This window comes from Peromyscus californicus, unplaced genomic scaffold (genome assembly GCF_007827085.1).
Source record: "Peromyscus californicus insignis strain IS unplaced genomic scaffold, ASM782708v3 Scaffold_14__1_contigs__length_90479793_seg_2, whole genome shotgun sequence".
In the NCBI taxonomy this organism is placed as follows: domain Eukaryota; kingdom Metazoa; phylum Chordata; class Mammalia; order Rodentia; family Cricetidae; genus Peromyscus; species Peromyscus californicus.
The window spans coordinates 8,824,441-8,896,529 of record NW_026294436.1 but is presented as its reverse complement, the minus strand read 5'-3'; the positions used below and the strand labels follow the sequence as shown (position 1 = coordinate 8,896,529).

Genomic DNA, 72,089 nt, shown 5'->3' with positions numbered 1-72,089 from the left:
TCACTCTCTCTCTCTCTCTCTCTCTCTCTCTCACACACACACACACACACACACACACACACACACACACATACACACTCACACTCAGTACCTGACAGCTGGCATTTATTACAATCAGATGAAGGTGGAGGAAAGCAGAAAGCAGTTTGAGACTGAGAGTCTTTGGATCTGAGAGGAAAGATGAGGAGAGAACTTAGACTGGACAACTAGAAGATGAGAAGCACTAGGAAGCAGACACAAGTCTCGAGGCCAGTACAGCACTGAGGGTGTGAAAGATTCCTCAGGCTTTCTAATGCTGACTTCTTTTTTCTAGTAAAAGAACTTCATTGTTGAACATCAAGGGGTTGAGGAGATGGCTCTGTAAGTGACGTGCTTGTGACACTAGCATGCCGACCTGAATTCAGATTCCTAGCACTCATATTTAAAAAAAAAAAAAAGTCAGTGAGATCACGAGGCCTGTATGTACCCTCAGCACTGAGCCAAGGGAGACAGGATCTAGGTCCTGGATCTCCTGGATTCTAGGAGCTCAGTGGCCAGCTCATCCAACCAGTCAGTGAACTCCAGGTTCAGCAAGACGTCTTCTCTCTAAAATAAACAATAATAAGGGATAAGGTAGAAAGTGATGTAGGAAGACACCTTAGGTAACCCCTGGCCTCCAGATGCTCAAGCACACAAGAACACACAGCCCAAAACATGCTCAAGCACACATGTACACACAGCCCAAAACATGCTCAAGCACACATGTACACACAGCCCCAAATCAACAATTACACTCCAGATCCTTGCAGCTCAGCAAAGGAAAATATTGCAGTCTGCAGTCAAAAAGACACAGGTTCAAATCCCAGCTCTACTCTCTGGCTGTGACCTTCTGTCACAGCCTGGACCCCTCCTAGCCTTCTCCACGGTGACTCCACTCAGCAAAGCACTCTTGCACAGAAGCACATGAGGTGGTTCTTCAAGATCACCTACTGAAGTCATTAATTACTCTTCTACACACACATTTTTAACAAGGAGTCTGGTAGGTGTAGGGGGCAATGAGGCTGGAGCGAAAGTGGGGAGATGTATGGCTGTGCAGAGAACATGAAATTTCCATATGCCAAAGAGATATTCTTATAGGTTCATTATTTTTTTAACTGATCTGGCCGACAATGATAACTTCAGCTCTCTCTCTATTCATCTTTAGAGGCGACTAGGGCAGAGACATTGCCCTTTTCAATGTTTCATTAAGCGAGAAGAGTGCCTGCCCCACACAACCTCTGTAGTGATGGCCAAGGCATTCAGGATGGGGAACCTTTTCTCCTACCTAAGCACCCTTGAATCTACACTCTTTCCCCAGGCAAAGACCTGCCTGATACATTCATCACTCAAACCTGTTGCAAGTCATTTTCTCCGCTTTATCATGTCACCTTGCAGCCCTGCGCCAGCATATGGTCTATTATGTGCAAATGATTAAACAGATTTTCTGCCATGGGTAAAAAATATATTTCCCACTGGATACATCGGAGACTGTGTAACTTTCTCCCAGAAGCACAAGCCTAGAATTCTAAGTGACTCCGTGGGACAGGTAGAAGAGAAAACTGTTCTACTGATGGGTCCATAACTCCTGTCTTCTATTGGGGTGAGGATAATATATTCAGAATGGGAGTTCTCTGGGTTGATCAGCGTGCTGCATGCTGAAATAATCTTCCTGGTCCTTTTATTTATTTATTATAAATAAAATGAATAAGCTTATATGTATGTATATGTAGCCACACCTGGGACGACCTCTCCTGCCTCTTCCTTCACCCAGGTACTTCCCTTGCTACAATGCTCAGCTCAGGGTGACTGTTCCAGGTAATCAGGTCAGACACTCACATGTTGCACTCTCTCCCTTGGCTGAATGTCTCCCATGGTCTCCAAAACTCCCACAACTGTTATTAAAATATTCATCACACTGCATCTAATTTTAGGATTGTCCATTTTGCATGCTCATCCCTACACACACATATAAACACCGGGTTTTTCCTGGAGGTTATCTTAAACCTTACTGCCTAGCACAGACTGAATTTATCTGCAGCTCACTCAAATTTTCTTTTAAGTAGACTCTCAATGTGGCATGGCCAACATTTATGAGTTTTTCAATTATTAAAATTCAAAACTCTGGCTGGGTGGTGGTAGCACACGTGTTTAATCCCAGCACTCAGGAGGCAGAGGCAGGTGGATCTCAGTGAGTTCAAGGCCAGCCTGGTCTGCAGAGCAAGTTCCAGGACAGCCAGGAATGTTACACAGAGAAACCCTGTCTTGAAAATACAAACAAAAAAATTCAAAAATTTGTATGCATGGCACATGAATGTATGTGTACATGTATGGAGTTGTGCTCTGCCATACATGTGTGTGGAGGCCAAAGGTCAGCATCAGTTCTCTATGTTATTTTTTGAGACATGATCTCTCACTGAGCCAGCTTGCTGTTTCTGCTACACTTGGTGCCCTGGAGCCCTGGGATCTCCAGGTTTCAGCCTATACTACCCAGCACTGTTGCCACAGACACACACCGCTGCACCTGGCTTTTACACAGGTTGCATGGAATCAAATTTCATAATCCCATGCTTGTAGAATCTACCTCCCTAGCTCCAGTTACTAAATATTTCTGAAGCATGCATACGTCATGTATGACACATACAGAACAAACAAAGGAAAGACACTCAAATGGTATGCTAGCTACTGGAAGTGGGTTTTTTTTTTCCTTTAATTCTACTGAACTTATACTATTTTCAAATATCTTAGCTGTAATAAACTCATAAAAAGCAGCTCACACCGGGCGGTGGTGGCGCACGCCTTTAATCCCAGCACTCGGGAGGCAGAGGCAGGCGGATCTTTGTGAGTTCGAGGCCAGCCTGGTCTACAGAGAGAGATCTAGGAATGGCGCAAAGCTACACAGAGAAACCCTGTCTCGAAAAAAAAAAAAAAAAGCAGCTCACTGGTCACTACTGGAATAAGTGCTTGTTATCTAGAACTATGCGACTTTAAGCAATTTTCTCAGCCTCTCGGAAGTTATTTCAGATAAATATGTGGATTAAGTGGGCTATTGTGTAGATGAAATAAAACCATAACTTTCAGTTAATGGGTTGGGGATTGCCACACAAGTGTTGTGTGTATGTGGAGGCCAGAAGTTGACCTCTGGTGTCATTCTTCAGGTGCTCTCTACCTTGTTTTCTTTTCTTTTCTTTCCTTTTTTTTTGGGGGGGGGATTATTTATTTTATGTGTATGAGTGTTTTGTTCATAAGTCTGTGTATCACATAAATGCCTGGTGCCTTCCGAGATCAGAAGTAGGCATCAAAGTCCCCAGGATAGGAGTCTGAATGATTGTGAGCATCCACGTGGGTGCTGGGAATCAAAGCCAGGTCCGCTGCTGGAACTACAACTGCTTTTAACCACTGAGCCATCCTCCAGTCCTACCTTATTTTCTGAGACAGGGTTTCTCACTGGCTTAGAGTTTATCAACCTGCCCAGGCTGGCCAGCCAGTATGCCTCAGGGACCGGCTTGTCTCCTCCTCAGTGCCACCATGCCTAGTTACGACATGTGTAGCAAGCGCTTTACTAACTGAGTCGTCTCCTGCTCTCTTCCATTCGTTTTTTTTTTAATCTATTTATTTTGCATCCAGCCACAGCCTCCCCAATCCCATCTCCCATTCCCCACTCCCAATCACCTCCTCCTCCATCTCCATCCAGGAAAGGGCAGGTCTCCCCTGAGTATCAATAAAACATGGCATATCAAGTTGCAGTAAGACTAAACGCCTCCCCTTCTATTAAGGCTGGGCAAGGACACCCAGTATACAGAGTAGGATCCCAAAAGCCAATAAAAGAGTCAGAGACAGCCCTTGTTCCCACCATTAGGAGTTCCACAAGAGAGCCAAGCTACACACCTGTAACATATAAGCAGAGGGCCTAGGTCAGTCCCATGCAGGCTCCCCGGTTGTCGGTTCAGTCTCTGTGAGCCTTCCCATGGTGGTGTCCTTGACCTGTCTGGCTCCTATACTCCTTTCTTCTTCTCCTCCTCCCTCTGCAGAATTCCCGAACTCTGCCTAACAAATGGTGCTGGTCTAACGGGATGTCAGCATATAGAAGAATGCAAAAAGAGTCATATCTATCACCCTGCACAAAACTCAAGTCCAAGTGAATCAAAGACCTCAACATAAAACCAGACACACTCAACCTGATAGAAGAGAAAGTGGGAAATAATCTCAAATGCATTGGCACAGAAGACAACTTCCTGAACAGAACACCAATAGCACAGACACTAAGATCAACAATTAATAAATGGGACCTCATGAAATTGAGAAGTTTCTGTAAGGCAAAGGACACCATCAATAGGACAAAATGGCAGCCGACAGAACGGGAAAAGATCTTTACCAACCCCACATCTGATAGAGGACTGACTTCCAAAATATATAAAGAACTCAAGAAACTAGATATCAACAAACCAAATAATCCAATTAAAAATTGGGTACAGATCTAAACAGAGAAATCTCAACAGAAGGATCTCGAATGACAGAGAAACACTTTAGGAGATGTTCAACATCCTTAGCCATCAGGGAAATGCAAATCAAAACAACTCTGAGATTCTATCTTATACCTGTCAAAATGGCTAAAATAATAAAAAATAAAAAAACACAGTGACAGCTCGGAACACTCCTCCATTACTGGTGAGAGTGCAAACTTGCACAGCCACTTTGGAAATCAGTGTGGGGTTCCTCAGAAAACTGGCAATCAATCTACCTCAAAACTCAGCCATAACGCTCTTAGGCATAAACCCAAAGGATGCTCAATCATACCACAAGAATACTTGCTCAACTATGTTCAAAGCAGCCTTATTTGTAATAGCCAGAACCTGGAAACCATCTAGATGTCCCTCAACCAAGGAATGGATAAAGAAAATGTGGTACATTTACACAATGGGGTATTACTCAGCTGTTAAAAATGAAGATACCAGGAAATTTGAAGGCAAATGGATGAGACTAGAAAAATTATTCTGAGTGAGGCAACCCAGATGGAAAAAGACAAACATGGTATGTACTCACTCCTAAGTGAGTGTTAACTGTAAAATAAAGGATAACTATGCTACAATCCACAGACACAGAGAGACTAGGTAGCAAGGAGGGTTCATGAAGGGACACCGAGATCTCCCTGGGAAGAGATTCTGTGTCCTGAGGGTGGGTGGGGGTGGCAATGTGAGTGGTCAGGTTGTGGGGGCACAGAGGGGGAGAATGCTGAGGGGTACTGCGGGGGGTGGGGGGTGGCAATTCAGAGTCAGGTGGAAGCCTGAAGCAGGGGAAGCTCCCAGGAGTCTACAGGGAGGACCTCAGCTTGGACTCCTAGCAATAGTGGATAAGCAGCCTGAACTGGTCATCTCCTGTGACCAGATTGGTACCTGGCCCAACTGTCATCAGAGAGGTGTCATCCAGCAACTGATGGAAGCAGATGCAGAGACTCACAGTCTCTTCCAATGGGAACGGTTGAGTTAGTGTTTTGTAGCTTCTCATCTCGGAGGGAAGCTCATTACACTAGATGTTTACAGGGAGGTGAAACAACATGATTTTCTAAGCCTCAGAATCTAAGGGGAAGTGAACCATCCCATCCTGCCAGGAAGCTCCGCAAGCTCAGGAAGCAAATAACTCAAAATAGCTTCAGGAAGTCCCTGAAACTGACCAGATTCACTCATCCACAAGCACATATAAGCTCTAAGGACTGCTGATAATTACTCATAGACAAGCTGAGATGCCTAGAAGAGGCTCAGACCAGTGGAGACACCCAAAGAAGCAGAGACCAGCAAAGCTACCTAGAAGAGGCTCAGAAAAATTGGGTTACCTTCAAAGGACACTCTCTGGCCAGTTGGTGTCCAGCCTGTTGAACTGTTGTAGGTTGTGCAGTACACTCCAGGTTTCCCAGTTTCCAACTTTTGTCATCTATCAGTCAAGTTGGGGTTGTTTTCACTGATGCAGCTCTCTTTGAGTAATTTCTGCTCCTGTAAGTAACCCCTCAACCAGACTCCTGTAAGTAATGCCAAAAAAAGCCCCCTCATTGGTTCACCACATTAGACCTGTCATTTGGCCTGTCATCAATTCCGTGTCTGGGAGGAGGGGATATTTGCTCAGAAATAGTGTCATTCAACAGTCAGTGCTTCCAGAAACCTAGTCAGGGGAGGGGGTATAGTATATAGGCTAGGGAGGCTATGGGAGAAGAAGGACTTCTTACGTGTGTCTATGGGGAATCCATCATACATGATGGAAGAAAACTTTCCAGTGTGTATGCTTTAGGGACACTCACAATACTATCTGTAACGACCCACCCATGCTCTGTAAGTAAGCCCAATTAAACTCACTGGTTTCCTCAGTAGAATGAAACTTTGGTTTGTCACTTGGAACCTTATAAGGAGGAGGGTAGACATTGCCTCATCCATCCACAGAAAAAAAATTCTCCAAAACGGCATAGACAAAAAGCACAAGGCAGGTATTGCTTGGTCAGTATTAATACCACTTCATCCTAGTCACAATGCAGGCAGCAAGACAAGAAGAGCTTGAAGCACATGAGTGATTGATGCTCCTCAAAATGAAGCAGCCCACACATGGCTCCAGCAGAAGTAACCATCAAGAGAGCAAAGCAGGAAAACCAACTCTCTGGTTGAAAGATAGGACACATTTTATAGCTACTATCTCAGTTTTGATTAACTTGGTTTTTGCTTTTTCCATTTTGCATCTATGGGGGTGCATGTGTGTATTCATGTTTGTATGTATATGGGCTGACATGGGAGGTGTGTATGTGGGTGCAGGTGTGTGTGTAAGCCTAATCATGTTTGAAATCAGCAGTCATCCTCAATTGTTCTTCCCCTTTATTGATTGAGGCAGGTCTGTCAATCAAACGAAGAGCACGAAATACAGCTAGACTTGCCAGCCATCTTGCTCTGGGGATTTCCAGTCTTTACCTTCCTAGATTGGAAATAAATCTCATCCACTCAGCATTTATGTGGGTTCTGAGGATTGAACTCAGGTCCTTGTGCTTGCAAGGCAAGCACTTTCCTTACTGAGCCACCTTCTCAGACTGCAAACAAATCTGTGTATATAAAATCTGGTTTGTGTGCCATCAGCTTAAGAGTTCCTATTTCATCGCTCAGGGGGATTTAAATAGAATGGCATTCTACAATAAAAGAATTAGACCCTTTGAAACAGCCCTGATTGGCTACATTGCTCACATCTGCTCAGTTAATTCTCATTCCACTTCATCTCAGACTCCCTTAGACTCCAGATGGAGATGCAGAGGAAAGAGACCAATGTAATGCCCTTCCTTCTTAGGATGGGATAGAAGTGGCCACTGCACCAAGTGTTTCTGGCAGCCATGAAGGACTAGAATCCTATGAGAGGCTACCCTTCATATTTACACCAACATTTCCAGCAATAACAGTACTCTAGAAACAACTGTGGAGCTTCTGTAAAACTTATTTTCCCTATAATTTCCTAGGACCAATTTAATTAGACTATCTTGGGATGGGGACCTCAGGCTCCTGTTATAGAAATCCCTCTGTTGATGCAAATTCCTAGCACCAATAGACAAATGACTATAATTATGATAATGATGATGATAATGACAACGATGATGATGATGATGATGATGGTGGTGGTGGTGGTGGTGGTGGTGGTGGTAGTGGTGGTGGTGGTAGTGGTGGTGATACTATGCTATTACTGGTCAGTAGAATGAATTGATTTCTGGGATGACTTTGAACCTGGCCAGTCAGGTAGCCTGAGCAGATGTCCTCAGAACACCAAGGCACACAGAAGACAAGGGACTAGGAGAGAGACCTGAGGTGTGAGGACCAGGTGGAGCATGAAGGGCTCATGGAAACACAGGCTTACTTATCCATACTCACACTTGAGTTAGCACCCTGCTCTCTTAGGAAGCACTGTCTCCCAGACTAAAGGAGGAATCTGCTATCTACCTACTTCCAATCACATGGAAAACTGGAATCTTCAAATAGCACTCTTACAGAGAAATCTAAAGGGGACCAATACTTCAAGTCCAAATTCCTAGGAGGAAGAAAGAAAAGATCAAGACAAGCCCAAGCAACACAGCTATCTCAAAACCAAGTCAAAAGGACCCAGAAGTGAGGGTGTAAGTCAGTAGTAAAGCACCCATCCAACACGTGCAAGACCCTGTTCTAGTCTCCAGTACTGCCCCTAAAGGAAAAAGACAAACAATGCATGACCTCACTCATATTTGAAAATAATAACAGAAGCCGGGAATAGAACAGTAGTTGCCAGGAGCTGCAGGGATGTGAGGGGCTGTCATTTTTTAAAAATCACAGATATGTAGAGTAAGTAATCATTTGGAATCTAACCTGCATGTGATCATGGCAACAAATATGATGCTATGGGTTTGATATTTACCAATAAAGCAGATCTAAGGGGAGAAAGAGAGAGAGAGAGAGAGAGAGAGAGAGAGAGAGAGAGAGAGAAGGAGGAGGAGGAGGAAGAAGAAGAAAAGGAGGAAGAAAAAGGAAGGGGAAAGTATGAGAGAAAAAATATCAACCATGAATTATAGGTATGCTAATTAACTTGATTGCAGTAATCACTTTAAAATGTACACAAAAGATAAAGTTGTATACTTTAAATACACGCACAGTTTGTATTTATTTGATGGTTTCACTCATTAAGGTGGGGATGTGGTGATGGGGCCCCACCTGATAGGCAGTGAGGCCTGGCTTCTAAGACAATGCAAACAAGGCACTAAGGAGGCAGGAATCAGCAGCAAAGCAAAGATGTGGCTCCCTAGGCAGCAGCGTCTCCAGAACCACAGGATGTTCAAATGAACTAAGGGGGTTGAACCTTTCAACAAAACAATCATGTGTCAAAATATCATATTGTAGCCCATAAAATATACAGGTGGTGTCAAAGGATCAGAAGGAGGAAGAAGGAAGGAAGGGAGGGAGAGAGGGAGGGAAGGAGGAGAGAGAAAGGGGAAAGAAGAAAACTAAACATTCCCACATATCCCACAGCCAGAGGACACCATTGTCCTTTTAGACATTTCCTCTGAAGCGATTTTTTTTTTTTTAAAGGAACCAGTTCTTAGTATCAGCCACTGAGAGACAAGGTTAAACCTATTTGCTTGGATGTTCTCAACTGGGATCTCTCTGCTTTTACAGTAAACAAAGGCCATCTCAAAGTTTCAAGCTCGTCCATTCTGTCTTGTCATTGCATTCCAAACCTCTGAAACACCCACCTGGCCATGCACGCTGAGTCCATGGAGAAGTAGGCGAAGCGTCCCTCATCAACAGATGTGCAGGGACCAGCCAGCAACTACAAAGTTATCTCAAGAGACAGTACTAAGGCCAGAGAAAAGCCAGCACTCCAAGTGGCCAAGGGAATTAATTGCCTAGGGAAGCAGTGCCTCCTCTGAAGAGCCAGAAGCAATGGTTGACACCGAAGCATTGGAGATTCTAGATAAAGAAACTGGTGTCCTGGGGTCCACTAGGGAAATGGAAACACAGGTGTGACCATGGACAATAGTTCTCTGAAGTACCAGGTGTCACTTGCTGTGGGAATGGGTTCCATGTAATGAAGAGTCCTTGATGAGGATGGGAGAGGTGAATCAGAGGACAATGAGGACCTGGGCTTGAATCCTCAGCACGCACCTAAAGGATAGGGCAAGGTTATACATAGGTGCTTATGACCCCAGGGCTGGGGGTGGGGACAGAGAGAGAAAGGATGATTCTGGGCTTGCTGGGTTCCGGCCTAGCTCCAGTCTCAGTGAGGACTGTGTCCCAGATAACAAGGAAGGGAGGGTCAGAGCCGGAGCCGTGATATTTTCCTGTGAGTACATGGGCATGTATACACACACTCAGAGACACAGACAGACAGACAGAGACAGAGAGACAGACAGATGGCCCTTGATGAAACAGGAGGCACAAATGACCAACAGTCTTCAATAAAAGCAAGGAAAACTTTTTTTTCTTTTTTGAAAATCTTTATTAAATCAAACGAAGCTGGGGACCATGGCTGTGATTTATTGCACTGGGAACCTCCAGAACAACCAAACAGCACATTTCCTTTCACTCCTGGCGAGTAATTAGCCTCTGCACTGCTAAAGGGCCTGTCAGCAGCGCTGTCAAGAAAAAAGAAAGCCAACGACTCTGAAGCACCGGGCCCTCAGCATTACTCATCTTCTCCCTGGCGCTGGAAGGCATCGTCCTTTCCTTCTGCTCCGCTGTTTCTTCCCAAGGAAGGCAGAAGAGAGGTGCCACAGCAGGGTCATCACCACAAGCAAGCCTGGAACTGATGTGTTAGGGGAAGAAAAGAAAGGGCAGCCCCCACCGAGGGCCAAGCACTACAGAATAATCATGGTCAGATGTGCCGTCAATCACCCTCGCTGGCCCTTGCAGCCACACTGAAAGGCCAGATCCAGTTTACAAGGGTAGAGAAAAATAAATTTACAGAGATTAAATAATTCACCCGAGTCAGGCAGGCCCTGGGACCAGCACTGAATCCAGCTCTGCCAGCTCCCCACAATCCATCGAGTGTCCTCACAGATTATTCAGGTAGGTAAGGGTACATGAGGATGGGAAAGTATGTGGCACCATGCCAGGGGAGAGCAGATGTATTATAAATGTAATTTTTCCCACTATCTCTCCAGTGACCACAGCCATTTTTCTATTATCACATGGGCACATATTTAATGCACAGGTTTATTGTATTAAATGGGATACTTAAAAACTAAAACAATAAAGGGGAAACCACTTTTAGTGCTGATACTCAGAAATAACCACAGTTATGGTGTTAATCTATTTTCTTTGGACTGGGATGCATTAGTATTCCCATCAGAAACAAATAAGGAATGCTGGAGAGAATTCAGGGAAAGGGGAACCTTTATACACGCATGGTGGGAATGTAAATTAACTCACTCACTATGGAAATCAGTATAGAGATTCATCACGTGGGTAAACCAGAACTACCACGTGACTATCTGTATCACAGCAGAGCATATAACTTGTGATGGTTGATGTTGGCATGATACAATGTAGAAGGACCTGGGAAGAGAGTCTCAGTGGGAAACTGTTTAGATCAGGTTGCTCCTGAGGTTGTCTTGGGGGATTATCCTAATTAAGGTAATTGAGGTAGGAAGATCCATCCACTGTGGGTGGCCCATTCCCTAGTCAGAGGACCCTAAACTCTAAGAATGGAGAAGGCACCTTGAGCCTGTAAGTTCAGCTCTTGGCTGTGGAGATGGTGTGACCAGTTGCTCCAAGTTCCTGCCTTGTCTTCCCTGCAGTGACGGATGGTAACCTGAAACCATGAGCCAAATAAGTCCTTTCTCCCTTAAGTTCCTTCTGTCAGGTTATTTTATCAAAGCACCGGGGAATGAAAAGAAGAAGTATCTGAAAGACTCTGAGTCAACATACCACAGCGATGCCTGAATATCCACGTTTACTGCTGAACTATTGACAGTAGCTAAGTTATAGAGCCACCCTAGATGTTTATCATTTTTTAATGTGTTATATGTACACAACAGAGTTTTATTCAGTTACAAAAAGAATGAAATGCTGTTGTCTGGAAAATGGATGCAACTAGAAATTGTCATATTAAGTGAAATAAGACATTCAGAAAGACAAATGCTATATGCTTTAATTTCTCATTTACAAATCCTAGATTTTTATAGATACATTAAATAGATATATAACTATCTATGGCATACACACACACACACACACACACACACACACACACACACGCACATATATAACTAACAGGAGTGACTGGGCAGAAGAGATACAAGAGAAAGTATGGGACTGAATATGAAGAAAATGCATGATATACTCAAAAGAAATTGTCTTTATGAAACTCAACAATGTGTACAATAACTATACAGCAATAAAACATGAAATAATTAATATTGAGGCGATAGGTCTCCTAACTAGTATGATTTGATCATTCCATAATATATACCTGTATCAAAATACTGCATTGTGCCTTTAAAACATATACCTGTATTACCTGTCATTAATTATTTAAAAAAATAAATATTGAAAACTAGAATGAGACTGTGAAATGTACCTTTTACAAAATGTAACAATATACTAAGACTATTCTGAAGTGTGTTTGCACATCCTCTGAATTGAACAAATACATCACTATGTAGGTGTGCCATGATGTAAGCTTGGCATTTTTATTCTTTAAAACCTGGGACAAGGCTGAGGAGATGGTTCAAAGAGGAAGGTCCTTGCTACAAAAGCATGAAGATCCACATTTGGAGCCACAGCAACCACTCAACCAAAGTTGAGTGTAGTGGCCTGTGCTTGTAATCCCAGTGTGTGAGAAAAAACAGCTAAGTAGAAGTTGTTGAGACCTTATCTCAAAAAACCAAAGTGTAGAGTGGCTGAGGGAGATATCCAGTGTGACCTCTATCCTCCACATAAAATTGCATGCCTGCCCACATGCATGCATACATGCACACACAAGCATACACACATATACAACATATACATCCAAAAATGTCTGTAATAAATGCTCTTACACATGAAAAATAATACATATGTGTATTGATTACATCAATGATTCTCATGTATTCCCCATCATGTCTCCTACACCTCATCTGGCAACACTGATTTTTGCAACATTTTTGGATAGCAAGGGAAATGCTCCTATCATTCAGCTGGCAGAGGACAAGGATATAGCTTAGTTCTCATGTGCACAGGACAACTCCTTACCCAGCAAGTCATTCTACCATGAGAACGTAAGTGACAAATGATGCCAAGGTATGTAACATTGAAGCAAAGGGGAGCATGTTCATAATGCTTGTTAGTTCTCAAGAGCATGCATATATTTAGTTAGATTCATATTCTATTTGTTCTCCAATGCAGAAGTTTCTCTTGTTCTCTAACTGAAAGCTATTGCCCAGAGAGAACCCACAGCTAGTTTCTGGTTGGAATATCTGAAGGGATGTAGAATCCACAAAGCTTGCATATGCAAACCATATATGTAGTGGTATTGTGTTCCCCAAAATATTGTGTACCCTAATAGACTTACCTGGGGTCAGAGAACAGAAAAGCCACTAGATACTTAGGATAGGCAGTGGTAGCACACGCCTTTAATCCTAGCATTCCTGAGGCAGAAATCCATCTGTTCAAGGATACAGCCAAGCATGGTGACTCACGCCTTTAATCCCAGAAAGCGAGCCTTTAATCCCAGGGAGTGATGGTAGAAAGGAAAGATATATAAGGCGTGAGGACCAGATACTAGAAGCATTTTGGCTAGTTAAGCTTTTAGATTTTGAGCAGCACAGTTCAGCTGAGACCCATTCGGATATGAGGACACAAAGGCTTCCAGGCTGAGGAAACAAGATCAGCTGAGAAGTTGGCCAGGTGAGGTTAGCTGTGGCTTGTTCTGTCTCTCTGATCTTCCAGTGATCATCCCAATACCTGGCTCAGGTTTGATTTTATTAATAAGAACTTTTAAGATTCATGCTACACATATATCCTTATTCCCCTTGCCTTCTTCAAAAACGAGGCTTCCATTTTCCAGACAGCTGCTCTCCCAGCCCTACCTTAATAGGTTAAAAACAATCCCCAAGCCTAGAGAGATGGCTCAGTTGGCAAAGTGTTTACCTCACAAGCATAAATGCCTGAGTTCAAATCCCTTGAACCCACATAAAAAGTCAAGCATGGTGGCACATGCCAGTAATCCCAGCATCTGGGAGATGGGAGGTCAAGAAAGGGAAGCCCCTGGAAGCTCATTGGCTCAGTAGCTTAATCTGTATGGGAATGGTCCAGGCTATCGAGAGATCTAGTCTCAAACAAAAGGTGTAAGGTTGTCCTCACACACATCTGCACTCAACGCACAAACACAAGTATATTTATCAGGTGGCTCATGCTCACCTACAACTCCAGCGCCAGGGAATCTCATACCTTCTTATGGCCTCTGAATGCACCAGGCACACATGGGGAGATGTACATACACACACACATAATTAAAAATAAGTATCTTTAAAGGGGACATGAAGTTGGGATGTGGACAGAGAGGATGATCTGGGGGAGTTGGAGGTGGGAAATGGGAAGTGAGTATCATCATATTTCATTGTGTACATGCATGAAATTCTCAAATATTTTTTTAAATCTACACAATAAGGCATTATGAACCACATTCAAAGTCAAGTCACAGTCCAGGACAGACATTGTGAATTCTTGAAAACAAAGTACTAAGAAGCTACTACTAATTAATAAGGAAAAGAAAAATAACCCGAGAGAAAAAAACATAGACAAAAGCTATGAAAACACATCACATGGAGGACAGAACCCAGAGGGCCAATAAGCATAAAAACTGTCAACGTTACGAGTAGCCAGGAAGACACAGACAAACCGCCAGTGAAATGTCATTTCAAACCCACCCAACTGGCAATGAACCTGAAGACAGACGAGACTCAGGGCCAGTGGGGACACGGGGACACAGAGACACGGAAGCTGCATTCTCTGCCAGTCTGCAGGGCACTGAAGCATCGCCTCTTGGAGAAAAGTTTGACAGTAGTGGGTAGAAGAGAAACATCCTCCTCCAGATGTCTGTCCTAAAAATCACTCACACGAGAACATGGGAGACTTCCATGGGAAGATATGTGGTAGACATGTGATAGACATGTGGTAGCACTGTCAGCGGTTATGAGAACTTTCTAAGAGCTATCTGATGCAAGTCACTGACAGTCATAAACTGATGACGTAGTCCTGCAATGGAAGACCCCAGAGCAGTTCAAATGACTGAAGAGACACACCAGGCACCAGAGTGCATAGAAACAGAAACAAAAAAGATACGATTGTGATGGTTAAAATTGACTGTCAAATGGACAGGATCTAGGGTGGCCAAAGAGACAAGTCTTCCTTTAACTGCCAACTTGACACAGCTCAGAGTCAGCTGAGAAGTCTCAATTGAGAGATCACCCAGATCAGATCGGCCTGTGAGCATGTCTGGGGGATTGTCTAGAGTGGGGTGTTTTAGATGGGAAGACCCACCTTCTCTGTGGTTGACCTCCTTCCATGGTCTGGGGTCCTGGGCTAAATAAAAAGGGAGAATGAGAGTTGAGCACAGCATCCGTCTCCGCTTCCTGACTGTGGCTGTCATGTGAGCAGCTGGCTCACGCCCCTGCCACTCTGCCTTCCCCACCATGATGGACTGTCCTCTCAAACTGTGAGCCAGAAAAAACCCTCCCTTGAGTGGCTCCTTGTCATTTTGTCACAGCAATGAGAAATCCTAATTCAATGGGGTTGAAGAAAAGGAAAGCTATACCATGATAATGAGACTATACGTTGTATATAGCACAAATTGTAATATATGTGTACATTGCATTTACATGTAGCAAGTATATGAATGTTGGTTTATATTTATGTAAACATTTAATTTTGATTAATTGTAACATTCAATTTTAAACTTTATTCAATATAAACAAAATTTTATATAATTATCAAATGCAAATCGTATTACACTAAATATAAAGTTTAACTCACACATAGTGAATTAATGTCTTACTGGTTTGTATTTCATGTGTATATGGATACTAATAAACATGAAATACATTCACAAAGCAACAACATACCATAGTACTTGCCTCTGAGAAAAGGTTGGAACTGGGAACCATACAAAAATAACTGTTTTATTTCTTTAAAAACATTTTTTGAGATACTGTCTCAGGGAGCCCAGGACAACTTTGAACTTCTGATCCTCCTTCCTCTACCTCCCTAGTTCTAGGGCTACAGATGCATGCAATAATACCCATGTGTGTGTTTGTGCAGGTGTGTTGGGACAGTGCACATGTGTGTTTGTGCAAGTGTGTTGGGACAGTGCACATGTGTGTGTGCAGGTGTGTTGGGACAGTGCACATGTGTGTTTGTGCAGGTGTGTTGGGACAGTGCACATGTGTGTGTGTTCAGGTGTGTTGGGATGGTGCACATGTGTGTTTGTGCAGGTGTGTTGGGACAGTGCACATGTGTGTTTGTGCAAGTGTGTTGGGGCAGTGCACATGTGTGTTTGTGCAGGTGTATTGGGACAGTGCACATGTGTGTTTGTGCAGGTGTGTTGGGACAGTGCACATGTGTGTTTTTGCAGGTGTGTTGGGACAGTGCACATGTGTGTTTGTGCAGGTGTGCTGGGACAGTGCACATGTGTGTGTGCAGGTGTGTTGGGACAGTGCACATGTGTGTTTGTGCAGGTGTGTTGGGACAGTGCACATGTGTGTTTGTGCAAGTGTGTTGGGGCAGTGCACATGTGTGTTTGTGCAAGTGTGTTGGGGCAGTGCACATGTGTGTTTGTGCAGGTGTGTTGGGACAGTGCACATGTGTATGCAGGTGTGTTGGGACAGTGCACATGTGTTTGTGCAAGTGTGTTGGGGCAGTGCACATGTGTGTTTGTGCAGGTGTGTTGTCACAGTGCACATGTGTGTGTGCAGGTATGTTGGGGTAGTGCACATGTGTGTTTGTACAAGTGTGTTGGGGCAGTGCACATGCCTGTTCGTGAATATAAAGGCCAGAGGTCAACTCTGGGTGTCTTCCTCAATCACACTCTTTAACCCCTATTTTATGAGACAGAGACCCTTTGAGCTCAAGAGTTCAAGACCAGCCTGGACAACACAAAGAGACCAAGTCTCAAAAAAAAAAAAAAAAACACAAAACACCATAATCATCATCATCTGGGCAGTAGAAATAGGTATAATATGTGATTTTTTTTATTTCTTAAATTTTTACAAAATAAAAATACATATTAATGCCTATAGTGTTCATCTTTTGAGAGCAGTGAGGGCTGGGTGACCTGTTTGTACCTTGGGGTCTGGTGGAGGACCATACAGAGGGAGAGAGAAATGAGTGCTTGGTGGAGTGTGCTATGGGTCTTGTTGGTCAGGAGAGAAGGCCTTCAGAGTATCCCCAAACACAGAGGTGACTCTGGCTCCTTGGAGAACGGGAGGGGTCAAAGCAAGTGATGCAGGGGGACCTTCCTGGACAATGAGAGATAATCCGAAATCCATTTCAATTTGGCTTAGGAAAATGTATCTATTCCCTCACTTTAAGGCAGAAAGTTCTGGTGTTCTTAGAAGTCACACTGCCGTCAAAGTCCCAAATTGAGAGCTGATTGAGGAAGAGGTATTGAGGTGCACAGTGCCCCCTCTCAGGATGCCCCAGGTTGGGCCCCAGAGAGAAGTTACATCTCTCAGGCAGAAACAGACCAGAGTCCTTCAACACCTCATTCTGAGACCCTCGAGGAAGTCACTTTCCTTTCTAAGCAGCTGTTTCCACAAGCAACCTGATTCCCTCTAAAACAGGGGAACCCCTACACGTGGAAGTGGGAGCACACCCAGCCCGTACACACACATGCACAAGGCTCTCTGCTGTGGAATGTTCTGTATGGCAAATGTGCTGCTGATTAGTCAATAAATAAAACACTGATTGGCCATTGGCTAGGCAGGAAGTGTAGGCGGGACAAGGAGGAGAATAAAGCTGGGAAGTGGAAGGCTGAGTCAGAGAGACACTGCCAGCTGCCATGATGAGAAACAGCATGTGAAGATGCCGGTAAGCCATGAGCCATGTGGCAAGGTATAGATTAATGGAGATGGATTAATTTAAGCTGTAAGAACAGTTAGCAAGAAGCCTGCCATGGCCATACAGTTTGTAACCAATATAAGTCTCTGTGTTTACTTGGTCGGGTCTGAGCGTCTGTGGGACTGGCAGGTGAGAGAGTTTGTCCTGACTGTGGGCCAGGCAGGAAAACTCCAGCTACAAATGGCGTCCAACGTGGTGGCAAGAGTTTCCACCTAAAAACTGACAAAAAAAAGATTCTAAAAACAGCTTCCTAATTGTCTCTCTCAAATGAGCGGCAGCTGCCTGTTTGAGCTACTGGTGGGTTCCTGGAGTGTGCGCTCGACTTGCAGTTTGGCAGAAATGAGGCCTCTGCAAGTGGCACATTAAGCTGCATGGTGGATTTAGACTTTGCTAGTACAAAACAAAAAAAAGAGGTTTCTGGACTGCATGCTGCTTGGATAAAAGCATAGACCCATGAAAGCTTCCAGAGCTGGTAGTAAACGTAGCCATGTTGGGAAGCTAAGGTGGGTGGAGCCAGCAGCCACAGCTGCTGCAGTTTAAGGCAATAGATTCACAATAAGACAGATTCAGATGTAATAGTTTACAAGGTGTGTAAAAGAGACGTAGGCTTGAAAGAGACAAAAAAGATGATATATAGAGTTATAGAAACAAATACATAGTTTTAAAAAATAAAGTCTTTAAAGAGACAGTAAAGGTAGTATAAAAAATAAGCCACGTAAAAATGGATATTACACAGAGAATCTGCATTGTGTTGTCTTTGGGACTTTTAACTGCAGAAAAATATTTGATTGTAAAAGCTGTTGAGTTATGCCAAAATGTATATTTTAAAGGTACCTTGACTTCAAAATTTGGATATAAGGATATGTTACTTTGGAAAGGAGACTCTGCTTTTGTTCCCACAGAAAGCCAGAGGCTATGGATTTGTTCCAGATTAAGATACATCAGGTTTGACCAGCCAAGACCCCCTGAAAAGTCTCCGATGACACCATGGCCCAGATGATCCAACATCCAGAATGGTTTGAAGGCAACTGGCTCAGACGATACACCCTCATGGACTTTTCCATGATCCTAAAATTTTCTTTGTTTCCCCATAAGATACAGCGCCCCCCTCCAGCAGGAAGTAGTAAGAGAAGCAACGCCCAAATTCCAAAATTGTATGTAATTTTACTTTGTTAAGGTTAAAACCTTCCTTTTGGAAAAAAAAAAAGGGGGAAGTGCTGTGGAATGTTCTGTATGGCAAATGTGCTGCTGATTAGTCAATAAATAAAACACTGATTGGCCATTGGCTAGGCAGGAAGTGTAGGCGGGACAAGGAGGAGAATAAAGCTGGGAAGTGGAAGGCTGAGTCAGAGAGACACTGCCAGCTGCCATGATGAGAAACAGCATGTGAAGATGCCGGTAAGCCACGAGCCATGTGGCAAGGTATAGATTAATGGAGATGGATTAATTTAAGCTGTAAGAACAGTTAGCAAGAAGCCTGCCATGGCCATACAGTTTGTAACCAATATAAGTCTCTGTGTTTACTTGGTCGGGTCTGAGCGTCTGTGGGACTGGCAGGTGAGAGAGTTTGTCCTGACTGTGGGCCAGGCAGGAAAACTCCAGCTACAGCTCTCTGCAAGCCATCTGCTTCCCTGGTTCAGAAAATCATGTTAGCCACTGTCCCTGCAGTTCTTTCCAACAATTTGCAGTTAATGAATTAAAAGGGACCAGGGAGGTGACTCAGTCAATATAGCATTTGCTGTGAAAGCATGAAAACAGAGTTGGCTCTCCAACATCCATGTTTAAAAAAACAAAAAGCCAAGCACTGTAGTATGAACCCATGACCTCAGCACTGCAGAGGGCAGAGACACAAGGATTCCTGGGGCTCACGGGTCAGCTAGTGTAGTTGAATGGTTGAGCTCCAAGTTCAGTGACAGAGACCCCGTCACTAAAGCATAAGGTGGAGAAATAATTGAAGAAGACACTCCCCAATGACCTCTGGCCTCTGGAAACACACACACACACACACACACACACACACACACACACACACACACACACACCAAAAAGGGGGAAGTTGAACAATAAGTACTAGTGGTAAAAGGAATTTGAATAAATTCACCCACCATAACTGTCTATAGAGGGAAGGGTAGGTCTCATTAAGCACAATTATATTGAAATATTACTCCTTTCCAGACATCATACTCAAGTTCTTAAACCACCCTCTGCCTCAATTCCCTCTTGTGTAGATACAATATAATATCACCTTCCTTGTGGGAGTGTAACTCTGTAAGTACTACGCTAGTCTAGCATGCATAAGGTCCAAAGTGCTGTCCTCAGAGCTTCATATATAAATATATATATTAATATATATATAAATATATATTAATAGATAGGTGATAGTAGATATAAATAACTGATAAATAGATAGATAGATAGATAGATAGATAGATAGATAGATAGATAGGCAGGCAGACAGACAGAAAGATGATATATATGGATATAGATAAAAGATAAATAGTAGATGATAGATTGATATAATAGATAGAGACAGATGGGTGAGAGATAGGACTGTTGTTGGCCGCATCTATATGTTTAAGTATGCATATGGGTGTTAATCTGTGTGTTTATGCCTGTATACAGGTGTTTATCTATGTATATATTGGCATCCATTTCTCCAAGTGCTCTTGAATCCACCCTAGCGTACCCTGGGGAAAAACTAATGATTAGATTTATCAAGTGAAGTTTCCCAGCTGCCCGTCTGACTCAAGGTAAGTGAGTGCTGGGCAGACTTTTCAGTTTTTGCAGCAAGGGCAGTTTCAATATCCCCACTTCGACAACACCAGGGCAGGCCTCTTTGTTGGTATGCTGGCTGCTGTCGAAAACGTCTGGGTCTATGCTGTTCCGCTTATGAGATGCTTGTAGGTCTGTGTTTGGAGGTTTAAAAACCTCAGGTGGCTACTCCATTTACCATGCTCAGTTTCTGTGTCATTATTGGCTTTCAATATGCACCCCAGGAGCTAGGCTCTGGCTTCCCTGGGCCCCGGGGTGCACGAGACCCTGTGCCCACTTTTAGCCTAACTCTCTAACACTTTTGTTACTGCTGACTGTAGTTTTATTTGCCCGGGTTTTCCAGGGTTTGTGTGTTGGGGAGGTGGGGAGGATGTGCATCTATGTGGAGAGCAGAAAATGTGCCCCCCTCAGGTGCTCTCCACCTCTTTAAAAGAAAAAGATTTTATTGCTAAGAGAAAGAAAACAGAATGAAATAAAATACTCAATAAAAGATAAAGGCAGAACAGAGGTCTGGAGAGTCACTCAGTGGTAGAACGTGTGCTTAGTGGGAAGGAGGGCATGGTTCTGTCTCTAGCATGTTCAGAAGTTGAGCATGTGGTCCCACTAGGGAGGTGGAGGCAAAAGGATGAGTTCAGGTTGAGTCTGAAGCCAGTCTAAGGCATCACTGGTCTCAAGGTCTCTAGGCATTGCCTTAGCTAACACCCGGCAGCCTGGGGCATCAGGCTCCATCTTATTGTGTGAGATGGGGTTTTCTAGTGTACACTGATTTGGTCAGCTGACTCCTATCAAGCCCCAGGAATCCTCCTGCCTCTACCTCCCCAGTGCTGGGACTGCAGCTGCACACGACCATGTTCAGCCTTTTAGGTGGGTGGTGGGGATGTGAACTTGGGTCTTCATGTTGATGCAGCACGCACTTTGCCGACTGAGCCATCTCCCCAGCCTGTATTTTCAGTTTTTATAAGCATAGACTTCCAGCCCAAAGTTGGCCTATGTATTCAATGTAACTTGAAGGATTTTTAAATATAATTCAGCTTCGTATTTTTGCCTCCTTATGTCATAAGAGTAAATGAACAATTCTAATTTGAGTTTTTCACCTTTCAGGAGAGATGGCTTAGCAGTTAAGACAGAGGACCTTGAAGAGGAGCCAGGTTTGGTTCCCAGAACCCACCCACAACTGTCTGTAACTCCAGTTTCAAGGGATCTGACACCCTGTTCTGGACTCCCTAGGCACCAGCATGCACGTGTTTACAGAAATACATTCAGGCAAACATCCATATGCATAAAATAAAAAATACATTTTTTTTTAAACTGGGTTGGTAAAACTGATCAGTCTTCAATCTACAGACTCAGATATGTTGTCATTTTATCCTGCTTCCTGGGCCCCTTGGTGTGTATTTAGAAGAGATCTGTTGCCTTTGGGCATGCCTAGTTCCCTGGATGTATTCCTGGATCCCCGGGTGGTATTCCCTATTGAGCCTCTGTGCTCCCTTGCCCTCTGGATCTTGCCTCCTGCTAGAAGACCTACCAGAAAAAAAGTAGCCAGTCTTCCCTGCCCTTGGAACCCACAAGTCTATCTCAGGAATGTCTTGATTCCACCCCAAAATCTGTCCTGTTCCAGAGACTGACCATCTTTCCATGTCTTATCTCCACCCTCTCTGCTTGATTTCTCTTAGCTGGGGATGGCATAGCTTTTTACATTTTGGATATACAAAAGAAAAATAACTGGCTAATAATCAGGACATTGCATCACACCATAAATGCTGCAAGTGTTATTTACTGATCTGCCTGGTGCAAGGTATGAGAGGAAATGGAAGAAAAGTGGTAGCAATGTACTTATGTTTTCATTGAAGGTGTTATTTGAGTTCCTCTTGGGGACATGGCACTCTGATAGACATTGAAGAGCTAGAGGTGAATAAGATTCTACTCCCTAGACACTTACAGCTGGTAGGAAAGAACAGCCAGGAAACCAAATAATCAGAATGCAGTGTGGTTAGTGTGGTAAAGAGAGACTAGTCAGTTGTGTAGATTTTTCTTCCACATTGAAACAGTCTGTTAAGGCGTGGGAAATAAACACAACTTAAAGTCTCAGGAAGTTCCTGAAACTTATAAAAGTCACAAAACCCTGCCCTAAGTTTCTATAAGAAGTAATGATTGCTGGGGAGAGGAGACTCTTGGACAGGCTGAGCTCCATGCAACACATGGCAGGAGCTCCAGGCATTCAGCCTTCATGGATCATCACCCAGGCTACAAGGGCTTTTGGTAGTGGTAATGTCTTTGAGTCACCCAGGCTTCTGAAAAAAAAAAAATCCCTAACTCACACTCCTGTAAATAACTCCAACAATAATCTCAGTGGCTCACTAAGCTGGACTTGTACGGACCCCTTGCTTTGGTCTGTCATCTGTGCCCTATCTGGGTAAGCAGGCGTGGGTTTGTGTCTCCTCAGGAAAAGTCACAGGACGTGTATGAACTGGAGACACCAGGGAGGGAGAAACCAGCTCACTGGTAGATAAAAGTGGTAAGAGAGGAAGTGATTCAGAAAAAAAATGTTGAATCAGTTAGTCCATTTTCTGATGTTTGTAACAAAACATCACAAACTTGGTAAGTCGTGAAGGAAAGAACTCTGTTTGGTTTGTTATGCTGGTCCAAGGCTAAGAACTGCCTCTATGAGTGACCTTCATGCTGACAGAGTCCCAAGCCACTGCATCATATAAAAAACAATCTATGACCTCCTTCCCTTTATAGGGCTACCAAGATTCAATTACGCACCTCTCAGGTGACTTTATGCACCCCTGTCAACTCCTAAAGGTCCCACTTCTACTCACCACAGTTGGAGTCTCTCCTCTCTCTTAACAAACACATTAGTGAGTTTTGGGCAGGCCAGATGGCAGCTACCCCACAGCAGATGCTCAAGGCCCCCAAAGGGTTCCTCCTGTCTCTTCCTTGCAGACAGCACCAGCCACACTCACAGAATCACACTGGCCTTTTCCTGTTAGTGTTGCTACTTAAGCAAGTCCCCAAAATAAAATGAATGCTCCGTGAACCTAAGGCTTCCATAATCAGGAAAGAGCAACACATTAGCCTACAAATAGACTCAGTGGATTTATTTATGATTAATTATTAACATGATCTCTTTTCAGCAGGTAGAATAGAAATCTTAAAGGAAACTGCTTCCTAACTGAAAACAGAGGAAAGGCTTGAGTATAGGCACTTGGGTTGGCTTCCCTGGGACCTGAGATCAGAATTCCTGTCCCAGTAATTGTAGGAAGCAAGCTCTCAGTAGAGGAGAGCGGGGAGCAGGATAGTGCTGGAGAGCAGCAGAAATATAGGGCAATGGGAGGCAGCTTCAGTTTGTGCTGGAATTAGACCCATCCAGAAGCAAGAAGCCAAGAGACTGGGAAGATGGCTTAGTTGGTAAAGTGTTCACTATGCAAGCATAAGGACTTGAGTTCAAGCCCCAGAATGTACAGTTCACGTCTGTAATCCCAGCACTGGGGAACAGGCAGAGGAAGAGCCTGGGGGCTTGACAGGCAGAGGAAGATCCTGGGGGCTTGCTGGCCATCCAGTATAATTGGCAAGCTCCAGTGAAAGATCATGTCTCAAAGACAAGGCAAAGAGAGATCAACAGAGACACCTGATACCAACCTCTCACTGCCACACATGCTCAGGCACACACCCAGACACACAGACACACAGACAAACACACACACATACACACACACACACACACACACACACACACACACACACACACACATAGTGGTACAGAACAACCTCCTCCATAATCAGGAACCTAGGACTGGGAGAGGGGAGACAGTAGTTATCAGCAGGGCATAAATACAGATGGGTAGACATAGCCCCTGAAGACCAGTGACCATAGCGGAGCCTGAGGTCATGCAGGAGGGTTCCAGGCAGGCAATAGGTGCAATGTTTGGAAGTTGAAAAAGATCTAAAGATGACCTCAGTGGGTAGAATGTTTGCCTAGTGTGCACAAAGCTCTGCATTCCATCCCAGCACTGCATAAACTGGATATAGTAGTGCCCACCGATAGTCCAAGCACTTGGATAACAGGCAGGAGATCAGAAGTTCAAGATCACCCTCTACTACACAGTGAATCTGAGCCAGTCTGGACTATATGGTGAGACTCTGTCCTAAAATGAGACAGGGGAGGGAAGGGGAAGGAGAGAAGGGGAGAAAAATGAATAAGTATATTAATTATGCTGGACACCAAGTGTGTAAATGCATGTGCACACATGTATGTGTGTGAAAAACCTGAAAGGTTCCTAGAGTCAGTTCCTGATGGAGGCCATCTTTCTCCTCTGGCAGCTTCTTCAAGAGAGTTCACAGCACCTTAGACCCTAGGTATCAGAAAATAGAGACTTCCAAACCCTAATCTGCCTTCTTTTGATGGTAAACTGCAAAGTCCAGTTCCTCCAATCCGGGTTGCATGGCACTACATCCTCCAACTGCCACTGACCAGCATCTCGGCTTTACTCTCTAGGGATGCCCCAATGTCTGGAGCACCAAAATTACATGAAAGTTGCAGATATGGCAAAGTCTCACCTCCGGCTGCTGATAAATAGACCAGGCAGCCTAGATACAAATCTTTGGCACAAGCTAAAGAAATCACTGCCTGTGACAGGAGATGGACCTCAGCCTCTGCCTTAGGGGAAAAGAAACTGAAACAAACGTACTGATCAACTCTCCAGAACTGTCTGGGACAAACTTATACTTAAAAATGAATCCCCTAAATCACTGTGGTTCATAAAGTATGTGTTAATCTTTCACTTTAACTCTGCACTTAGCACAGCCTACAGACCAGAGAAGAGAGTACCAACTCAGAGATTACCCAGATCAAATTGGCCTGTAGCAACATCTGTGGAATTATCTTGATTGTTATTTGATGTAGCATCCAGCCCACAGTGGGTGGAGCTATTCCCTGGGCAGATGGGCTCTTGCTATACAAGAAAGCTAGCGGAACATGAACCTGTGATTGAGTGAGCCAGCAAGCAGCATTTCTCCACGGTTTCTGCTTCAAGATCCTGACTGAGTTCCTGTCTTGACTTCCCTCAGTGGTGGACTATGACCTGAAACTGTAAGGCAAATTAATCATTTCCTCTCCTAAGCTACTTTGGTCAGAGTTTTATCACAGCTAGAACAGTATACCTTACCCATGTCTGTTGTTCTCTGAGTTAGAGTAATGTCCTTGCTTCTAAAGTAAGATATTATCCAGTCCTCAATTCAAACACATCAAGTTCAAAAACATGATCAGACTGTTCTCTACCTACATCTTCTTTGCTTTATGCATTCTTACAACTCTGCTGGATGTTTTCTTGCTGGCTAGAGTTTCTAGACCACAAATCTATAAAACAGGTATCAACTAGATACTTATAGAAAACTTTGGAAAAGCCTAATTATATATGGTTACAGGTGTAAACAAGCTCTGATCTTATATTCCAGGCAGACAGTATTAAGCTAATAACCACCCTCTGTAGTCCTACTATGCGCTAAAAGTGTTTTCCAGCCTTTTGACATTGCTACACAGGGTTTTCATTGACCAAGTTCACACTCAAGAACCATGCAATTGAGTTACAAAAAAAAAAAAAAAAAAAAAAAAAAACACTGAAGAGTCTCATAGTTTACTGCTGTTGCTTGTTGTTGTTTTATTTTATGTGTATGGGTGTTTTGCCTGCATGTGTGTATGTATGTGTATCATATGCATACTTGGTGCCCACAGAAACCAAAAGAGGGTTTCAGATATGCTGGAACTGGAGTTACAGTTAGTTGTGAGTTACCATATAAGTACTTGGGCTCAAACCCTAGTTCACTGAAGAGTAGCCAGTACTCTTAACCATTGAGCCATCTCTCCAGCTGAAGTCTTTTTTAAAAAATATTTTTATTTTATAATTAATTTAATTTTACATATCAGCCACAGATTCCCCTGTCCTCCCTCCTCTCCCAACCTCCTCCCCCAACCTCCCCCCCCCAATCCACCCCTCATTCCCACCTACTCCAAGGCAAAGTCTTCCCTGGGGAGTCATCCCAGCCTGGTAGATTCAGTTGAGGCAGGTCCAGTCCCCTCCTCCATTCACCAAGGATGAGCAAAGTGTCTCAGCATAGGCACTAGGTTACAAACAGCCAGCTCATGCACCAAGGACAGGTCCCAGTTCCACTGCCTGGGGGCCTCCTAAACAGTTCAAGTTAATCAACTGTCTCACTTATCCAGAGGGCCTGATTCAGTTCCATGGGGGCTCCTCAGCTATTGGTTCACAGTTCATGTGTTTCCACTAATTTGGCTATTTGTCCCTGTGCTAAATGTAAAGCAAAGGATAACCAGACTGCAACCCACAACTCCAGGGAGGCTACCTAGTAAAGAGGACCCTAAGAAAGACACAGGGATCACCCAACGACAGAGAAACGGATGAGATCTACATGAGTAAACTGGGGTGAGGGGAGGTAATGGAGGGCAAGGGTTCGGGGAAAGAGAGCTTAGGGGAGCAGGAGGTCCCAGCTGGATCAGGAGCAGAGAGGGAGAACAAGGAAAGAGATATCATGATAAATGAAAATCCTATGGGAATAGAAAGAAGCAAAGTGCTAGAGAGGTCCCCAGGAATCCACAAAGATACCTCCACTATAGACTACTGGCAATGGTCGAGAGAAAGCTCGAACTGACCTACTCTGGTGATCAGATGGCCAAACACCCTAACTGTCATGATAGAACTCTCATCCAGTGACTGAGGGAAGCAGATGCAAAGAGCCACGGCCAGGCCGCAGGTGGAGCTCCGGGAGTCCAATTGGCGAGAGAGAGGAGGGATTATATGAGCAAGAGATATCGAGACCATGATTGGAAAAAGTCCAGCTGAAGTCTTATGTTGTAAGTATGCTTAATATTTTATATTGGGCTAAGGTCACAGTATAACATAGACCACAGTTTCATTATAATTGAATTCATGTTCTCTTGTGTAGTTTTAATAGTAATGTTCTTGTTTTTGCAAATAAATATGTAAATATGCTGAAGCAAGATGTTTACAGAAAAACAATTGAAATTTACAAATAAGAAAACATTAATTGTGATGAGTGCTTATTGGACCAGGATTAGCCTTGCTAGTAAAGCAAATAAAGGCTGTGCACAGAAGAGTAATGATACTAGTTTTGTTGTTTAACAGTTTCCTCTGAACTGAAATACTCTTCCACCCTGGAGTGAGGATCCTTAAAACTCAGAAAGTAAACAATTCAGAAGTCTCAGGCATTCCATGAAAGTTACAAGATCCAAAATGCCCCTCTTTCCTCAGGTCATATGAACAGCTGGTACTGCTGAGGAGCGGAGGCGCCAACCCACTGAGCTGCTTGCACTCTGTGCAGAGAGCTATAGGGATGTAGCTTCTATGAGCTGTCACTCATGCTAGGGTGGGCTTTCAGTGATGCAGCCACCTTTGACTCACCCATGCTCCTGAAACTTACGCCAAACATCTCATCGGTTCACCAAGTTGGACTTCGATGCAATCATTTCTGTAGTCTGCTGTCAGGTACCCTATTTGTGGTAAGTGGATGTTTGTTCATGCCTCCCCATGAAAAGTTTCACATAGGACACAAAGACTTGTACACGAACATTTACATGGCATCCCTCATAATAGCAAAAGAGTGCAGTCATTCTAAATGTCTATCAACAGATGGATAAATAAACAAAAAGTATGTATATTGACACAACGGAATGAGTTTATTCCTTTCCTGAGATTTCTATTACTGGAGACAATCTGAAGGTCAGCATTCTTTAAACTCAGTAGAAGAGACTTCCTGATCCTGTTGGCAAACACAGAATAGTTCTTATATGTAAAATCAAACATCTTGCCTCACTGATGTCCTTAATATCGTCAGCTTCCATGGTAGTCATGATTGCTACTGCTGCGTTGGCTGAACTGAGCGGTCCAACAAGTCCATCATCTTGAGCATCTGCCCCATGCAAACAAAACTACCACTCACATGCCTCCCGTTCAGTGACAGCTTGCATTGTCCCTCTCCCTTCTCCAGTTCACAAATTCACCAACAGAATTTCTAAATGCAAATAACTAAAAACTGAATTACAAGCATAAGCCAACGTTGCTGGACATAATTAGTGGATTAGACATCAGAGGAAATCCACTTATTTTCATAGCTCATCTGCCTCACTTTGAACTTCCCACCTTCCCTTCACCTTACACTAGGAAATAAAAGTTCATTCAATACAAAAGTGAGAAAGGGTTTTGTAACTGAAGGACAATTATCCAGCCATTGAGTTTGTTTTTAAATAACTTCAAGTATAATTTTTCTCAAATTGGATTAGTTTTCCCTAAGAAGATAAAGCTGAGCCTGGGAACATGGCTCAGGTGGTAAAGTGCCTGCCAAACAAGCCTGGGACCTGAGTTCAAATCATCGGCACCCACATAAAAGCCGGGCATGGCAGCACATACCTGTAATCTCAGTGCTGGGAAAGTGGAGACAGGACCATCCCTGGATCTCACTAGCTACCCAGTCAAAGAGCATCAGGTTTAGTGAAAAACCTGTCTCACAAAGTGAAGTAGGAGAGTGATCAAGGAAGACATCCCATGTTGGCCTCCAGACTACAAATTGACTCATACACATGCATGGGCACCCTAATAAACACATATGTACACCACACACAAACAAGGAAAGCTGAGCATCTAAACCATAGTGCCTAAGCCGAAACATACCATTAAAATCTGGGCCTTTTTTTTTTTTTTTTTTTTTGCTAGAGATTTTGTAAAGAATTCTTGGGAACTAAAATCACCGAGCGTTTAAGTTGGTCTCGGCAGGACTCTTGGTGTCGGATGTCTTCAGGTTTGACTCTTTTCCTTTGCTAGTTTTGTCTTCTTGACAGTTCCTGTAACCTTTCTAAACTTACGTATATGTTCTCAAAAATAGACAAGGTTGTGAGAATCCAAGGTGCCTGTCACCTAGCTAAGACTCAACACAGTGTGTGTCCTTGTTCTACCCCTACACCTCAGATGTAAAGAGCGGCCATACCTAGTCCACGCTCGGCCCGCACCGTACATGGCATATGTACCAGAGGCTGCTGCTCAGTGAGCTCATTGCCGTATGCTTTATTCACCAGCACTGCCGTGTCCATGACTGATGGAGAAACAGATGCCTAAAAGGAGCCACTCCAGCACGGCAACCACTTGGCCGAGGAGGTAAATGGAAACTAACTAATGCCACTGCCCACAGTAGAGTCCCAGGAGAAGGGACAGTGCAGGAGGTAAAACAGGGAGAGAAAGGGGACTTCTCAGTTTTTTTTTCCTTATATTCCTTACCTCTCAGATGTCTGTCTGTATTCAGCTGCGGAGTAAACAGAAAAGTCATCTGTTGAGTTGACATGTACTCTTCCCATCAAAAGCAACCTTGGTCATGGCGGCACCAGAGGACTCGCCACTGCTCTTGGTTGCACACCAGAAGCAGATGGTAAGACCCTAGGCCTGAAGATACCACATACCTTGGTTGCAAGATACAGAAAAAGGGGAAACAAGCTAGAACTGAGGTGGAAACTTCTTCCTTGATGGCTAGTTTTCATCAGGCAGAAGAAGCTATGCAAGCTGCTGGGGAGGAGGAAAAAGCATCAACAGTCTTACCCAATTGTGAACCTTATTGTGCTGTTTTGAATGACAACGGCCCCATAGACTCATAAGGAGTGGCATTATTGGACATATGGTTTTGTTGTCGAAGGTGTGGCCGTGGTGGAGGAAGTGTATCACTAAGGGTGGACTTTGAGGTTTCAGAAGCTCAAGTAAGGCCCAGTGTCACTCTTTCTTCCTGCTACCTGCCAATCCAGATGTAGAACTCTCAGCTCCTTCTCCAGCACCATGTCTGCCTACATGCCACCATGTTTCCTGCCATGGCAATAATAGACTAAATCTCTGAACCTATGAGCCAGCCCTAATTAAATGTTCTCCTTTATAAGAGTTGCCATGGTCATAGCATCTATTCACAGGAATAAAATCCTACCTAAGATACTTGTAAACTTCAACACCAATGTGCCAAGCAAGATGTGCCCATGTGTGCAATAGTGGCACAAGGTTCTGGGGGTAACCAACTGAACAGGTTGGATTTGAGTCCTACTCATTTGGAAAGAATCCATGTATGTCTCAGTAAATCCAGTCAAAAACATATGACTGGTAAGGTCTTGGGCCATATAGAGAGAGAATTTACTACTGTTTAGTTAAATAGTCAAACTATTTTCTAAATGTCTGTATTTATAACCATAGACAAATGCTACTCTTAGTCTTTGCCATGAAAAGAGGTAAAGCCAGAGAATCACAGCTGCTCAAGGTGTTGAGTATAAGTGACAGATGAATGCGCAGCCCTAAACATGACATTTGTAACACCCTCTCTAAGGCTTAGAGAACATCATAGAAGTAGAAATACTCTAAGAGCTTGATAACAGGGAAAAAGGATGTAAAATGCTATTTTCATGTGGTGGCACAGCGTCACATATTGAACTCACCACACCTGTGGCAATTTGCACTCGGCCTGCACAAGATTGGCCCTGAAAACAATCAGTTAGAGATTGAGGAAGGACTCATGAGGCCCTTTCCTTCCCTACTGAACTGTAGGCTACTTACAGATTCCTGGAGAAAAGGAGTTGTGGTGGTTTGAATAAAAATGGCCCACGTAGGTCCACAGGGAGTGGCACTAGTATGAGGTGTGGCCTTGGACTAGGTGTGGCTTTGTTGGAAGAAGTGCATCACTTGGTGGGGGTGGGGAGCCTTTGAAGTCTCAAATGCTCAAGCCAGGTCTAGTGTGCCATTCATTTCCTGATGCCTGACAATCCAGATGTAGAACTCTCAGCTCACAGCAATAAAACCCTAACTAAGACAGGAGTCTTTGTCAGCAATTATATTTCTAATGAGTCCACTAGGCACCAATGGATACAAAACAAAAAGGTATGAACATGGGAAGAAATTGGTAAAAGGAAAGGTTGACAGAGGAAGGAAATAAAGGTAATTCAAATAAATTTTATACATATAGGAAAATGTCCAAGAATAACTGTAATTAATTAAAAAATGACTGAGGCAGGAAGATTGTAAGTTAAGACAAGCTTGGGTTACCTAGTTACACGCACACACACACACACACACACAGTACCAATAACAACAACTTTGGGTAGCTTTCTTGCTTTGCAGATGTCATAATAATGATTTCTGTCATACTTATCCATGTGCACATGTATGTGCTCAAGTATGCATATGTATGCATCTTTCCATCTGTACTGTTTTAACTGTCAATTTGCCATAACCTAAAATCACCTGGGAAGAGAGTCTCAATTGAGGCACTATTTAGAGCACGTCAGCCTGTGAGCATGGCTGTGGGGAATTGTCTTGATTATTAGATAATGTGGGAAGACTCCCCATGAATGTGGATGGTACTGTTTCATGATCTGGGCCTTGGAATGCATAGGAGCAAAGAAAGCCTGCTGGGTCCTAGCAAACAGTAATCAAGCAACAATGTGCTTAATACCTCTGCTCTTGACTGAGTATTAGATGAAACTAGGTCCTTGAGTTCTTGTCTTGATTTATCCAAAGCCAAATAAACTTTTTATTCTCTTATGTTGCTTTTTGGCAGAGTATTTCATCATAACAACAGACATGGCACAAGAAGTGAGTAACTTATTCTTGGTTTACAAATGAAGAAATGGGGCTCCGGGACACTTAAGTCAATGCACAAAGTTGCTTGTCTTATATGTGAAAGAATTGGAAGTTAAGACACAAATCTATCAAGTACATGTGCTTCGCTCAAAGAGCCCATGTCCTTCAACCTCCCTGGGAATCAGGAAGGTATCAAGAGCAGAGTTTGGGAGGCTGAGGCTGCATAGTCAGTAGTTCAGTCACAACTGAATTTCAAAGTTCTCTCACCAGGACAATGCAAATATAGCAATAATGGTCTACCACCTCCTCAAAAAAGACTGTGAGCTTTGTAGGATGCAGTGTAATAAGAAGATCCACCAAGGGAACACATAGAAATCATTCCCCTGGTGAATTAAAACACCCCTTGAAAATTACTGTGAGCAGCTCATATATGTTAGCCCAAACTTGCCCTTTCTCTGCTAAAAAACAAAAAACAAAAAACAACACAAGTGTCTATGCATCCACTTAGCTTACCTTTTCAGGCTGTAGCAGAATTGGCACTAAGAAAACAGTCAGGGTTCTCTAGAGGAACAGAACTGATAGAATAATTGTATGTGAAATGATTTTAATTTTGTTTAGACAAAAAAGGGGAAGTGCTGTGGGATGGTCTTTCTGTACACTGTGAATATGTGTTGCTACCACTGGTTAACAAAGAAGCTGTTTTGGCCTATGGTAAGACAGGAGACAGCCAGGCAGGAAATCCAAGGGAGATACAGGTAGAAGAAAGATGGGGTTGGAGGAGATGCTACAGACTTCAGGGGGAGGGGGAGCAAGATGTAGTAGAATACAGGTAAGCCATGAGACATGTGGTGATACACAGATTAATAGGAATGGACTAGTTTAAGATAAAAGAGTTAGTTAATAATAGCCTGAGTCATAGATCAAACAGTTTATAATTAATATTAAGCCTCTGAGTGATTATTTTATAAGTGGCTGTGAGACCATGGGGGCCAGGCAGGACAGAGAAAAACTTACATCTGTGTGTGTGGTATACACACACACACACACACACACACACACACACACACACATATATATACATATATGAGGGATTATTAGATTGCCTTACATAGTAAAGGCTGGGTAGTTCAACAGTGGTTGCCTGCAAACAGGAGAGCCCAGTAGATGCTAAGTCTACAAGAGTGGATATGTCAGGGATGTCAGTCAGACACTGATGGCCTAGAGGATTCCTAGAGAGCCATTAGTCTTTAGTCCCTGTTGGAAGGCCAAAGAAGTTGAGTTCCAGTGTCCAGGATGGGCAGCAGTAGAGGCAGCTGCAATAATAGGACAAATGAACTCAAGAGCAAAATAGGAAGGCCGGCAGGTCAAGCAGCACCAATTTTCCCTGGGACTTCTTTATGTATGGGCTACCACAGGGATATGCCACACACTCTAGGGAAGGGTCTCCTCTCTGTTATTCTTCCCTCACAGACCCACCCAGAGGTGTGTCTCTTAGTTGGTTCCATATCCAATGAAGTTGACAAGCAAGATTAACTATCACAATAGGTGGTGAGGTGAATTACTAGAACAAAACTATCTCCCCGATGCTCCTTTTTCATTGCCCATTGCCTTCACGGGGTACCACACTTAGTGCTTCAGAGTATGAAGGTCTGAGACTTCATTCTTGATCTCAGGAGACATAAATCATGGTTGTAGACATGGTTAAGGCAGGAAACCACTTGCCTTGCAAGCATGAGGAGCTGAGTTCAATCCTAGAATCTATGTTAAAAAAATAATAATAAGCTAGGTGTGATACCATGCATTTTCCATCCCAGCTCTAGGAGACAGAGGCAGGTGGATCCCTGTGTTGCTAGCTAGGCAACCTGGCCTACTTAGCAAGCTCCAGGCTAGTGAGAGACCCTCTCTCAGAAATGAAGGTGGACAGACATTGAAACAGTGACACTCAAGATACTCAAGGATGTCCTCTGGACTCTGCACAGATGCACACAGACAGACCTGCACACACTCATGAATGCAGAGAGAGAGAGAGAGAGAGAGAGAGAGAGAGAGAGAGAGAGAGAGAGAGAGAGAGAGAGAGAGAGAGAGAATATTAGAGAAGAGGAAGCACAAAGAATACAATCAATGAGACTCGGTGGCAGAATGGAGACACCAAGAGAAAATCAGCTATGGTGTACCAGATGTGGCATAGTGGGGGAAGAAGCTTTGTAAGTTTGGATGGCAAACAAAGATGTCAAGGACTCCAGGCACCTCTCTGCATCCCAAGAGCCTTGCAGACATCTGGAACACTGACAACACAGTGACAGTAGAGGGTGTTCTTGGAGAGATGGAATGGTGGGTTAAAAAAAAAGAAACAGAATCTTCTAGAGGAGGCCTCCACTGCTGAAAGCAGAGCTTGGAAGAAATGGAGTGCATGCTTGCCAGCCTGTGCTCCAGAAGACAGCCAAGCAGGCTGACAGCCCTTCACGGACCTTGCTGGGACCCAAATTCACATGTCTTCTGAACAACAATTTTTTTTTTTTTTTGGCAAAGGAGTAACTTCCTTACTTGGAAGAGAGTTTTCCTTGCAAATATTAAATTGTTTTGGTGAAAACATGAGCTTTGACTGGGAAGATGGTTCAGTCAGTGAAGTGCTTGAAGGGCAACCATGAAAACTTGAGTTCTACCCATGCAAAAAGCCAAACGTGATGGTGCATGTTTATAATTCCAGATCTAGGGAGGCCTTGCAAAGTGGACCCCCCCCCCCCCAGCTCACTGACCAGCCAGCCTAGCCTGCTTGGAGAATCCAAGGTACAGGTGAGAAACTCTGCATCAAAAAACAGCGTGACTGGTTCTTAAGTAATGACCCCTTCATGCATATGTTCACATTACACATGCTTCTGCATGTGACTGTTCATCCATACACATATGAACACATATACGCATGAGGTTTGAATTCCAACAGAACCAAGCTCAGAACCATCCTCCTCTACCTACCAGTTGTCTCTTTCTCCATCTCTGGTTTTCAAAAGGAATAAATAAATTTCCCTGGGCCTGACAACAGAAGGGATCAATAATTCTTAGTTCTTCCACTGTTTTGCCAATAATTAACTTTGTTTGCTTTTCAAGCCAGTCAAAAGATTTCTCCAGTACGCGGTTTGGAGATCTGTCAATATTAGAGAGCTCATCTCAACATGTCTGTCTGTTTTGTGCTGTTCAAACAACGCCTGAGATGGGGTAGTTCCATAAAGAATAGAGACTTACTATTATAGCTTTGGTGGCTACAAAGTCCAAAGTCAAAAGCCTGTCTTTGGTGAAGGCCTCCTTGATCATCATTCTATAAATGGACGAGTAGAGGGCAAAAGAGTATTTGCAAGAGAGAGTAGAAGAATCCATGCCCATGGTAAGAACCTCAGTCCTGTGATAACAGTCCCAGGCCATCAAGGTCTCTGCAGGGATAAATTGGCATGCAGACATCCCACTTTTCAACATCTTTGCTCTAAGAATTAATGAACTTGAACATCAGTGACATGTTCAAATCATCACAGCCCAATGCAACAAGAGTAGATAAACCTGGACTCTTTGGTCTACACATTATATTATGGCTACCCCATTCCTCTGGAACTGTAGATAACCACATATGTGAAGCTAAGAGAAGAAAAATTACCCAGAGAAAGTAGCCTGTGCAGCTTTCTTGTGTGTTTAGAGAAAGTCGCCTTTTTCTTCTTTAATAATAATGCAAAAATTGGGACTGGTGAAATGGTTCAGTTGATAAAAATCTTGCTTTAAAAGTACAGTTACCTGAGTTCTGTCCCCAGAACCCATGTGATGACACACATTTGTAACCACAGCTCTGGAAAAGCAGAAACAGGTAGACCCCTGAGCCTCCCTGGCCTGATACTCTAGCCAAATCAGTGAGTTCCAGTCCAGTGAGAGACCCTGTTCAAAACTAAAGTAGAGGGCAACTAAGAAATAACACCCAAGGTTGACCTCCAGCCTCCACAAACATGTGGACAAATGTACTTGTGCACACACACACACACACACACACACACACACACACACACATACACACATACACACAGACACATACAGACATCCAAAATTAAATAAATAAATAACATCAAAAACTTAGTAAGAATTTTGTCCAAACACAATCAGTACTATTATTAAGAAGGTAACCATTCCAGTGAACAAAGGAAAACACACTGATGGGCTCTTTTCCATCAATTTCAATTGTTTAGATAGAGATTGGCAATCTTCTGCAAAAATAAATACTAAATAAGAACTACTGCAGTATTTATGGGCACAGTCCCTATCACAGGAACTCAACTTTGTCACTGTGGTGTGAAAACAATCATAAACAGGACCTAAACAAAGAGGCCATCCTGTGCTGCAACATGATTTTTCACACATTGACTTCCTGATCTTGTGTAGTGTACATGTCAGAAATACTCTGTCTTCATAGACTCCTAGCACACCATTAATGTTTCAGAAGGCAATTTTCATTCTCATGGCTTCACAAAATAGGTACTTAATAGGATTTGGATGTGGTGTTTTGCTTGCCAACCCTGACCTGATCATAGGCTTTAACAGAATCTTGCACCTACAGAAGGAATGTTGACTTGTTCATGATCAGTGGGAATTCTCAGATCAACATCAAAGAGTGTAACTATTGCTGACTCAGAAAAGAGGGAGGAAGAAAGAGAGAAGGGGAGGGAGGAAGGAAAGAAATAGAAGAAAAAAGGAGAGAAAAGGGAAGGAATGGGGAATCACAGGGAGAGAGGAAAGAAAGGAAGGAGGGAGGGATGATGGAGGGGGAGACAGTGTCTTAGTTACTTTCTATTGCCATGACAAAGCAACTTAGAAAAGAAAACATTTTGTTGGGGCTTGCTTACAGTTCCAGAGAGTTAGTCCATGATCATCATGGGGGGCAGCCTGGCAGCAGGCAGGCAGGCATTGGCACTGGAGCAGTAGCTGAGAGTTTACATGTTGAAACAATACCACAGGAAGAGAGAGCCACAGTAACTGGAAATAGCATGGGATTTTTAAACCTCAAAGCCAACCCCCAGTGACACACATCCTCCAACCAGGGCACAACCTCTTACTTCCAGAAAAATTCCAGCAACTTAAGAAAAAGCATTCAAATATATGAGCTTATAGGGGCTTCTCTCAATCAAATCCCACAGAATGGGAGGGAGGGAGAGAGGGAGGAAAAGAAGGGAGGAAGAAGGAGAGGGAGGAAAGAGAAGAAAGGGAGGAGGAAGGGAGAGAAAAGAGATATAGAAAAGAGGATGAAGCCAGGCGGTGGTGGCGCACGCCTTTAATCCCAGCACTCGGGAGGCAGAGCCAGGCGGATCTCTGTGAGTTCAAGGCCAGTCTGGGCTACCAAGTGAGTTCCAGGAAAAGGCGCAAAGCTACACAGAGAAACCCTGTCTCGAGAAACAAAAAAAAAAAAAAAAGAAAAAAGAAAAGAGGATGAAAAAGAAAAGACCCTTTTTTCAACACCTTTTTGTTTTAATCAATGTCAATATCAAGAGGTTTGGGAAAATCCTCACCTTCTCCACATTTTAGTTTACTCAGTCATGAGTTTGCTGTGATGATGCTTCCTAGAAGGATGAACAGCAAGTCACTCCTGGTACCTGCACAGTGTGCTTTCCATTCGCATGCTACAAGGAGGTGTGCTGAGGCCTAGAAGCTATTTAAAAAAAAAAAAAAAAAAAAAAAGCACTGTCATTTCACCTTCACACAAAACCACCAAAGGAAATCGGGGCGACAAGACGTAAAAGGCCACTTTCTCTTTTTTAAATTGCTTTACATATTTTAATTCTTGTATTTCCCTTGGGGTTAGATATTTCGGTCACACGGTTATCCAATTAAAATGAAAACTCTCTGCCTTATTCTTTCGGCGAGGACAGCTGCCAGCTGCTAAGTTTTATAAAGTCTTTAATCTTGTCCATAAATATTTAACAAGAACTGGTTGGTACATAGACCACAGCAAAGTAAGAAATCAAAGGGAAAATCCTAGGGATAACATCGATTCCATGTGAAAGCCACATAAAACAAAAACAGAGTGACCACCCTCCACCTTTTACTAAAAACATAAAACATATCTGAGTATTTTGATCACTCTTTAGCCTGCTTGTCCTCGTGGATGTATTAGAAAGGCCAGATTATAAAAAGATACTTATGAGGCTGTCTACCCTTTTCTTCAGTTTCCTGCCATTTGTCTCAGAGCTGGCCTCTCTGGTTTCCATGGAAACCCAGCGGGAGGCTCTCTAAGAACTTCAACAGCATTTGACCTTCAAGACCTGTGTGTGTGTGTGTGTGTGTGTGTGTGTGTGTGTGTGTGTGTGTGTGTGTACACATACATGCATGTGCTGTATTATGTGTGTGGCATATGTATACATGTATGTACTGGTATGTATACCCATGCATATCCAGTGGAGGGAAGAAGAGGATGTCAGGTGCCCTGCTCTCTCATTCTCTTCCTTATTCACCTGAGACAGGGTCTCACTGAACCAGAATCTAGTCTAGTAGCCAGCAAGCCCCAGACATCCTCTTGTCTCAGGCCCCACAGTCCTCAGGTTATAGATGTGCCCTCAGCTTTGGTTGCTGGGATTCGAAGTCACGTCCTCATGATTGCACAGCAAATGCTTTGACATACTGAACCATCTCCTCAGCTCAAGAGCTCTTTTTAGAAAGTCTCACTTATATGCACACACATACACAGGCAAATACATGCTCCTCTACCCAGACCAGCACATCTATACATCTTTGTCATCATATCCCATGCTCATTGAAACTCACAATAAGCAACTAAATATCCACACATATGTACACACACACACACACACACACACACACACACAGAGAGAGAGAGAGAGAGAGAGAGAGAGAGAGAGAGAAAGTAACTACAAGTAAGCCAAAAACGTACACCTCCCTTCTTCTTATACCCAAGAAGAAAAGTTTTGAGCTGTTTCTTCTGGGTATTTAGACTTCATTCTCTCTTCCATCACTTCTCGCATCCATTCATCAAGTCTTGAATTTTTAAAAGCAGTCTTCACATTCACCTCTTCCCAAGAAATTTGGGTCCACATGGAACCAGAGAACATGCTAGAAAAGACCCTTACAGAGGTCTTTTAGGCCGCTCTCTCTAACTTGCTTTAGTAACTATCCGATCTCTGAACTGAATGATTGTAGCTGGTAAGAGTTCTTCAAGGCTAACGGAGTCCTTGGCTGTGCCTTGAGCTCACTGATTACACCTTCACTCTTTCCACAATTGAGCAGAAATCAGGCAACCATCGTTTTCTCCATAGCAGTGTAGATGGGCCGAGTAGTAGTCACCTTTCCCACGACTGTGAGACAAATGCCACTTAAGGAAGGAAGGGTTATTTGTCTCACAGTTTGGGGATACAGTCCATCATGGTGGTGAGTTATGACAGCAGGAGCGTGAGGCAGCAGGTCACATGGCAGCCATAGTCAGGAAGCAGGAGATGAATACTGGGGCTCAGCTCTCACTTCCTCCTTTTTATTTAGTCCAGGACTCCAGCCCATGACATGGTACCACCCACATTCAGGGTGTGTGAGTTTTCTCACTTCAGTTAACATCCTCTAGAAACAGTCACAGGCACACCAAGAGGTTCATCTTCCATCCTGTCAAGGTGACAATAGTAACTAACTATCCCAGCTAGGCAAAAGGTAACCAAATGGAAGGACAGACAGCCTAAGACAGAATAGCATGGATTGCTGTTTGTTCCTCAGCGTTCCTTATCCTTGCTCAATAACTCTGGGCCTTCAAGGCACTCCTCATTTCCACTTAGCTTTTAATCTGCCTTGAGTTTCTTCTATCATCTAAAGGCAAGATTTTCTTACAAAAACCTCAGAGAAGCCAGGTTGCTTACTGTAGGAGTTCCCGAAGGCTTTGAGGTTGCCTTCCTCAAACAGTTGCCTCTCCTAATCCAGTTCCTTCACACCAGGGACAAATGTCCATTGGTGCACTCGACGCTGCATCCATTCATGACAAATACTTAGAGTATCTATCGTTTTCCAGGCACTGTTGTAGACAGTGGGCTCATTGTTAGGCTACGGGCCTTACAGAAGTTGTCACTCTAAGGGGCCAGAAGCTGCAGTCTGAAGAGATGTAGCCACACAGCCCTGCGTCATCTTTCCAGACACAGTTAACGAACAATGCCTGCTGTGACTCTGAGGTCCTTCCCCATCTCCACCACTGCAGACAAGCCCAGACCCTGCTGACATCTAGTGTCTTCCTAACACCTGACGCCCCTTTTCTGCCTTTCTGACTCTTAGCATGCAGACTCAGTCACATGAGGTAGAACCTTCTCCCTCCGAGAAACCAGTAACAGCAAGGATTTCCTTTGCCCTATGTGACTGAAGACTCTTTCTCCCCCTTCAGGACCCCATCACACTGTCATGATGCTGTTCTGCCAACAATGCTCTCCCGAGAAGGCCAACTGTCTCAATACCATGCTGTCATGCCCACAGAAACCTTCCTCTAAAACCCATCTGACACTTAGAGCAGAGATGGAAGCGCCTGCCTGCATGGAGTCTGAGCACTGCCCTCCGCTTCTCCGAGCCTGGTTCTGACTCCATTCCTTCTCAGTCCTGGACTCATGGCTCAGCCTCAGGTTGTTACTCCTCCACGGATGCCTGCCTCAGTGCCTCACTGTTTTGACTACCCTCTTCTTGGCGTTGTCTCAGACATGCCCAATCGAGTGTTTTACTTTTACACTATTTCCAATTAAGTCGTTAGATAGCCCCTGGCTTAGTTTTCTTTCTACTGCTGTGATAAAACACCATGACCAGAAGCAACTTGGGGAAGAAAGGATTTATTTCCACATCACAGTCCATCTTAGTCAGAGTTTCTGTTGCTGTGAAGAGACATCATGACCATGGCTACTCTTATAAAGGAAAATATTTAATTGGGGCTGGCTTACAGTTCAGGGGTTTAGTCCATTATCATCACAGTGGGAAGCAAGGTGGCATGCAGGAGACATGGTGCTGGAGAAGAAGCTGAAAATTCTACATCTGGTTTTGCAGGCAGCAGGAAAAGACAATGAATCACTAGGCCTGGCTTGAGCTTCTGAAATCTCAAAACCCAGCCTTCAGTGACACATCTCCTCCAACAAGCCAATACCTACTCCAACAAGGCCACATCTCCAATAATGCCACTACCTATGAGTCTATGGGGGCCATTTTCATTCAGACCACCACACAGCCCATACTTGAAGGAAGTCAGGGCATGAAGTTTGCATAGTGCCTTCTGGTACCACAAAAACTAGTCATGAAGGAGGAGGCATTCAAGTTAGTTCCAGCTAAGGGTCTCTGGGCTGTTGATGAAATGCATTGTGTGTTCAGCAACAAAGACTTACCTTCCATCTCTCAGGGGTAACCCAGGGCAACAGTAATAGACTGTATGTTTGGAGAGTCTCTTGGACAGCCTGGCCAACAACTCAAAAAAAGGATTCTCATATCTGGAACTGGCTTTTTGTTAGGTAGTCTTTGGCTCTTGGAGGGAGCACTTTCAGTTCAGATGAGAAAAGTTCATTAAAACTCTATCACTCTGCTTTCTTATACAACCCAGGACCACCTACCCAGAGATGGTACCACTCCTAAAAAGCTGGGTCCCCCCCCCCACATCAATCACTAATTAAGAAAATGCCCTACAGACATGCCTATAGGCAATCTGATAGAGGTCCTCTCTTCCCAGAAAATTCTAGCTTATGTCAAGTTAACAACAACAGAAAAAGAAAGGGAGAGGGAGAGAAGGAGGAGGGAGGGAGAGAGAGAGAGAGAGAAGGAAGGAAACAGTTTTCATCACAATAGGGTGTGTTGTGTGCATGCACACATGTGGTATATGCATGCATGCATATGCAGGTCCAAGGAGGCCAGAGGAGCAATGTCAGGTATCCTGTTCTATCACTATCCACCTTCTTCTCTTGAGATGGGCTCTCTCGGTGGATCTGAGGCTAGCCTGAGGACTAGCAAGCTGCACAGACCCTGCATTCTCTTGCTACCCACAGATATGGGGTTACAGATGCATGCATAGCCTGACTTCTCACATGGGTGCTGGAGATTTGATCTCAGGTCCTCACACGTGGGTCGCAAGCACTTTTAATCACTGAGCCATCTCCCCAACCCAACAATAGGTTTTAATTTTTTATATATTGCATTGCCTGGGTGCCAGGTACTGTTTAAGTGCTTCATTTAGTAATCCATCTAGATGTAGATTGGTCCCACTGTTGACTAAAAGAGAAGTTATTACTTTCCCCAAAGTCTTCCAGCCCCAAAAAGACAAACATGAGTTTATGTTCTATGACCTGCCATTTGTTCTAAACATTCTTTTTTCTCTTTTCTTTGCATGTGTGTTGGGGGAGAGTTGCATGTATATGTAGAGATATGCAGGTGTGTGTGTGTGTGTGTGTGTGTGTGTGTGTGTGTGTGTGTGTGTGTGTGTATAGACCAGAGGTTGAAGTCTAATGTCTTCCCTTATTTTACACTTTATTAACAGAGTCAGGGTCTCTCCCTGAGCCCAGAGCTCACACACTGTGATAGCTAGCCAGCTGACTCCTGAGACCCAGTCTCCACCTTTCAAAACACTGGAATTGCAAGCAGGGCACCACACACACCCAGCTTTTCACCTGGGTTCTATAGATCTAGAATCAAGTTCTCATACTTGTACAACAAGCACAGAGCCATCTCCCCCACACTGCCCCAAGAATTCTTATTACTGTCGTTAGGTTTCTACTCATGCATACTTTGCCCCAAGATCATCCAAAACATGATCCTTACCCTATACATACTTTCTCACTCAGTATTCCTCACTCATCTCCCTCAGAGAAACCTGAAGTGGCTCTTGGCCAAGGACATTGCCTGCAGGTACCACCTGCTCCATCCCCATCCCCCAGGTGAGAGAGGAAGATGTCTAAGACACATTTTGTCAAACCTCGGAGAACCTGTGCTCAAGCATGCTCCCTGCATCTTCCTGGGCTCAAGCATGCTCCCTGCATCTTCACTCTGGTACTATAAAAGGTGTTTGGATTTTACATCACCCCCATCTGGTCCTTCGTTATACTATCCACATGACATCCACCCTCCTTGACATGCCTCATCCCTCATGTAATGATGATTACCAGTCCTGAGCGCCTCTCTGTTCTCCAGGGCAACATCTCACAGCTCTGGCCTCGGCTGTATTTATCATTTCTCGATGCCATTTCTTGCCTTAATTAAACTCAGCCCCGGGACATAGGAAACCAGGGAATTCATATTTTCTTCTTTTTTGATGAAAGCAATATTGTTTCCTGGGGGAAATACCCCCACCCTTACCTCTCATCCCTCCTAAAACTATTAGTTATTTCCTTTTTTCTCAAGCACTCTTTGTCCTATGTTTTCTCGTTTCTGTTCCACTGTGTGTTTCAAAGTTTGATTTACATTTTAATGGCTTCAGAGCCAAAGACAGGAAATGAATGGGAAGCAGCTTTCATTTCCTACCTTTTTAGGACCAGTTCCTATCATTTTTTCACAGCATTGAAAAGCAGCTATTTTTTCATTCTTTATGATCTTCAAGAAAGGCCCTTACTGTTATTTACACAAATGGATGGAAAGGAGCCTGACTGATTACGGCAGCCCTCAGCTATCTGGGAGTTATAAGAATGAGATGCCACAGATCTTCAGCTCGGTAAATGGATGTCCATCTGAGCAGTACGTCTCGAAGGTTCATCACAATCCCCGGGCTGTCTTCTACTCTCTCAACTCTCATTTTTGGAAGAAATAGACAAACAAAATTCTGCTCTTAGGTTCATGTAAAATCATTAATGTCCCAGTATAATGGACACAATGACTCTCTCCAAGATTAGCACGGACAGTCACCATAGCCAAGACAAAGGCTCTTCCCTCACAAGTCATTCCTCTTCCATAGGACAGAATGTTCTCTCTGGGACATTATACCACTACCCTGCATAAAAGTCCTTCATGGTAACTGGACGGGGCAGATAGCTCAGTCAGTAAAGTAACTTGCCTTGCAGGCATGCAGACCTGAGTTCAATCCCCCAGAACCACGTAAAAGAAAAACAAAACCAATAAAAAGCCAGGCATGATGCATGTGCTTGTAGCTCCAGCTCTGGGGAGAGGGAGGCAAGAAGATGCCTGGGGCCAACCACCGTAGCGGGAGAGACCTTGTTTCAGAAAATAAGGTGGAAAGTGGGTAAAGAACCTAGCATCAAGACCTCCTCTCTCTCTCTCTCTCTCTCTCTCTCTCTCTCTCTCTCTCTCTCACACACACACACACACACACACACACACACACACACACACACATACACACTTAATTCTTATGATCACCTATCGTTTTGAGGCTGGTATCTAGGCTCAGTGGCCATCTGCCTCTCCAGTCTACCTCTCGACACACCACACATCCCTGTTCTCTGGTCCCACCTTCCTGTCTGCTCTTTCCACAGCAGCAGCCAGCCTCTTTCTCCCAAGCCCTCTTTATCTGGCTAACCCTTTTCCTCAGCAAGACTCAGTGGCAGGTGCTCTCTCTCTCCTTTGGGAAGCCCTCCCCTGACTCTATCCCTGGTCTATCTTAGGCTCTGTGATGCTCACAGGTATTGTGTGATGTTTTGTTTGTGTTCTGACAGATAAAGCTTGCCTAGAGATCAGAGGGCAGAGTTTGCCACTAGCTAGCCATAGAGGCCAGCACTTGGGAGGAAGAAAGAGGAAGATCAGGAGTTCAAAGCCACCCTGGGCTACATGAGATTGAACCAGTCTAAAAGAAAACAGAGCAGGGCAGTGGAGGTGCACGCCTTTAATCGCAGCACTAGGGAGGTAAAGACAGGAATACAAGGCAGGTGGAGACAGGTTCTAGACCCCCCCCCATTCAGTCTGAGGATTCATAGAGATAAGAAGTTTCTAGTGGCTGCTGCTCTGCTTCTCTGATCTTTCGGCTTTCACCCGTGATATCCGACTGTGGGTTTCTATTGTCAAGACTAATTAGGGTCACACATCACAAGTGCCCCTCTCCACCACAGCACTAGATGCAATGGCCACTGCTTCCTCTACCCATTATCATCCTCTGGGGGATAAAGGGACGTTTTCACCCATGTTTCCCCTGTGCTTCCTAAAATAATATAGAAATTCAGTAAAAAAGTAGACAATGGAATAAATGATTCGATGAATGAGTAACTAAAGCCAGGCGTAGTAGTACGTGCTTGTAATCCCATCACTGGTAAGGCAGAGAAGGGCAGATTTCTAGACTCACTGGTCAGCTTTCCTAGCCTACTTGGCAAGTTCTAGGCCAGGAAGAGACCATCTCAAAACCTAAAGGGCAGAGCCTGAGAAATGACAACTTAGGTTGTTCCCTAGCCTTTACATGAGTACACACATAATGCCTACCTGTACACACCTGAGCGCACACACACACACACACACACACACACACACACACACACACACACACATACACACATACACACACACACACACACACACACACACACACAAATAGAACAGAGTAAAATAAAACAGCTAATGAAAGAACAGAGGGAGAATTACTGAGATCTATTACTCCAAGAGTCACAGTCTTCCCTGATAGTGAAGCCAGACAACCAAACAGCTATCTGGAAGCAACATGTAAATTATGAACCCAGTGTCCCAGAGTCCCAGGAGAGTCCAATTTTACAGTAGTCAACCATGAAGGGCAGTCTCCGACATCTTTCCAAGAGGGAGAGTTGCTCACTGCAGTTCTGACTGTCCAAGGTGTCAAGCCCTCACTACACTCCATTAGCTAAACCAACGTGGATGGTGGTGTAGTTTCATTTCTGTTGCTGAGATAGAATACTCTAACAAAATGCAAATTAAAGGAGAAAAGGTTTATTTCCACTTATAATTCCAGGCTATAGTCTACCATAGCAGGAAAATCAAGGCATCAGGCCCTTCAGACAACCAGCTAAATATATCCACACTCAGGAGCAAAGAAAAATGAATACACACATGCTCACTCACTTGCTTGTGCTCAACTTGATTTTTCAACTCTTCTACACTTCAGGACATACTGTTTAATAAATAGTGCTGTCAATGGGGCTGGGGCTTCCTGTATCAGTTAACTTAGTTAAGACAGTCCCTCAAACACACGTCCACTGGCTGACCTAAAGTAGATAATCCCCCGTGGAGTCACCCTCCTCAGGTGATTCTAGGTTGTGTCAAGTTGACAATTAAAGCTGGCCATCACAGATGGCTAACAAGAGATTCCCCAGCTCAGTTGGAGGCCAAGGTACTCCTGCTGTTGTACCAACTTAAAGGGCAAACAAAAAGAGGCCTCTCCAAAGAACCCCGAGTTTATTATAGAGCATTAGAAGGCTGTAATTCGGAATGTGTGTTTCATGGGACTATAGGTATATCCAAGGAAGATGGGGTTAAGTCAAAAGAAAAAACTTAAAAGCAAAATGGTGAAGCATACATAATCTGTTCTGAAACTAAGAGGACAGTGGTCCAGGAACTTATCTCAAGAGTTAATACCAGTATTAGTAGAGAAGGTTTATATGGAAGTTCCTACTGTTCGTCAACTTAACAGAATCTAGAATCACCTTGAAGTGATTGAAGTCTCTGGGCACACCTGCCAGTGATTATCTGGATTGGGTTAACTGAGATAGAAAGACCCATCTAAATGTGAGCAACACCATCCCATGGGCTGGGGTCCTGGACTGAACACAAAGGACAAATTGAGCTGAGCACCAGCATCCATTGCTCTGCTTCCTGACTGTGAATGTCATGTGACCAGATGCCTCATGCTCCTGCTGCCATGCCTTCACCACCAGGATGGACTGTACCCTCAAACTGTGAGACAAAATAAGCCCTTCCTTCCTCCAGTTGTTTTCATAGGGTATTTTGGCACAGTAACAAGGTAAGTAATAATGCAGAGTATTAATAATAATATATAATAATGACAAGCTAGAATTTGGAAAATCCTTGATTGAAGTTTTTGTTTGTTTTTTTATAGGCTTGTGTGTATAAGAACCTATTTGTCAGTCCCACAATAGGCTTATTTCCTACCTGAGAACAAGTTCTTGCAAACTTTAAATCTGTTTCTTAGGCCGGGCGGTGGTGGCGCACGCCTTTAATCCCAGCACTCGGGAGGCAGAGCCAGGCGGATCTCTGTGAGTTCGAGGCCAGCCTGGGCTACCAAGTGAGTTCCAGGAAAGGCGCAAAGCTACACAGAGAAACCCTGTCTCGAAAAAAAAAAAAAAAATCTGTTTCTTAGACTAAACACTTCTGCAACTAATTCTCAGTTATCTGTGTCCATAGGAGATAACCTGCACAGTTCACCTTAGTCAAAGCTAATTTATGTTAGTGAATGCTATTCTTGGAAAGATGCAGCACAAACCTCTGTTCACCCCACATGGAGAATGGACACCAACCAAGGAAATGATACCACAAAAGTCTGATTTGGAGAACCAATGAATTTATTGAAGTTACTTACAGGAGAATAGTTGAGGGATGGTTTACATAATGAGGAACAACTCAAAAGCAAATGTATCACAAAGAGCCTACACGGATGCACAAAAACTGGAATCCTGGTGTTCTCTGTATGACTTGTAGGCAACCCAAAGGGTCAGAGAATTTCTTCCAGACAACTTGACTGATCACTGTTTCCTCAGTAAGAGGCATTGTACACTGGGTAAGTTTCAGGGACTTTCTGAGACTTATCAATTGTTTACTTCCTGAGTCTGAAGGAGCCTTCCATTGGAATTTTCTGAGTTTATAGAGCTTCCTTCCAGGATGGAAGTTTGAACTCAGAGGATATTGCTACACAACACCAGTACAATGCTGTCTGCTTCATTACCACAACACTGTCACTAATACGACCTCTTAAGTGGCCAATAGCATGCTCCATCATCACAACACTGTCACTAATGAGTCCAACGACACAAGTCACAAGTCTTAGAAAAATATTCAAATAACCACATGGAAGAATATAAATTTTATAACTATGCCAGTCAAGGGATTAGTTCCCTAATATTTATTTGGAGAAAGTTTGTGATAAAATCAAGACCTTGTTTTGTTGAAGAAAGAAGACACCTTCAGTTTGGAGAGTATAGAGTAGACATGCAGTTTCCCTTTCCTCCACTGAGAACTTCTCAGTGTTGTTTGCATCTTAAATGGCCCTCAGGGGGCTGGAGAAATGGCTCAGTGGTTAAACATTCTTGCTACTCTTGTAGAGGACCCAAGTTCAGTTCCTAGCACCCATGGCATGTAGTTCATGACTACCTGCAACTCCAGTTTCAGGGGATCCAATACCTTCCTCTGGCACCTGTACATTTGTATGCACATACCCACATACCTGTGGGGAGCAGAGGAAACCCTGAGTGATTGCATAAGGAGTGGATGAAGTCCTGAGTGAATGTATGTCATTGAGAAGGATCCGGCCAGATGCCTGAGATCCACAGGAATTGGCAAAGCCTTCCCCAGGTCAGCTCAAGAAGTTGGTAAAGCCTTGGTCTGTGTGTGAATGCTGACAGAGTGTACAGAGGGCATCAACTTCAGCTTCCTTCTCTCCGTTTACAGCCTGAGACTCCCCTCCTACAGAGACCTCCTACCAAGACTAGCCAACTGCTCCTCCCCATGTTATGTAATAAAAGCACTGAGGTTCTGGCTTGTAATGCAATTTCTACTCTCCATCAAAGTGTACACAACCTATCTATTCCCAGCTTTTCTGTACATGTGTCTGTCTTTTCTTCATTCCTTCATCATCCCAAGTCAGGTTTCCAGAACCAAACCATGATGGCTGCAGCTCACACACAAATACATACATAAATAAAAAGTAAAATAAATCTTTAAATATCTTCACTAACGGTCAGGTGTTTAAAGTTTAGTCCCCAGTTGGCACTGCTGGGAGGAATGGAACCTTTAAGACATAGAACCTAGTGAGAAGTTTTCTAATTATTGGAGGTGTGTCCTCAAAGGAGACTGGACACACCAGCCCCTTCCTCTCTCTTTTGTTTCCTGTCTACAAAGTAAGTGGGTCTGTTCTACCATATGATCCCACCAGGAGCTGCTGCCTTGTACTACACCCAAAACAGTGTCAGGCCAATGAATTGAAACCTCTAATACCATGAGCCAAAATAAACCTTTCTCTGTATAAGTGAACTATCTCAGATATTTTGTTATGTTAAAATGAAGCTAAAGGCCCTGGAAATTATAAATGAACAAACATAAGTAGAGTGTGAACAGCATACAGAAGAAAGGAGATGCCCTGGGGACCTCGGATCCCAAGGCACACAGTGGTTATGGGTTGCCTAGGTATTCTTTGTGCTTCTGGGACCCCATACACAGTGCTGAGGAAGCTGGTGGTCTGGAAATAGCAAGAGCCCACAAAACATCAATACCATTACAAAATCTTACTTTTCTCGGTAAAAGTACCAAGGGGACAGATAAACCTGATTGAAGACTGATTTTCAGTTAGTCAATCATCTAGTTAATCCAGTCAAACAAAACAGAAAAACAAGCTTGGCACCATTGCGGCAGCAAAGGTCTGGTGGCAGCTGAGCTTCAACCCTTGCTGACTTGTAGCAAGGGGCCTGAACTAACTCACTGGATACTGTCTAAGAGGGCAGAGTCAGAAGGCAGACTGTCACCATCCTGAGCAGTGCCCAGGTTCAGCATGGCTGTAGTGTGAGTGGATGCCAGCTGAGAAGCCTAGATAAGCTCACTGGCAAGACTCACTCCTCCATGCCAGTCAGAGGAGGGCTGTGGGCGAGTATAGATTTCCATCACCACCCAGTAGTGACATGAGCTGCTTCCATATAGATTTCCATCACCACCCAGTAGTGACATGAGCTGCTTCCATATAGATTTCCATCACCACCCAGTAGTGACATGAGCTGCTTCCAGTGTACACGGGAGCAGTAACACAGCACACTGTCCTACAAGCTCATACAGTGAAGGTCTCATAGGGAACCAAAGTCCAAACCCTGCTCAGTCATAACAAAGAGACTTCACTCCTTCAAGTGTCAAGAGAGAACAAGTTCAAGGTTCTATCCTTACCTGGAAAATCAAAGGGTGAGCTCTCAACCCCTGAAAGAGCAGCATTACAAAGCACAGCTGAAATAGAAAGTATACATACATAAGACCTAGATTCTCAGACAGGTCCAGTTTTTTTTAATCATCACAGAAAATATAACATAAATATAATACAAAAAAGGAGGAAAATCTCACCTGGAATGGACAGAAAAGTAGACACCCATACAAAACAATATAAGAATTGTTATGACTTAATTCATCAATGGAAAGTTAAGAGCACCTTTGAAACAAGTGAAAATAAAGAATCATTCAACAAGAACGAAGATAACTTAATGGGAAGCAGACGCTCTAGAGAACCAGGTAGGAATTATAGGACTGGAAATTACACTGACTTAAATGGAACATAACATATTGACTCAACAGAAGAATACAGAAATTGAAAATTTATAAGCTAAAGATAGAACAAAGGAAATTAAACATTCGGAACCATGAGAGTGAGAGCAAGAGCGAGAGCGAGAGCGAGAGCGAGAGCGAGAGCGAGAGCGAGAGAGAGAGAGAGAGAGAGAGAGAGAGAGAGAGAGAGAGAGAGACTATATATGCAGATACAGAGTGTAAATGTACTGTAGTGCAGACACTCTGAGTGTTATTTCTTTTTTCTTTTTTGCTGTTGTTTTTTGGTTTGGTTTGGTTTTTGTTTGTTTTTCAAGACAAGGTTTCTCTTTGTTACAGTCCTGGCTATCTTGGATCTCACTTTGTAGACCAGGCTGGCCTCAAACTCACAGAGATTCACTTGCCTCCCAAGTGCTGGGATTAAAAGCATGTACCACCACTGCCCAGCTCTGGGTGTTATTTCTTATTACTGCTGCCAACACAATTATCTCCAAATAAAAACTTAATGAAAAAATAAAATGGAAAACTGGAGAAATTTTGAAAACTGGTTCACCAAAGATCAAATTAGCATAGTAAATAAGGCTGAAAGGGAAAGTGAACCTTTATAGTAGTTTAATCAAGACAGAGTTTTGTTATTGTTTTCGTGTGTGTGTGTGTGTGTGTGTGTGTGTGTGTGTGTGTGTGTGTGCCTGAGACAGGGTCTTATGTAGCCCAAGTTTGCCTCAGACTCACTATTTGGCCTAGGATGACCTCAAATTTCTGGTCCTCCTGCCCCTACCTCCCAAATGCTACAATTGCAGATGTGCGATATAGTGGGTAGCTGTTCTAGCTTTGACCTTGAAGCACCACCCCTAGTGAGGTAGCAGGTAACTGCTACATCTGCCTATGACCTTGAAGCATATGCCCCCAGATGTTTTTTAAACAAGAAACAGGTTCCTAGCAAATTTTCTACATTACAAAGGAAAACTTGTGAGTGTAGCAAGGGGGTGGGGTTTGAGTGGTGTGACAGCTTTTTGTCTAACTCTTCAGAAGTATCTTTGTACACAAAACTACACAGTATATGAAATACTTCCCATGGACTGTCTCAGCTACTTCTTGCTGGCTCTTATAAAGCATGGACTCCTCTGGTCCCTCTTCTCTTAAAGAGCTCCTTCTCTTTCTCTCTTCACACAAATCAATTCCAATGTTGATCAGAGAAACATCTAGAAGAAAGCATAAGGAACACACTTCATGTACAAGTTCAGGTAAGGACTTTAGGAATAAGATTGTAGTCACTCACTACATAAGACCCAAATCTACAAGTGGGACTTCCTGAAGTTAAAAAGTACTGTACTGAAAAGAAAGCTATTAACTGTCTAAAAAAGCAGCCTGCAGAATAGACAGAGGACTAGTGTCTAACATATATAAGGAACTAAAAAAACTACTATGGTAGTTTGAATGTAATTGGCCCCCATAAGCTCATAGGGAGTGGCACTATTAGGAGGTGTGGCTTTGTTGGAAGAAGTGTGTCACTATGGAGGTGGGCTTTGTGTAAGGATTATGTCCTTAATTATGTCACCAGCCTGAGATGGCATCCCAGCCTAAAAAGCGGGTATGCCCTCTGTGTGTTCTCTTTTCTGCACCCTCTCCTTCCGTTCTCTTCCCTCCGTGCGATCTCTCTGTTTTCTCTCTCTCTCTCTCTCTCTCTCTCTCTCTCTCTCTCTCTCTCTCTCTCTCCCCCCCCCCCAATAAAGCTCTAGAAAGGTAACTATGGCTCATGATTCTTCTGCCAACCAGCACTCTTCTTTCTTGGCATGGCCGCCGCAGGCGGTAACCAGCCACGAGCACTGCTGCTTAACCAAAACTTTGAGGTCTCATATATGCTCAAGCCAAGCCCAGTGTCTCAGTTCACTTCTTGTTGACTTCAGGTCAAGATGTAGAACTCTTAGCTCCTTCTCCAGCACCATGTCTGCCTGCATGCTGCCATTTCCCACCATGATAATAATGGACTAAACCTCTGAACTATAAGCCACCTCAATTAAATGTTCTCCTTTATAAGAGTTGCTGTGGTCATGGTGTCTCTTCACAGCAAAAGAAATCCTAACTACCAAGAAAATAAACAACCTAATCTTAAAAATGGAATGTAGAACTGAACAGAGTTCTCAGGAAAAAAAATTCAAATGGCTAAGAAATATTTTTAAAGTGTTCACCATCCTCAGCTGCCAGGGAAATGCAACTTAAAACTACTTTCAGATTTCATCTTATCCCAGTTATACTGACTAAGATTAAGAAAAAATAAATAAAACAAATGCTGGGAAGGATTTAGGAATGGGCAACCCTCATGTACTGTTGATGGGAGTGGAAATTGGTACAGCCACTGTGGAAATCAGTGTGGTGGTTCCTCAGAAAATTAGAAATAGGTCCATCATATGCCCCAGATACACCACTGTCTTGGTCATTGTTCTATTACTGTTATGAGAAACCATGACCATGGCAATTTTTATAAAAGAAAACATTTCATTGGAAGTTTGTTTATAGTTTCAGAGGTTTAGTCCATTGTCATCATGGTGAGGAGTATGGTGACATGTATGGTGCTGGAGAAGACATTAGACTTGGCTTGGGCTTTTGAAATCTCAAAGCCCACCCCCACTGACACACTTGCTCCAACAAGGCCACACCCACCCCAACAAGGCCACATCTGCCCCAACAAGGCCACACTTGCTAATCTCTCCGATGTAGTGCCACTCCCTGATGACTAAGCATACAAATATATGAGCCTGTTGAGGCCATTCTTATTCAAACCACCACAGCCATTCATGGGAATGTACCCAAAGGACTCTATTTCCTGCTGTAGAAACTCATGCTCATGCATATTCATAGCTGCTCCACTCTTAATGGTTAGGCTGTGGAAACAACCTTGATGCCCAGCATCTGGTAAATGAATAATGAAAATGTACCTGTATACAGTAGAATTTTCTTCAGTTGTAAAGAAAAATAAAATTATGAAATTTGCAGGTAAACAGATGAAGCTGGAAAACATTATACTGAGTGAGGTAACCTAGACCCAGAAAGAAAAAAGTCCCATGTTCTATCTCACATGGATCTTTGAACGAAACTTGTGATCTGTGTTTAACCTGAAGAATCCAGGAAACTAGAAAGGAACCACTGATGAGGAGAGGGAAGAAAGATCTTAATGCAGGAGGGACACAGCAGAACACAGGCTACAGGAAGGCAAAGGGGAATATGAGGAGTGTTTGGTTGGAACCTCCAGCTCACTCCTACATAGTCTGAGAAGCCCCACCTCTCTCTTTCCCTCCAAACCCCACCCTCTCAGAGAATCTCCAACAAGAAAAGGCACCAAAAAGCCCAGTTGCACATTCTTGGCGGCTACAGCACCTCCTCCCCTGAAGCATTCAGTTTTTTACCATACTTGGGCACAAACCCAGCTTGTGGTGGACACATCATCACACCTCTCATCACCCCTCGCCTACAGACTATATAACCTCCCTGCTTTAGTTCAGGCACATGACTTCTCCAGCCTGATCTCTGGGACTGGAGAACTCACCCGTGAGTTGCTTTGCTCAAATAAACCTGCTCTTTTACTTTTTCAGTTCTGCTGGATCTTGCGTACTGTATTGGTAGAGAAACCTATTATTGGTATACACAAAACCTATTGAGGAGGAAGGGTAAAGTGTGGAGACAGAAGGGTGGTAGGGAGGAGATTGTTGGGGGAGGAATAGCTAACATTAAAAATGGGTATTTTCAAAATGCTATATAGAAACCTACTACTTTGTAAGCTTTATATATTTTTCTTTCATTCATTCATTCATTCATTCATTCATTCATTCATATAAAACAGTTTGCTTGGAGTCACCCTACAGAGGATTATGTTTACCTCAGAAGCTATGGGCTGTCAAATAACAATCCCAGAGTTGTTAGTTAGAGATGTTCTAGAGAGCCCCCAAAACAATACAGGCTACTGCCATAGCTTTTGGTTGTTCACCAGAACTTGATGGTTAAGATCCTCCAGCTGAAGACTGACTCCGCATACACTGGTCACAGGGCATGGAGAAATCAAGTCAGTACTGACCAGGAAGCTTCCTCACAGCTGGCTAGCTCTCATAGTACTGGAGGTGCTATGAGGCCGCTAGGAATAAAAAGAAAAATAAATAGTCTTACCGAATTGCTAGTCCTGTGAACTGCAATAACGACTGAGGGCAAGCTATGCCCACCAGGGCAATGGTGGCACAAGGGGTATGAGGTAACCCACCACTTCCTGATTGGATTGAAGGCCTGCTACTGGAGGAAACACATGCCTGGTACTGTAAATCTGACCAAGAACTCGTGGGCAGAGAGCTCACAAGCCCAGGGGTGATCCTGGTACTGTTACTCTGCTAAATAGGCAGAGTATCAAACTTCCCTGCAAATCCATATCTCTACAGCCATAGACAGTACAGCTCTCAGACCCCACCAGAGAATATTCCGTGTACACTCAACAGAAGTTAACACAGAAACCCACAGTCTAAATGTGGAGCATAAGTGACTATGGAGTGGTCAGCTATGAAGGGGGCATTTATACCACACTCTCTTTTCAGAGCTCAGGGAACATCATGGATCCAGAGGTCTTGGGGGCCCGGAACCAAACAGTGTCTTCTGGACATGACAGGGTCACTGCACTCGTGAACTCACAGTGGCTGTCATTGGCTGCATGAGATCAAGGCAGTCCACATTCTAGCACAGAGCAGGAAGATGTATATGAGCCACGACCCCTAACTGGGGAGTTAGGGATAGTTGATGGCTTCTAGAGGAAGGAGAATCTATTGTCTTTAAGGGCGTGGTTCCTGGTAGGTTGACCCCACCCCATGGATGGCTCCAATCCAAGAGTATAGGAACAGCATAAATTGAAGTCCATGGGATTTTAAATAAAACAAACAAACAAACAAAACCTGAGGTCATGAAATTGGGAGGAGAGGAGGGGAGTGGATCCAGGACAAATTAAGGGAAGAAGTTGTGGGTAAATTTGGTCAAAATACATTGTATGAAATTCTCAAAGAATTAACAAATTTACTAAAAAATAAATAAATAAAGATTGAGAGATAGAGCTTATTGCACAGGTCTGGGTTTATAAATGGTGACGCCTGGGTTCAGTCCTCAGTGTCACCAGTCCGATGCAGAGGTTGCACTCACAGCCCCAACACTTGCGCAAAAGACAGCACGATCCCACAGGCAGCTGTCCAGAAGGGACTAGATCAGTTAGCACATGATGCGTCGCAGCCTTCTGGCACAGTGCTTCTTCCTCTGAGCTCAGAGTCTAAGCTCCTGATCCTTGAAGTGTGCCGGCAGAACCAGAGGGACCTCCCAGAGAAGGAGGAAGCAGCTAATGGTCCTTGTATCATAGGGAGCCCTGAGTTCACAGGCTAGATCTGAGATGGTACAAAATTAGGTTGCTATGGATCTAGTATTACCAGGGTTGTCGAGGTCAGAGCCTGGGGTCAGCCCTAGTGAGCCAGGTTCAGTCACCCATCCTCTCACCACCAGGGAGACAGAGGCAGGAAGATCTAAGTTCAAGGGCATCTTCAGCTAAGTAACAAGATCGAGGCCAGCCTAGAGTTATATGAGATGCTATCTCAAGAGACAGAGAGTGAGGGAGGGAAGGGGAAATAGAGAGAGGTGGAGGAGACCACATTTCCCCTCTGTGTGAGTTTAGATTATCTATCATGTATGTATGTATGTATGTATGTATGTATGTATGTATGTATAAAATATATGTATGACATGGAAGTAAAAGCAGCAATATTAGGGAGGAGACTAGTTGGGAGACAAGAGAGGACAGTAGGGGAAAAGTATATGGTAGACATGTATGAAAATATCATGGTGAAACCCATCACTTTGTATAAAGAGTATACTCTAATTTTGAAATATATAATAAAGTCAGAGTGAAATGCCATTTCTTGAGTTTCTTTGATAGACAGTATAGTTCAGTGTTTCCTGATGACAGGAAACTGTTATAATTTGGATCTGAAATGTCTTCCAAACGTCTTTGGCTGGAGGTATAGTCTCCAGCTAGTGAGCTATTGGGAGAGGGGAAGGGAAAAACCATTCAAAGGAAACAAAGACCAGCCCCATGATCCGATGGGGCACTGACCGAGGTGAGCTCATGGCCACTGGAATATAAGGTGTTGGTGGGGGGGGGTGGGGGGTGGGGGGGACTAAGCCTGTGAGGAGAAGGGAGTGCTCATGGACCTGAATGGGCACATATGCCTTCACGGCTGATAGAAAGCGGCTGGCAGGGAAAACAGATGCCTTTGGTTCGGTTTGCTGGGGGAGGGGGACTCTTATTATTTTTTACTGGAAATCATTCTTCATACAATATATTTTGACTGTGTTTCCCCCTCTCTTCACTCCTCCTAGTCCTCCCCACATGGTTTATCACAGCCAGCACGAGAGAAATAACACCCAAGGAGAAGAGCCAGATGGCACCCCTGCCTGGGAAAGGGGAAAAGAGAACGGTAGAATCAGCTGTAATGGCGGAACAACACCTGTGTGGGGAAAGCCAGGCATGGCCGAGCCTGCCGGGCCACCAGACATGTTTTCACACATGCGTCCCCTTCAGCTCTCCCCTCGCCTCTCACACAGCCTGAGCAGTCTTCACAGAACCATCACCAGAGGAAAATGTTAATAAATGAACAAGCAATGTTTTCCTTCCAGAGTCTCCAGCCCGCTGCATACAAAGCACGGCTTCTGGGAATGCTCATTCTGAGCTCTCAGCCTGGCCCTGAACCACAGCCAACTCGAAGCTGCAAACAGGGTCCAGTTCTCACGTAATGGCCACAGAGATAAACCTTGGATCAATGTGCTCAATTGGGGAATAAGTTGCAGTTGGATAGTTCAGAATTTGTGATCTTTTCATTAGGCTAAAACAAACATCCAAACCGTCTGCAAGAAGAAGCGATTCCCTTCTTTCAGCTTTACGTGCAAGGGGGAGAGGCTTGTGAGTGTCTCTCTGTCTATGAGCACTCAGTTCAGTCAGAGAAGCATGCCCCTGTCCTTTTTAGAGAACTCATGTAGAGCTCAGACCACTCCACACTTCCAGAACAATGGAGAGGGCCTTTCAAAAGTCTACTCCACAGGTGAGCAGCCTTTCCTGCTTGGGACAGGCAGGCCGCAATAAACGAGACCTATACAAACTGCTGGCTTCCACACATCACATCAGGCTTTTGCACATGATATTTGGCAGAGAGGTAATCTCCTTGTGATGTAAATAAGTGTTATCTTGCATAAATTTCAAAAAAAAAGTACAAGCTTATCACAGCTACGAAACTATTAGGAAGATCTAAATGTGTTCTTGCAATTGTGTCCATCGTGGGGTAATATCAAGCAGAAGAAGCCCAAGGCTTGCTTAAGTCAGTCTAGTGGCTTGCTTGGAGCTCACAGCTACCGGGGTAGGTAGGGGCTTATTGTTGGGGTTCTGATTACCACAGCACCCTGCACTTACCCTTTATGTCACACCATCTCCTATAAGGGTGCACTGAGGAGAAGGAGGACAAGACCAGGGTCCTCCGAAAACTCATCATGAAAAGACACTCCACCTGGTTTGATGGCCTCTCGTGATAACGCTGCCCGTGGACCACAGCCTCCGAAACCTTCTGGAACCTACAGCATCCATAATTACTGAGTTTATCGCTGTTCTGTTTATTACTCTTGCCTGGGATGGTAGATAAGGCAAAGCATTTCCAGACAGATCAAACACAGCCATTTTTAAAGACATTCAGCTGATAAAATGCAATTCCCTGTTTCTTCATGGATCGTGTTTACAGAGTCAGATTTCTAATTCTGCTGCTTTGTTTCTGACAATAAAAAGGCATTTAAGCTATTACCAAATTTTCTGAAGCTCTGTCAAGCAATTGTATGTTCTAATTAATTGATTTTTTTAGAGTGTGTGTGTGCCTGTGCACAGACTACACATAGACAGGTGTCCTCTTCAGTCCCTCTCCACCTGGTTTTTGACACACATCTCACTGAACCCAAAGCTCACCAATTCAGCTACAGTGGCTGGCCAGCAGCAAGCTCTGCCTCCACTGCACTGGATTACAAACCCCCACCCCCATGCCTGCTTGTTCACTCACACAGGTGCTGGGTATCCAAACCCGGGCAGTTCGTCATACTTATAAAACCCAGAGCCAGCTCTGCAGTCCTTTAAAGACTGTTTTAAGTGTACAGAGCTCCTAAGCCTGGGGCTGCATGTCTTATTTTGTATCGATCAGTAGAATAAATGTTTCTCTGGGCCTCATACTCTGAGACATAGTTCAGGAAAAGGTATTGCCACTCTGCATTTCAGGTTACGGCCTCTGTCCTGTGTTTTGGTATTAATGCAGACAATGGTGTGATCCTGGGATGCTTGTGAAATTGTGTCACTGCCAGAAGCAGTCTGGAGGACCACACTCCCTCCTCATCTGCCCCTTTAAGCCTTTCGTTTTTTAAATTCGTGCCCTCACTGCGTCTTTTATTTCCTTTTTGTCTGATCACTTGTCATTTTTCTAATCCCCTGCTTTCACAGTCAAGATCATTTGGGATAATGAAATTATTGAATCCAAAACTAGCACTGATGCTCTCATTGTGTTCAATAAGAGAACTTAATCTGTGTACTGGAAAGACGTCTGAATCCCTTCCCTCTCTCCAACTTCCAGGGCTGGGGGGCTTAAACCTAAGACCCATCTCACGATAGTCCCATGCTCTACCATTGAGCTATATCCCCAGTCTTATTATTTATTCAACTTAACAAAACCTTTACCAGGAGTCTGCTCTGGGGGAGGCATTGGGTTTCAGAAATGTGGTCTACAAGGCTTCCCACTCATTGTCTTGGAAGTGAAAACGGTTCCTGGAGTTGTGGGGGTCACAACCTAGGCCCTGCAGTCCTAACAAACTAGGATCAAGCATCTTCCCTCAACAGAACAATTAAGGAGACAATAATGAAAAGCAGAGAAAGGAAGTTTGTTCAGTGAGGAGAGGAAGAAAGAGGACCAGTAACCCCACCCCCACCCCTAGTCCAGCTTCAGGGTTCTGAGGTGAATAGAAGACAAGACGTTTATGCATAGCTAAGCAGCCCTATGCAGTTCCTCCACACAGAGTCAACCCATCATCCTCTGAGTTCCTCTCTCCTACAAGGTGGTCTGACAAGTAGTCAGAACGAGGTGAAATCCCATCCCACAAGACAAGCTCCCCTGCTGGCTGGCACCAGGTTTGGCTTCTTCCCTCTCCCAGCAGGAGATTGCTGGGGAAATTCAAACTTCTTTGGGTCCATTGTTTCAATGGTTTGATAACCAAAGGGAGGGGTACAGGAGTCTTTAGAATGCCTTCATTCCAACATTAGCATAGCTAAAAAGCAAAGATTTGTCCCCAAGGACGACAATCTGATGAAATAGAAGACTAGGGGTAGGGTACCTGGAATGGAAAGGTGGTCCTTCTGTGAGGGAGGCCCAGTTCAAAAGTCTGGAAAGGCAGTCCTTCTGGTGATGGCAAAGCTCCTCCCCTAGTTGCTCTGTGCAACCAACACTGGAATTCCTGAGCATGCCGTTTGTCTCTCTCCAGTTGGCAAAGAGCTGCAGTGAATGCCCCCTCACATCCTCTGCCTCCCACACTTTGCCTCTTTTCTCTCTGCTGCTCAAGCTGCTTCTGGAGCTTCTGGAAGAATCCTTCCCTGCTGCTCTCTTTCCTCCTTCCCAACCCCCAACAGTCAAGGTCCCCAGGAATCTAGTGTCACCTTGATTGCAGGCTTGCAGGCTGGCCAAGCATCCTGAGAGTTAGCTCTTTAATCTTATCAGCGGGGGAGAGAGATTTCCCAGCATAAAACAGCAAGAGCCTTGTACACAGTTCCAAGTGTAATCTAGGAGAAGTGCTGAGAATAAGTAGCGCGATAAGCATGCCGGGATTTACTGAGATCGGGCTCATTTCAGCTGTCCTTCTCCTTTGTGAGACACTGCTCCCCCCGGGAAAATCACATCTCACGTCATTCTCAAATCGGCTGGCTAACCTTTGGAGTGCTGACTTTAATTCTTGTCATGTGTTCACCAGTGAACACCTATCATACTCAAACACTCTTTCAAAACACAATCTCAGGAATGGAGAGATGGCCAGCTGGTTAAGAGTATATGCTTCTCTTGCAGAGGACTGAGCTCCGTTCCTACTACCCACAACAGATGTTCACAACTGTGGTGGTATTGTGTTCCCCAAAATATTGTGCACCCTAATAAACTTCTCTGGGGTCAGAGACAGAACAGCCACTAGATACAAAGGCTAGAAATGGTGGCACTCACACCTTTAATTCTAGCATTCCAGAGACATAAATCCCTCTGGATCTCTGTGAGTTCAAGGCCACATTGGAAACAGCCAGGCATGGTGACACACACCTTTAATCCCAAGAAATGAGCCTTTAATCCCAGGGAGTGATGTCAAAAACAGAAAGATATGTAAGGCGTGGAGACCAGAAACTAGAAGCATTTGGCTGGTTAAGTTTTCAGGCTTTTGAGCAGCAGTTCAGCTGAGATTCATTCTGGATGAGGACTCAGAGGCTTCCAGTCTGAGGAAACAGGATCAGCTGAGGAACTGGCAAAGTGAGGTTAGCTGTGGCTTGTTCTGTCTCTCTGATCTTCCAGCGTTCACCACAATAACTGGCCTTAGGTTTGATTTTATTAATAAGTACCTTTAAGATTCATGCTACACACAACTGCCTAAAACTCTGACTCTAGGGGATCTGCCACCCTCTTCTGGTCTCCATTCATGTGCACATACCACCACACAGACACACAGACTTATACATAATTTTTTAACAAATCCATCTCCCCATCTCTCTTGCCCTTCCTCTCCAACACACAAGATCCATTTCAGAGTAGAAGAAGGCTTCCAGTTAAAGTCCCCAGGATATGCTGGACCCAAACTAGCTCTCCTTCAGCCTCTACATCCCAAGTGCTAGGAGTACAGGTGTATACCACCACATCTGGTTTTTGTGGTGCTGAGTATCAAACTCAAGGCTTCATACAGCTAAGCAAACATTTTCTCAACTGTTCTACCATGTTTTAATATGGACCATTTTTAAGGCATGCATACATTAGTCGTATCTGCTCTAACCTGTGGTGATATATTGTGAACTTCAATAAAACTTCTCTGGGGATCAGAGAACAGACTCAGCCACTAGATTAGACATAGAGGCCAGACAGTGAAGGCGCACACCCTTAATCCTTTTGAGATACAGAGATTGTCTAGATCTCTGTGAGTCCAAGGCCACACTGGGAACAGAACAGAGCCAGGCATGGTGGCACCCACCTTTAATCCCAACACTTGAGATCTCATGCCTTTGCTTGAGAAACACACATGCCTTTAATCCCAGGAAGTAAGATGGCTGGGCAGAAAAAGTTATTTAAGGTGTGAGGAAACAAGAACTCACTCTCTTGAGGCTGAGGATTTCGGAGGGGTGTGTGTGTGTGTGTGTGTGTGTGTGTGTGTGTGTGTGTGTGTGTGTGTGTAATCTATGTATGCATGGAGAACAGAAGTCAGCCTCACCATTGTTCTCTAGGTACTGACCCACCTTGTTTCTGAGACAAGGTTGGTCTAGAACTCACTAAGCCATAAGCTAGGATTGTCAGCCAGTGAGTTCTAGGGATCAGTCCTATCATTGTCTCCTTGGTGCTGGGATTGCTGGTGAGCACTACCATGCCCAGCTTTCTTTTGTGTGGAATCTGGGGATGACTCTTGGGTCCTATGCTTGCACAGCCAGCTCTTTACCAACTGAGATGTTCTAGCCACCCCAGACAGTGGCTGCAGTTACTTTCCCCAAGTGGTGTGACAGACACGGGCTGTCAACAGTAACCCTTAGGAACCCCCTTACCCCTTGAAGGGGGTGTTCCACCTGGCCTGTGGTAGAGCAGCCCAGCCCAGCCACATGACCCGTCCCGCGGGCCAGGTTATTGGGGAGACCCGAGGAGGCACCTCCTGAAAGATCAATGGGGGCGAGAGAGAAAGGAGACCAGGCGCATAAGGGAAGACAGAGTCAGTCTGAGTCGCGTCAAGGTCTCGTTTATTGACTGGGTATTGAGGCTTATAAGCAGGGCTTCAGGCAGGGAGGGGGAGCAGGGGAAGCAAAAGGAGAGAAGAATGGAAAATTCCTAAGGAAGGGTGAGGTCGCTTTGGTCCCAGGCCCCTGCAGCTGGCTGATTAGCACCTACTCCAGGAAGTTGTACAGCCCGCGGTTAGGCCAGGAACCTGTTTTTGCAAGGTTTGATAAAGTAAGGAAGGTTACACAAAATTCAAGACACAGCTGTCCGGAGTCGGTCTCCAACAGCCACACACCTGCATGTGCATGGTTACAGACAGGGTGTGTCCTGGTTACCAGGCTGCTCCCCTGCAGACCCTCAGCTCACAGGGATGATTGACAAGCAGTTTGGCAGGACAGTAGCAGGGTTTTCCAAAGGTCCTCACAGTGCCCTCTGCTCTGCAGCACGTAGGTGACCCTTTGCCCTGTGTCTGGGGCGCTTGGTGTGAGCATGATTGTTTTGTTTTTTTGTTTTTGTTTTTGTTTTCCTTCAATTAGGTTATGGCTGTGAGTTTCTTCTCTCTCTCTCTCTCTCTCTCTCTCTCTCTCTCTCTCTCTCTCTCTCTCAAAACAATCCAAAAACACCTTTGGTTTAAGGATCTTATTACCTCATTTCTTCCGTCAATTGTTCCCATCATCGACCTCCTCACCTGAACCTGGAGATAAGCCCTTTCTCACATCTGCTGCGGGAGGCAAGGGCCAGGAGCTTATAGCCACCTAATCTGACCATCAGGGTTTAATTTCCACCATCGAACAGGAGAGGAGAAATGAAGCGATGAACAGACCGCGTAGCCCCTAAACAGCCATCCTCCCTCCTCCCAGACGGAGATCCAATAGCAATTTAGTTTTATCTGTCTAGAAAATCATTATTTGAAGACTTGAAAAGGTCAAGAGAGTCTCCGTTTTCACTTCTTAGGCTTTCATCTGCGGCACAGAGAGCGCGAGGAGGCTGACAAGCGCGGGGCTAATTTGGTTCACTCAGGCGCCCACAGGGAAAATATTCAGATTGTCTCAACGAGGATCAGATGGAATCCATAATTCATGGCACACTCGGTCTCTCTCTGCTGCTAAAACACCCGCCTCCAAGATAAAAATAGGTGTGGTGAGCTCTGGATGGAGGGGAATAGAAACTGTAAAACAAGAGGGCTGGGGAGATGGCTCAGTCAGAAAACAGCTTGATCCACAAGCACGAGGCCCTGGGTTCAGATCCCCAACCACCTCACAAAAGTCACGCAGGACAGCATAAAGCACTGGGGAGGCAGAGACAGACATTCCAGGAGCTTGCTGGCCAGTCACCACAGTGAAAGCATTGTGCTCCAGTTTCAGTGAGGGACCTTGTCTCAAAGAATAAGGCAGGGAGCCACTGAGGAGAACAGGCTGATGCTGACACCTGCACACTCGTGTGCACACCAAGGAGCACATGCACACCACACAAATGTGAAATGCCCACACATGCTCTTTTATATCCAGTCAGACTCGGAACAACTACTGAGCACCTGCTGTATGATTTCTGAGCGCCTGCTGTATGCCAGGCACTTTCAGTCTCTGTCTCAGGTCTAACGCTCGAGGGGTTTAGAAAGCCTAGAGACTCAAGTGGGTAAACCAAGACCTAGAGAATTAACAGTTACAGGAGTACGGGTGTGGCCCACAGCAAGTATGCCAGGAAGCATTCCATGGCTAAAAGCATTCATTAAAAAGGTTGGAGCTGTAAAGAGTAACCAGTCTGCTTCCATTTTAGGTTTGAAAGCCATCTTATATTAAAGACAAGCTAGGTTCATTCCTGTTCATAATTAAATCTGTTTCTCAAGGATTGGACTATGTAACCTTAACTATGTAACCTGTAACCTTAACTACACATGGTTCTATACCACCTGATTCAGGAAACAGCAACCCTGTCTTTGTTCCAAAATGTTATTATGACCACCTGTTGCTATGACCACCATAAGACCACCTTGCAATTATGTCTTTGTTTCAAAAAGCTGTTGTAACCATTTTGCAATCCTACCTCTATTTCAAAGGTTGTTATGACCACCTTGTTATACCATGTCTTTGTCTCAGGATGTCATTATGACTAACTTGCTATGTTTATGTTCTCTCCTGTAACCCTGCCTATTTTGCCTGCCCCATTGGGAAACCCCCACCCCTGAGCTATAAAAACAATATCTTCCTCACATCCAATGCTGTTCTCTCAAACCCTTCCTTAGGGGGAGGCAGCCTGTGTACACAAATAAAAAAGCTTGCTTTAATTAATTTGGTGATAGTGATTTGGATCAGTGGTTTTTCTCCTTAAGTCTTTGGAATTAACAGTAACTCAGTGACAGAGCACTTGCCTAACATTCTTGAGGCTCTAGGTTCAATCCACAGAATGCCAGGATTAAAAAGGGTTAAGTGTGAAACAATAAGACGTTATGTAGCTGGAAAGTTTCTCTGGTCCCACCAAGCCCCCACAGTCCCACCAGCCTGCTTATAAAATAATCACTCAGAAGCTTATATTTACTATAACTGCTTGGCCATTAGTCCAGGCTTATTACTGATTAGCTCTTGCACTTAAATTAACTCATAATTCTTTTCTATGTTTAGCAGGGTGGCTTGGTACCTTTTCTCAGTTCTGCCTTCACATCTTGCTTCCTCTGTGTCCGACTGGTGATTCCTGACTCAGCCCTTTCTCTTCCCAGAATTCTCCCTGTCTGCTTGCCCCACCTATACTTCCTGTTTGGCTACTGGCCAATCAGCATTTTATTTATCAACCAATCAGAGCAATACATACTTATAGCATATAGAACGATATCCCACAGCAATGTTAAAAAAAAAAAAAAAAGAAAAAACCTCCTAAGCAGAACACGATAGCACATGCCTGTAATCCAGGCACTTAGTCAAGGCTGTCCTCATCTGCATAGGAAGTTTGGGGCTACCTTGGACCAGATGAGACCCTACTCACAAAAGAAAACCCCTTTCTCTGCTGGTGCAGGAGGAAGAGCAGCACCATTGGGAGACCTGCAGCAGACAGGACAACACAGTGACTATGGATCCCTGCCACTGAGAGGTTACTCCGAGAAGTGGCCCACAGACTGAATATGCAATGGTACAGGATAAGCATCCCTATTCCAGAAGAGAAGATCAGGGGCATAACAGGGTGAAAAAGAATCCAGCAAGACAAACACCAAATCCTGCAGCTCGGTGTCCAGCATCTGGAGCGCTAGCTGGAATATTCTAGGAACCAAAGCTTCGGCCACAGGGTGGAAAATACCCAAAGAACGAGAAGCGAGGGCTTGCATGGGCATGCAGGAAAAGGCAGAAGCTGCCAGCAGGGGCAGGTGGGGAGCTGAGGTCACTATGGAGACAATGAAGAAGATTACGGCCGGCGTGGTCAGTGTCTATATCTTCTGATATTTGTACATCTGAAAAACTCTGAGCTGGGCAGCGATGGTGCACGCCTTTATGCCTTCAATCCCAGCACTGGGGAGGTAGAGACAGGGGGATCTCTGTGAGTTTGAGGTCAGTCTGGTCTACAGAGTGAGTTCCAGGACAGGCTCCAAACCTAAAAAGAGATCCTGTCTCGGAAACAAAACAAAACAAGAACTCTGGAGGCCGATGTGATAATGCACGCCTTTAATCCCAGCACTTAGGAGCCAGAGGCAGGAGGATCTCTGTAAGTTCAAGGCCAGTCTGGTCTACATAGTGAGTTTGAAGACAGCCAAGGCTCTATGTAGAGACGCTGTCTCAAAAAGAGAGAGAGAGAGAGAGAGAGAGAGAGAGAGAGAGAGAGAAGGAAGGAAGGAAGGAAGGAAGGAAGGAAGGAAGGAAGGAAGGAAGGAAGGAAGGAAGGCCTGGACTGTGAGGACCACGCCTCCTAGATTCTTTGTATTCATTTGTGTACACGCATGTGTGGTATCATTCCTAGACACTTCTGGAGTCACATGACTGCACATGTGCTGTCAGCAGTCAGGCAAAATGCTTAGTCACCCCAGGGCCTTATGTCCTACATAATCCCTGCGCATCATAGTCACATAATGTACACTCAGCATGATCTCAAAATCTTTGTACATGCTTGGCGTAGCTACATAAGCCCTTACACACATGCCTGAGGTGACCTATTAAAAGAAGGATCTACCTGCTCCCTGCTCTCTCTCCTTCTTGCCAGGGTAGTGCACCTCTCTCGTTCTCTCTCTCTCTCTCTCTCTCTCCCCCTCCCCTTACACCTTTCTTTTCAGTAGGCCTACCCACCTCCACCCTTTCTCTTCCCTAATAAAACTCTTACAGTGGGTTCTGTTGTACCTCGTGTTTTCTCACACACAGTAAATAACAATACGGAGGCCAGAGGACAACCTCAGGTGTTATTGCTTCACAGGCACCAAATAACACCTCACTTTTTGAGAGAGGGCCTGCTTGGAACTCAATCAATAGGCTAGGCTGCCTGGACAGTGAGCTCCAGTGTAGATAGAGTTTTCCTGCCTGGCCCACAGTCAGGACAAATCTCTCTCACCTGCCAGTCCCACAGCTGCTCAGACCCGACCAAGTAAACACACAGAGACTTATACTGATTACAAACTGTATGGCCATGGCAGACTTCTTGCTAACTGTTCTTATATCTTAAACTAATCCATTTCTATAAATCTATACCTTGCCACGTGGCTTGTGGCTTACCGGCATCTTCACATGCTGTTTGTCATGGTGGTGGCCGGCAGTGTCTCCCCTCAGCCTTCTTGTTCTCTCAATTCTCCTCTCTGTTAGTCCTGCCTATACTTCCTGCCTGGCCACTGGCCAATCAGTGTTTTATTTATTGACCAATCAGAGCAACAGATTTGACATACAGACCATCCCACAGCAGTCCAGGAATGTTCCCATCTCCACTTTCCCTTAGCTGTGATTAGAGGCACACACCACCAGGCCCAGCTTTACTGTGGGTACCGGTCCGTCTGCTCACACAGCAAACACTTTACCAACTGAGCCGTCTCCCCAGCACCAGGAACAGATTCTTTGTATCTGCAAAATAAACAAATGAGGAACAGCACTAGAGCCCCTCTCCATCTGGCATGTGCGCCCTGTGCACCCCAGGAAGTGGTATTTCTCTGTCCTATTCAGCCCAAGGCCAGTTGTTGCAGAGTTAGGAAAAAATGCCCATGACCCAAAGCCTGTTGGACTGAGTCGAATGACCCAATCCTTTGCTTTTCACCCAGTTCTGTTCTGCCTTTCTGCAGAGCCTGCTATAAAGAATGTGGACCATGCTTTCCCCTCACCCCTGCTTCAGCATCATCAAAAAGCTTTCCCAGGCAGCCCTGCAGATAGGGCATGGCCTCTCTCTCAGGGAAATGTAACTAATAGAAATTCTTCCCTCAATGCCATTGGCCTTTGCATAGCGACTCAGTCACCTTTGAAAATTAATACCCAAGCATAGATCACAGTCCAGATAACATTTAATCTTCAAATGGAAATTTACCGCCACAACATCCTTCTCCAGTCCAAGATTACAGGTAACCCCTTAGATATGAATAGCACAGACAAAATGACATAGAATCAGCTTTTTGTTTCCCGAGATAGATAATGCATTTCTAATCAATTTCTACACTTTTAAGTAGCAACATGAATAGAACATCTTAAAAGATTACACACCATCATAATTAATTACAGCCAGCTCAGAAGAGCCACAAGACCAGGAAGTAAGCAAAAGAATAATTTCTGTTATTTGTTAGACATAACACATAAAACTTTATGGAAGAACTTCAGCTTTGAGGAAATTTAAACTGATAAATGATGTGGGGCTGGGGAGATGGCTCAGTGGTTAAGAGTATGCATCGCTCTTGCAGAAGACAGTGAGTTTGGCTCCCAGCACCCACATCCAGTAGCCTACAACTGTGGGTAAATCCAGTTCCAGGAAATCCAATTCCTTCTTCTGGCCTCTGAGGACACTGTGCTCCTGTGCACAAACCTACACATAGACACACAATTAAAAGTAAAATCTTTCTTAAAATAGATGCCGAGGAAGCATCTGTTGTAAAAACTGAAGGGCTGAGGAGTTGTGGTGATATTGTGTTCCCCAAAATATTGTGTACCCTAATAAACTTATCTGGGGTCAGAGAACAGAACAGCCACTAGATATAGAGGCCAGAAAATGGTGGCACACATACCTTTAATTCTATCACTTGGGAAGCAGAAATCCATCCAGATCTCTGTGAGTTTAAAGCCACACTAGAAACAGCCAGACATGGTGACTCACGCCTTTAATCCCAGGAAGTGATGGCAGAAAGCAGAAAGGTATATAAGGCATGAGGACCAGGAACTAGAGCTGGTTAAGCTTCAGGCTTTCGAGAAGCAGTTCAGTTGAGATCCATTTGGATGAGGACTCAGAAGCTTCCAGTCTGAGGAAACAGAATCAGCTGAGGAATTGGCAAGGTGAGGTGGCTGTGGCTTGTTCTGTTTCTCCGATCATTCAGCGTTCACCCCAATACCTGGCTCCAGGTTTGTTTTTGGTTTTTGTTTGTTTGTTTTGTTTTGTTTTTGTTTTTCGAAACAGGGTTTCTCTGTGTAGCTTTGCGCCTTTCCTGGAACTCGCTTTGGAGACCAGGCTGGCCTCGAACTCACAGAGGTCTGCCTGCCTCTGCCTCCCGAGTGCTGGGATTAAAGGTGTGCGCCACCACTGCCCGGCCAGGTTTGTTTTTATTAATAAGAACTTGTAAGATTCATGCTACAAGGAGTCAGCTCAGGGTCAAAAGCATTTGCCGCACAAGGGTGAGGACCAAAGTTCAAATCCACAGAATCCACATAAACTCCAGGTGAATGTGCTGGCCAACTGCAATCCCAGATCTCGAGAGGCAGAGGCAAGCTGCTAGCCAGACTAGCCATATCAGTAAGCTCTGAGGTCAATGGAGAAACCCTTCCTTGGTATTGAAAGTGGAAAGCTTTCAAGGAAGACACATAGGTTAACTTCTGGCCATCACACCCATGCTCATCCCACACAAGTGAACATATATATATATATACATATATATATGTATACATATATGTATATATATATATATATAGGCACACCACATACACACATACAGTGAGAAAAAACTTTAAAAATTAAATTTTAAGGAAAGAAAAATGTTGCATTAAATGAACACGTGTGACATAAAGTGTGAGATCCTGACACAAATGGGAGGTGCAGCTAAGGCAAGAAGAGGGACCCATCAAAGAATGATCAGCCACGCAGACAAACAACATCTTGAAGTGGCATGGTGAACCACCAGCTCTCCTGTTCTCCTTCCTTAAGGGGAAAGAAACACTCAGATATTTGAGTTGGGTACCTCGACATATGTGCCTTAGCATGCAGACACATCCATAAAAGCTTTTAAAACCAATAAAACAGCACTAAATTAGCATAACAACAGCTACTTTCAACAACAGCATCTATTATCTCACGGCGTCTGAGGATGTGCAAGCAGCTTAGCTGGATAGCCCTGGCTCAGAGTCTCTCAGGACAGACGAGTTATCAAGATGTCAGCAGGGCTACCGTCATCTGGAGCAGCCACTTCCCAAGCGCATCATTCACTCTTGAGAGAAGACAGTTCATGTCACATACACCTCTCTATATAGTGCTCGAGGGTGCCTGTGATGTGCCAGCTGGCATGCTCCAGGGTGAACAATGAGAGAGAGGTGGGGGAGAGGAGAGAGAGGGAGAGGAGACTCCCTTCTATTCATGGCCTTGTTCTTATTGCAGAGGCATATATTATCACCATGGCTCCTGGCTTATTCTGATCTTTATAAGAAAATGGCTCGATGGAGCCCATACCTAGAGGATGAAGGAGGATTTTGAGATTAAAACCCACCTTTGGAAGACAGAAAAGTTAAAGAATTTGGGGACAGACATTTAAGCAACAGTTTCCAAGTATAACTGTGTCCATGGGCTTCAGATCTCTGCACCCTGCCTGTCTTCCTGGATTCTACCACACTTGACCTTTGGTAAGGAGTGGCAAAATGCAAAATCTACTGCAGGAATGTCCAGGACTTCACCCAATAAAACACACAAAAAAGGGGGATGCATGAACTGCAGTGTAAAATGCCAACTGCACATCTGTATTGTCATACTAGTTAAATATACTACAGTACAGAGCCTGGAACAGTTCAGTCAGCAAAGTGCTTGCCTTTGACCTGAGTTTGACCCTAGAAGCCACATGAAAAATCGAGGTATGTTGGCATGTACTTGTGATCCCAGTGCTGGGGAGGCAGAGCTAAGCAGGTCCCCGGGGCTCACTGGCCAGCCAGCCTAGCCTATTTGATGAGTTCCAGGCCAGTGAGAGACCCTGATTAAAAGAAGAAATGGCAGTATTGATGGTGTCTGAGGAATGACACCTGAGGTCGAGCTCTGGCCTCCACATGGATGTGCACACATGTGTAAACCTGCACACATGAACAAACGCACACATATGTACACACAAAAAATATTACACTATAAAAGATGTTTCTACAGTTCTTCATACTTAAAACACAGTAACAACAAAACTGTGAGAGACAAACAGTAAAAGAGAATATATTGACGATGATTCTACTAAGAAGTCCAGGTGACTTTTAAGCGAGGGCTCCTAAAGGCTTCTAGCAAGGTCAGCATACTTGTTTGTTTTGGAAAAGAACAACAGGGCATCGGAGATGTGCGGTGAAAGGAAAAACACACACGTCAGACGGAAAATGTCAGAAGTTTTTGTAGAATAAAAATATTTAGAATTATCGATAAAGACCAAAGTTCAAAGTACTTCCAAACAGGAATGTTCCTTGGTATTTGTTTTTAAAACCTCACGTTATTTGCAGTTCGAACTGAACTGTTGATAACATGCTTCGGCGCTAGGAAATTGATGCTCACACATTTACCTACAGCTTCTGCTGTTTTATGAGCGTCTGGTAAATGCAGCGTCTGCCTTTTCCCTGTCTCTTACACATTCATCTGCCAGTCTCAGATCAAGCTAATCACAGGCTCCATTCTTTCCTTGTGACAAACGTATTAACAAATCCTGCACACACGTGGAGGCAACTCGTACATTTTCAGGATCTGTACCTTTCTTCCATATGTTCCTGGACTCCTCGGTGTGGTGCATAAACAGTTCACCTCACTTCATTAAAGCTGCAGTTTTTGGGGCTAGAGAGATGGCTCAGCGGTTAAGAGCACTGGCTGTTCTTGCAGAGGACCTGAGTTCAATTCCCAGCAACCACACGGTGGCTCCCAGCCATCTGTAATGAGATCTGACGCCCTCTTCTGGCATGCAGGCAGAATACTATATACATAATAAATAAATCTTAAAAAAAAAAAAAAAAGCTGCAGTTTTTGATGAGTGACCTGGCAGTGCCATTCTTCTTTCCTTCTGGGATGAAACTCTATAGCACCCTCCACATTAGTTACTGTCAAAAAGTGTAATGAGAAAAGGATTGGGGAGATGGCCCAGCCCCTCAAGTGCTTTCTGCACAAACAGGAATCCCACAGAGGCCAAGGAAGAAGGCAGGTGGTGTAGCGCTTGCTTGTAATCCCAAAGCTGGCAAGGCAGAAACCGGAAGATCCCTGGGGCTAGCGAGCCAGAAAGTGAAGTCACGGTCTGTGTCTGTGGAATGTAATCTAAGACACCTAAATCCGGAAAAGCAACCAAGCTAATAAACACTCTTTTT

The 72,089-nt window shown here is 44.2% G+C and overlaps 1 long non-coding RNA gene across 1 annotated transcript; it reads right to left on the bottom strand.

Moving 5' to 3' along the window:
• Window positions 1–37,494: 37,494 nt before the first annotated feature.
• On the bottom strand, window positions 37,495–60,272 carry LOC128109614 (uncharacterized). The gene is made up of 4 exons (XR_008217859.1): window positions 59,816–60,272; window positions 57,870–58,027; window positions 50,030–51,597; window positions 37,495–37,670 (listed from the first exon to the last, which is right to left on the bottom strand). It is a non-coding gene; the product is annotated as an uncharacterized LOC128109614 (long non-coding RNA).
• Between the last annotated feature and the right edge of the window lie 11,817 nt (window positions 60,273–72,089).